General features: G+C 49.4%; 2 protein-coding genes and 1 long non-coding RNA gene across 5 annotated transcripts; 2 read left to right on the plus strand and 1 right to left on the minus strand.

Annotated features, from left to right (window-relative positions):
• Nucleotides 1-21,442: 21,442 nt before the first annotated feature.
• On the minus strand, nucleotides 21,443-28,246 carry LOC134472409 (uncharacterized). Of its 2 annotated transcripts, XR_010042213.1 has the most exons (3): nucleotides 26,510-28,246; nucleotides 24,550-24,711; nucleotides 21,443-24,405 (listed from the first exon to the last, which is right to left on the minus strand). It is a non-coding gene; the product is annotated as an uncharacterized LOC134472409 (long non-coding RNA). The 2 variants fall into 2 exon arrangements; XR_010042212.1 differs by lacking the exon at nucleotides 26,510-28,246 and having other exon boundaries at nucleotides 24,550-26,495.
• An 11,756-nt stretch (nucleotides 28,247-40,002) lies between these two features.
• On the plus strand, nucleotides 40,003-53,330 carry Ghitm (growth hormone inducible transmembrane protein). Of its 2 annotated transcripts, none has more exons than XM_003466086.5 (9): nucleotides 40,003-40,157; nucleotides 41,770-41,936; nucleotides 42,882-42,981; nucleotides 44,258-44,369; nucleotides 44,765-44,906; nucleotides 47,711-47,819; nucleotides 49,572-49,760; nucleotides 50,252-50,423; nucleotides 51,894-53,330. In XM_003466086.5, the coding sequence occupies exons 2-9, from the start codon at nucleotides 41,805-41,807 to the stop codon at nucleotides 51,976-51,978; spliced, it is 1,041 nt and encodes a 346-aa protein (XP_003466134.1). In that variant the 5' UTR covers nucleotides 40,003-40,157; nucleotides 41,770-41,804; the 3' UTR covers nucleotides 51,979-53,330. The 2 variants fall into 2 exon arrangements, with proteins under 2 accessions (XP_003466134.1, XP_005002117.1); XM_005002060.4 differs by lacking the exon at nucleotides 40,003-40,157 and adding an exon at nucleotides 40,410-40,597.
• A 6,755-nt stretch (nucleotides 53,331-60,085) lies between these two features.
• Nucleotides 60,086-63,886, plus strand: Gpr15lg (G protein-coupled receptor 15 ligand). The gene is made up of 3 exons (XM_005002068.3): nucleotides 60,086-60,293; nucleotides 61,828-61,902; nucleotides 63,459-63,886. Exons 1-3 carry the CDS (start codon nucleotides 60,224-60,226, stop codon nucleotides 63,545-63,547), a joined length of 234 nt encoding a protein of 77 aa, XP_005002125.1. The 5' UTR covers nucleotides 60,086-60,223; the 3' UTR covers nucleotides 63,548-63,886.
• The last annotated feature ends 2,601 nt before the right edge of the window (nucleotides 63,887-66,487 follow it).

Here is a 66,487-nt window from a genome sequence, read left to right on the forward strand (position 1 = left end):
CCTGAAACTCTGCAGGAGACTAAAATTGAGGGTAGTGGACTAATAAATTGGGCAGAGGACATTTCAAGGCAGCTCAGTGTTCAGGCTGTGGCATGGGTATGGCTGGCAGCCTTTATCCAAGTTTATAGTAAGAATCAGAAACAAAAAACCCATTCAAAAAGTTCACCAGATGACTGTGGCCCTTCCAGAGGGAGAACCACCAGTATCCCCTGAGATCCACGCCATGTTGGAACTTAGGACTCTGGGAAGCCAAGCAAGCACCTCCTCTCCCTAGTAAGCAGCAGTGGTGTGGTGGACTGCAGCCCTTTCAGGAGGAGAACCAGCAGCAGCTCCTGAGATCCACGCCATGTTGGAACTTACGAAGCTAGGAAACCAAGCAATCAGCCTGCCTCCCTGCTAAGCAATAGTGAATCTACTGGTGCATGGCCTAGAGTCAAACATCCCACTGTCCCCCCATTAGCAAATGGGAACCAGAAATCTGAGCATCTCCTGGAGGTTGACCATAGCAAATAAGGGGGATTTCCTTCTACCATCTCTTTGAAGGCAAATATTTTTATTACTGTTTTGCTCTATTCTGATTAATGGTACTGTTCTATTCAATATTCTGTTTTGATAAGTTCTATAATGTTCTGTGTTTCATTTTATTTTGATATACATGATTGAAAGAACAACTATTGTAAAGATAACAAAATATACTGTGATACCTATTACCGTTATCTTGGTAACCTGCTGTGAAGCTCTGTACCAATTTCACTGTACAATCTTAGTTGGCTTTATTCTGTTTTGACCTGTTGTATTTTGCTACTTTCAAAATAAAAAATAAAAAAATTCAATTTTTGCAAAATTGGAGCAAAAAAGCATGGTTGATACAAATATTAGCATTAAAAAGAAGTCAAATGCTTTGCATCAAGATAATAGAAAATATGCCCTGGAATTATCTCAGAAATCAGCAAGACTCCTGTCTTTGATGTTCAAAAGCGGGAAAGGAAAGACTGTGCTTTTGGAAAAGAGCTTCAGGACACCCCTGCTCCAGAAGGGATAATTGGGGATTTATTCCCCAGAATTTGGTTCACATGCTCAGTCATAATCCCAGGGGGTGGCTACTGCTCAAGCTGGCAGCAGACCTTAGCACCTTTCTGTGGACCTGGATTTACAGGCATGTACAATGCAAGAGTTGTAGAGTCAGAAAGACTTCCATCCAGACTTTAGAAGAAGGATGAAGGCCAAGTAGTGTGCCCCTGACAGGGAAATGCATGAAGCTGTAAGGGCAGTGAAGATCCCAGGAAACTGGAAAAGTCAGGAGCACTGAAGATCTAAGGAAACCACAAGCAGTGAGCAAAGCTAACCCAAGAAGGGGCCAGGAGGGCTACAATCAGCAATGCCATAGTGACAGAGCTGTCCAAGCCTTTTGAGGTTCACATCCAGCCACAACTAGCCCTAGATACTAGCTGTGAGATTATAGGATTTAACGTTTGCTCTGCTGGGTTTAGACCTTGCTTTCGTCTCATTCCTTCCCATCCTCCTATTCCTCTCTTTTGGAATGAGAATGTTTGCACCATGCCACTGTAAATTGGAAGTGTCTAACTTTCTCTTTGACTTTTACAGGGGCTCATAGGCACGCACTGAATGCACTTTGCATAAAGAGATGAGTCTTTGGGGGCCAAGGACAGAATGCCATGATTTAGACCTAAAATGACCCCCAAAGTCTCATGTGTTTAGAAGGATTGTAAGGTATCATGTCCGATTTACTATTAGGAAACAGGCTCTGGTTGGAAGAGGCAAGTCGTGGGGTCTTTGGGAAGGTGTCCCCCTCCTGGTTCCTCCCTTCTCACTCTAATTCCTGGATGCCATTGTAGGAGCACCTTTTCTTTGCCAGGTCCTACTACCATTTGAGCCTGGCCCAAAATTTCTGAAACCCTGAGCCAAAATAAACTTCTGTTCCTTTAAATTTTGCATGTTTCATACTGTGTCTCAGCAACAAGAAACAGACTAGAAGGACCTACTAATATGCTAAGAGGAAATATAAAATAATTACCTCCTTGGAAAAACAAAAACAGTCATTGGAAAAGAGTGACATATATGCAGAAGCCAACATTTCGTTTATGGTTGGAGTCATCTTCCCAGGGAGGAATTCCTGGAAAAGACGGGGCTGGAAGCAGCTGCAGTAAGCTTTGCTCTCACCCAGGACAGAAGGGAGCAGATTCTTTTTCTGTCTGGGAGAAATCTACTCAGGGTATGGGAACACCTAAGGCTCCCCTCAAATGCGTTCCTGCACCTCCATTCTCCTCCTTGTCTTCCAGCCCAGCCTCTGGAAACTTTCCTCCGGGGATGCCCAGGTGCTTCCCAGAGCCAGAGCAGGGTTAACTCATCCTGCCTGGCGCAGCCATCTGAGTTGCGGTACAGCGGGAAGGCCATCAGGTCCAGGGCACTGATTTTTGTCAGAGGTAATCTTACTTTTACATTTTCTGCTCTTCAAAACTGACAATGGAAGGCTTGAATTGACACAGGTGACACCTTAAAGATACACAGAATGTCTTGAAGATTTACCGCCACCTGAATTTGTGGTCTTTTAAGCTTGATAAATATATCTCCCATGACATGCATTTGTGTGCCACGATCCCTTATAGCTCTAGTGTGACCTGCTTCAGAATGGAAGTTCCTTGGCACAGGGACAATGCCATGGGCTTTATAAGCCCTTCTGGTCAGGGCTGTGCATGTCACGGACACAATAACATCTCATTTAGTTGTGTGATGGGCTGATTGCTGGCATAGATGCATGGAGTCCACGCCAGAGCTCTCTTCCAGGTTTGCCTTAGTAACCATAGAGGAGGGACCTGGTTCCCCCTCAGCACTAGAAAGGAGCTGACCTCACTCTTAATCCCCTTTAAGTGTTCTAAGCGCAGAAGTGGAAACCCTTATTGGGGCTGTTCCAGCAGGCAGACTTCCTGCCGCAGATAGATAAGTGCAGAAGGACTGTCACAAACCAACCCCAGCGCCCCTCGTCCTCCATACCCAGAGCCCCTCTGCACGCCCTGTTAGACCTAGAACAGCTAAGAAAATGTGGTCCACATACACAATGCAGTATTCTTCCGGGTCAGGAGAGAAAGAAATTTTGTCACTTACTACATGGTTGGAACTGGACAGAGTTCAGTTGCATTATGTTGAATGAAATCACCGAACACAGAATATCCCATATCGTACGATTCCACTCATATTGGAAACAGGGAACTCGTAGAAGCAGGCAGTAGAATGGTGGTTAGCAGGGCTGGAGGAGGAGGGGGAGTGGGGAGGTTACAAGCAAGAGGCGTGGTTGTTTTTAAATCTATCACACCACATGATAAATACAGTTAAGAGTCTAGCACTGTACATTTCAATGGCACTAGGAGGGTGGATCATAAATATTCTGATCAAGAATATTCAGAGTTTGAGGCTGATTGACTTCTTTTGGCCATTCCACATAATATTCAAAAAACACCACGTTGTCACCTATAAATATATACAGCTATAATTTTTCAATATATAATAAAAACAAGTAAAGGTAATTATCCAGTGTGGAAGAGAGCAGTTGGCACCATTTTAGATCTACTGACCAACTTAACCTACACAGAGGCCCTGTTAGAGAACACTTCGGTGACCACCATAGTAAACACTGAAACGGAGAACTAAGCAACTTGCCTAAGATTACACATTTGTTAAGCGTTGGAGCGCCTGGTGCACCAGCTGGCTCCCTCCTGCAGTCTGAAGGGTCTGCACCTTCTGGGCTCTTGACCTGCTGCTGTAGATCTTAGCAAACACCATAAGCAAAATCCAACAGCAAAGGCCTGGGTCTGTTTTGGGGAAACATGATCACCTATGAGGGAAAGGCAGGCCAGAGTGATAACCCAGGGACAATGTCCCAAGAACAAGAAAAGGCAGTGAGGTCCGGTGCTGTGCTAACAGAACCTGGGTCCACAGCTTACGAAGCCAAAGAATGAAGTCCAGGACAAAGGAGGTAAGCCATCAGTGCTCATTAAGAAGAGGGAAGCAGCTCCCAAGAGTTGGGCAAAGACCTGAAGGTGAGTTGACAAAGGGACTCTTTGTCTAGGAGTTTCTATACCGAAAAAAATAACCAGGGTACAAATCACTCCAAGTCGAACTAAGGTCAGGCTACAGGCCTAAAACAAGCTTACTTAACTAAAAATGGGCCTTGAGGAGTCAAGGCAGGCATCAAGCGTGTGTCTGCAGACGCCTCTTGGCCTTTATCCTAGTGGTTCATTAAGAGAACAAAATGAGAAGCAAAAAAACATTCCAGATGGGTAGGAGCACAGCTGTCAGCATGGGCATCCATCACCTGCTTTTTACCTCCGTCCTTACATCCCTGGACTTCAGTGTCCACCTGGTTCTCATTAATATTTGATTCAAAAGCAGAAGACAAAGTATTTATCTCACTTATCTTACAAGGAAATATAAATTTGCATTATGTGGGGATCCTAGAAGATAAAAGGAAGTTTTATCTCCATCTTACTAATTGGAATCCACAGCCCACAACCTTAATTCTTCTTCTGGTATAAGATAAAGACACTCATAGATCAATTTTTTTAAGGAGCTCAGCTGGGTGAATTATTATTTTAATATTCTTTCCCCAACTCTTCCAACCTCAAGCGACAGTGATGAATGCTTTAAAATATGTAAAGCTATTCAATGCTTCATTTACCCTCTGGGATTTTTAACTGTTGTTGTGCATTAATAATATCTTGGTGTGATTATTCCCAAGAGAATGTATCCCAAAAATGTGTGGATGGATTTACATACATAATTGCTAACAAGCCTCCCAAGAAGAAAATAGCCCACCATCCAGGTGGAAATGATACCACTTTAACTCAAAGCTTAATGACTATAAAAGTATTTTTACAAAGTTATAGAAGAGTGCTGGGCTATAAATCAAAAGCAATTATGAAATATAAATGGCAATTTCGGTAAGTGGCTTCCTATTTGATGGTTGTGTGAACACATTACAATCTCTATTATGCCTTATCTACCATTTCGTCTGCCAAAATGCGTGCATTCTTTCATTGTTATTTGGAAGCAATTCCAAAGAGTTAGATCACCTAGCACACGTACCACAGGGACAGGCACCTGCCTATGTGGGATAAGTATGTGACCATGAGCCTGAAGAAGTAATCAAAAGAGCGGGAAGGAGGCAGGTGAGTAGGATCAACCACTGACTGAACAGAGTGCTACAGAACTTTAGTTTATCAAGCAAATCAAACCAGGACAAGAGTGGTGTGGGGTTTAGTAGATCTTTTGAAATTTTTATCTAGAACAAAAAAGTGTGAACTATTTACAAGTGACTTCATGTGAGAGCTAGAACTGCTTCAAACTATTCCAGCAAAAGCACTTCAAGGATGTTCAAATAAGAGACAGACTTAAGGTGGATGGGACTGCAATCCTGCAATAAATTGAGGAATATGGGAATGGCTACGAGGACATCATACACTCCTACTGTGTCTGTGAGGCATTTTTCATAAATACATTTGCTCTGATTTGAATCCAGAATGCCCTGCAAAGGCTCACTGTGTCTTGAAGTCTCAGTCCCCAGACTGTGGCATTACTGTGAAGTGGTAGAACCATCAGGCGGTGGACATAGTGGAAGAAACTTAGGTTAGCAAAAATAGTTAGTTAAAAGATAGTTATTAGCGGTATTGTCATTCTGTGCTATGCTTATTACCCTAGTAACCACGTAATTGCAGCACCAACCACATAGTTATAGACTAACTGACCACATCATCATGCTGTTCTGTATGCTTCGTCCCAGAGTAACCTGCTTGCTGTGTCAACCTTCGTTCCCTTTGTGAGAGACAAATGTTCCTGGAATTGGCAGACCAAGGGCTATGAACTGGCTAACCACCCACTGTGAAATGCCTCTGACCTCAAGCAAAGGGGAACAAAGGCCCACCTTGTTTCTGTTTCTCATCACTATGTACTTAATGATCAATGAGCTAATCACAAATGAGCTATAAAAATCTGTCAAAATTGTAACCCAGTTGCACAGCTTTGCAAACTCCATCTGCACCATGCCACTAGTACCAGCTTAAATAAAAGTGCTTCTTTTTAAAAGATGTCTTGCCCCCTTCTTGACAATAGACAACACCACGGGGCTTGTTTTGGGGGTACAACACTGCTTCCTGGCCACCATGAGACAAGTGTCTTCCCCTGCCACATGCTCCCGTCATGATGTTCTGCCTCACCACAGCTGCAAAGCAACAGGTCAACCAAAAATACTCAAACCTCAAAAGCCATGGGGTAAAATAAAACTTCCCTGCTTAAAAGTTTTGCTCAAAACTGCAGCCATGGCCAGTTAGTCACGGGGGATTCAGTAGCTGATGTGGGCTGAGAAGCAGACTGTCAATAAGTTGTCTGAGGCCTACAAGACAGAAACTGAAGCAAGAGAATGTTACAGTTTATGTTTGGATATCTCCCGGAGTCTCATGCAGTCATGGAGGCAGCTAAGTCTAGCATCTGTGATTGGTTCATTGTCCAGTGCTGGGATTGGTGGTGTGAATGCTGCACCCACCCAGGGCAGGGACCCAGCATACAATACAAGGGAGGGAAGGAGGCGTGCTCCTCTCTTTTGACCCTTTCATACTCGTTGCTTGTAGCTGTCATAAATAGTTCCCATTACCCGCATCACCCTGCCTTGAAACCAGCTGAGTGTGAAATGAAATCCCCAAAAACTATAAGCTAAATAAACCTTTCCTTCCTTCATTTTGGGTGTCAAATATTTTGTCTCAGCAAGGAGAGAAAAGTAACCAAAACAGTGAAAGAAGCACTCGGGCTCAGCTTAAACAGTACCGTGCACAGAGAGCAAGAGTTGTAGGCCACAGAAGCTGTGACCTGGGATCCCATGGCAGCTGCTGCAGTAAAGTGGAGAAGGGCACCCAAGAGAAGATGGTCATCTTCCAGACCTGCTTCCAGCAGGACAGGACGTCCTGGAGAAGCTCTTAGCTTTTGTCTATGACATTGAGCCTCTTTCAGTCCCTAGTTTCCCATCTGCACCCAGGGGAAGGCTCATCTGATGCACTTTGGGGAGGAGTTCCCAGCTCACCTCGCTTCCCAGGGACCAAGCATCTCCACAGGAAGCCAGGAGCCGAAGGCCGAAGGCGGCTGGTGCTGCTGTCTGCACTGGGGTCTCTGCTGCCCCGAGTCAGCTGCTATCATTCTGCTACCTACGTCCTCTTCAGAGCTAGACAGCTCGCTCTCCTGGGCTGTGGTGCCGTCGCTGGTGATTCTCTTTTCTCAGTGCCCAGCTCCCCAAGGTCCCACCTCTCAGCACTTCTGCATGGGAGGCCATGATGCAAAGTTCCCCTCTGAGTTCCCTCCACCACATATGCTTCATGGGGCACACGTTCCAGGTTCAGGGAGGGAGCCAGTTGGCCGAGGAAAGAGATGCCTCTCCCTAATTTTCTCTTTCTCTTCTCGCTGCATTTTGATCTTTTCTTCCAAAACACTCAGACGCTTGGTAGGATACACAGGCAGGAGCAAGCAAAGACTTAGAGTGATGCCTGTAATTTCTGAGCCCCAAGAAATCCAGACAATAGACTGGACTCTGTCCACAGACTCCAGAGCTTGTGACTATAGAGCTCAGATGAGGTTAGACCCCAGAGGCTTGTAGAAGTTGCATAAAACAGGCTTGTGGTCAGATGGTCAGGCTGCCGGGAAAGTTGCTAGACATCACTGGGTGTGTCAGATATGCACACAGGCAAGACCACTGCAGAGGAAAGAAACGGACTCCTGTATTAGGGAGACAACAGGGGAATGGGGCGGGTGGAAGACAAATGCTAGAGCACGCTGTTCCCCACTTTCTCCCCCATAGTGTTGGTGTCCAAGAGCAGAGGGGTTCAGTCATGGCTCTGGGTCAAGAATTTGAAGCCTCAGGCCTCACCTAGGACCTTTTCTTTAATTTGGTGGAGGGGGGTCTGATTCTTTTCAATGTTTTATGTGTTGTAGAGAGAAGTCCTTTGTCTAAAGGACAGTTGCTAAATTTTGTTCTGTGGGTTTTCTTTTCACTCTGCTGGTGATTTCTTTTGATGTGCAAAACTTTTTAATAAGATGAGATCCCAGGTATTGATTCTTTGAAGTATTTCCCATGCAGCTTGGGCTTTGTTCATGAACTCTCTGCCTACACCTGTGTCTCCAAAATTTCTAGCTCCTTCCTCTTTCAGTAGGTTTATTGTTTCTGCTTTTGTAGTTAGATCTTTGATTCATTTTGACATTAGTTTAGTGCATAGTGATAGACATGGCCAACCTGAGACTTCCTGACTCAGTCTGATATTAACATGATTCCTGGCTGTGATTGGTGGAAACTAATGGAGCAATTGGCTAGTGAAAGAATTAAATTGAAAAGAATAAAATTGGGAACTGAATGAAAAGAAATAAAAGCAATCATTTTTGCTTTTATCAAGATTGGCCTGCCCAAGCAAGGAGGCCCCCTCCTGTGATTCCAGTGACCTGAGAGGCAGAGGCAGGACAATGCCAAGTTCAAGGCCAGCTTGAGCAACTTAGTGAAATCAAAATAAAAAAGGCCAGGGCATGCAGGTCAGCACTCCATGGGTTCAGTCTCCAGTACCAGGGGGAGGAATGTCCTACAATGGGGATTGGGACCACTTGGGGATACCTGGGGCTACGATTCCTCTTGGAAAAGAAGCCAAAGAGTTCCCTTCCAAAGGAAGAAGGAGCCAGCCAGAGCTGATGCCGTCCAGAGGACTAAGAAGTATCTGTCCCTCCAATCTGCAGCCAGGCTTCCCTCCTTGGGTTTGGTGCATGTGAGTGTTCTTCAGGACACGGATGTGTAGCAGATAACACCCGCTGGTGTGTATTCTCTGGCCGCTCCTGCAGTGGAGAGGAACACAGAGGCAGAAAGACCATGGGGTGGTGTTGAGGGCCACGCCCCAGGTCAGGGGGACGAGAGCCCTGGGGAACAGAACTAGTGTGTTCACAAACACACTGAGATGCCTGGTGACTCCAGCAAACACGGAAGGTCCCCTACAGGTGTGACCCAGTGACAAGTGATTTGTTTCTGTGACTGTCACCCTGTTAGCACCCATAGACTGTGACGGGCTGGGACAGTCCCACTCCTTTGCAAGGTTAGTTTCGTGCTTTTTAAAATCTGACCAGTTCTCCACTGAATCCTTTTGTCAGCCCACAGAGACATCTAGAACACAGAAAATAGAAAAGATTTTAAAAACTGAAGCAGCCTAGCAATTAACATTGCATAAAAATAGGATTTTTTTTCTCCTGTGAATTGGTTTCTCTGCTTGCTTTTCTTTATTTGGGAAATATGAATTTCATTACTAACTCCCCGAAATGAATAATCCAGGTCAGTGTGTTTCCTAGGTTCTTTGTGCCTCCCTGTGTTCCCCTTCTGAACAGGAGAATGCACTCAGCTGAACTCCAGACTACCCGGGTTCTCAGCTTTTATCACGAATCACCCCCTAAGACACTGTATTTGCTTTTCAAGACTTTGGTTGTGTGCTTTATTTCCTCTATGGAAAGACCCAGGTAAAGTTTAAATTACAGTTAATTGATAGAGGCAAAGGAGGAGGATAGTGAAATTTAATTAGTTTCCCTGCAAAGGAACGTGGATTAATCTGACTTTCCACACCAGAGACTAACACATCCGGGCATAAGGTGCACACACAACATTCTGTTTAAATACATAGCGTCTGAATCATGCTCCCACCCTATTTTCTGTCTAGACAAAGCAGAGAACCAAATCCCTTTTAAATTATAAAATCGCTCTGTGATTAGATGTCATGCCTGTCTCCTGAGACAAGCACAGCACCTCGTAAATAGTTAATGCCTTAAAGCTTGGCTGTGGAGGAGAAATGGACCGGAGCTGCAGGGGTCCCTGCCACGTGCCCTGGGCCCCGCTTGCTTGCTGGTGCAGCATGGTGAGACCACCTCTTACCCTCAGCGCTCCTGGGTCTCAGCTCCCTCTGCCCTAGGTGTGTATCCCAAGCACCAGCGGCTGGCTCAGCCCACAGGCTTGGGCTTGGAAGTGAGTGGGCACTGATGCCCCACTGTGCCAACCAGCTGGCTGAGACAGGACCCAGTGGACTCAGTGGATTCTGAGCTTTATCTATGCATGGCTCCTTGCGATAGTTTGGAAGAGGCTTGAGCCTTCTTGCCAATCCATGTTGGGCACCTGGTCCCCTCTGTGTGGTGTAACAAGTGGTGGAAGCTTCCAGAAGTCAGCCCAGGCTGGGCGCAGGGGCCACACCTGTAATCCCAGGACTGTAGGAGGCTGGAGCAGGATTTGAGCCCATCACAGGCAACATAACAAGACCTATTTCAAAATAAAAAAGATCTGAGAACATAACTGAATGCAAGGGCTCTGGGTTCAACCCCTGTGCTAAAAAAAGTGAGCCCTAGTGGGAAGTAGTTGGGTCATTGGGGCCACTGCTCAGCAGAAGTAAAATGGTTTTCTTGAGATCTGGAGTTAGAGCTTGTGACAGTGTGTGTTACAAATGAGTGGGGATAGCTAGGCATGGTGGTGCACTCCTGGAATCCCAACCATCGGAAGGCTGAGGCAGGATCACTGCAAACTCAAAACTATCCTGGGTGTGGTGGTACAGTCCTGGAATCCCAGCCCTCGCAAGGCTGAGGCAGGATCATTGCAACTTCTAGACCATCCTGGGCTACAAAGTAAAAAAAAAAGCTAGGATTAGAGGTCCCATTTGACCCAACTATTCCCCTTCTGAGATCTTCCCAGAAGAATTAACAACATCACACCACCATGATATATGTGCACCACCCACATTTATAGCAGCACCTTTTGTAACCTCTAAATCTCGGGAACAACCCAAATTCCTACCAACCAAGCAGGGAATTAAAAAAGATGTGGTATTTTTATACAATGGAGTACTACTCAGCCATAAAGAAGGATAAACTGGAGCCTTTTACGGGTGAAAGGACTCAACTGGAGCCCATACTCATAAGTGAAACCCATCAGACTCATGTGTCTAAGCATCATATTGTCTCCTTGGTGTGAGAAATTGAAAGAGTAAGTAAGGTCTCAAATGTGTGATAAATATTGTGAAGTGGGAAGAAATTGTTTAAAAAGAAAAAGAACTAGGATGGGAGGAAGGGGAAAGGGAGGAAGAGAAAAGGGAGAAAAATGCAAGGGAGCTGTACTGTGAGTGTCTCTTAGTTCACTGAAAAAGAAAGTTCACACTAATATCGATTGGAGAAATTTTATGCCCGTATCTTGTACTCTGGGTAAGTACTTTGAAGATGGCAATATGCAATAGGATAACTATCGCTATTCTAGTATTTCATTATGAATTTCTCTTTTACTTTTTAAAATAATTTATGTCGGCACCGGGAATCAAACTCATGACCTCGTACTTGCCAGGCAGGTGTTTGTGCCACTGAGCTAAACCCCCAGCCTAAATAAAAATATTTTTTAAAAGTCTCAGGCAAGGTGGTAACTCAATGCAAGCTCCAGGAAATACTTAGGCTTCTGATTTTGGACCAACCCTTTGGAACCCAGAGATGATGAGACAAGGACCAGGCTGTCTAAGAGCTCACAGTTAGTTAGGAAAACATCTCCATTTTCATACAGTCAGTAGTACCAGGGAGCATATGTCTGAGAATTAGTAACTTCTGGAAAATGCCCAGAACTGTGTTCCATGACCAAACTTAGGTGAGCACCCCCACAGCTGAAGGTCCCCAACCTGAGCGGGCACAGACTCTCCTGGAGGCCTGGAGAAATGGACTGCTGGGCCACACCCCAGAGATGCAGCTCAAGGGTCCAGGCTGGAGCCCAGACAGCTGCAGCTCGAGGGTCCCAAGGACATACAGATGCCCCTGGAATGTCAGTATTTTTATCTCCTTGGGAGCCACTACTCTAGGAACAACAATCTTGGCAAAGGAGGACAAGGTCTCATCATCAAATAAGAAGAAAATTGTCTTCTGGATTTCTCTCTCTCTCTCTCTCTCTCTCTCTATCTATCTCTCTCTCTCTTTCACACACACACATACACATACACACACACACACACACACACACACACACACACACACAATTTTTAAATACCTCAAGCCAGAGTTATCTGCCTCCTAACATATCCCCCCTCTTCTCCGCAAACACATCCTCACTGGCCTTTCGTTACCAATGTCCAATCCTTGCTCCTTTAACCTGAGCATTTGTATCAGCAGCATACAGTTGAGTCTTATTTTTAATCCACTCTCCATTCTGAAAATCACTCTGAAATTTCTACTGGCATGTTAAACCTATCTCAGGCGACGTGGTTATCTATATAGTTGGGTTAATATTTGCCATGTTGTTAACTGTTATCTCCTAGTTGTATTTGCTATTTGTTTCTTTCTGGTCTTATTTTCCCTCTTTAAATTTTGTCTACCAACTCTATGTATTGCTAGAACCTTTAAACTTTTTAAAAAGTGCTTGAAAAATAGCAAATACAGAAAAGCAGACCTACCTAACGGTCAGAAGCAATCTTACATTTACGCAGTGCTGCAGATCTGGGAAATCTGTGCTACTGATAACTCTTGGAGAACAGATATAAATCCTTGAGATACTCAGAGTGTGACAGAAAGGACTAGAAAATCTAAAAGAGTGTAAATGGAAGTAGCCCTGGCAGGGATTCGGCTTTTGTCAGATTGCTCGTGAACTGAGCTGTACTTGCAATAAGCCATTCTCAGCGAACTGGTTTTAAGAAATGGAATCTTAGTGAATTCACGTTTCAGTCAAACTGACAGGAAGCGAAGACCTTGCTCCTCCTAGCACGCCTAAACCTGAGTTTGGGCTTGCAGTGGTGTCATCTGGAACTCCACGGAAGGGTGGCGGTCTGTGTGGTTAGCTACTAGGAGGGAACCAAGTGCGAGTGACCTGAGAGGAAGGGGGTGCCACCGTGTGCATGTGTGCACGGCCATGCATACCTGCACACGTGAACATGCCCACGCAGACCCACGCTGGGCACGGGCTCAGTGCACCCACACACGGAAGCCAGCTGGCCCCAAGCTACCCGGTCATACCACCTGGGCGGCCCCACTCCCATGGAGGCCTCTTGTCACTTCCCCAGCTAAGAAGAGCCACCATGGACAGGCCCCACCTGGCCTGTCCAGGGCCTGTGCGAGTCCAGGAGAAATGGCCGAGATCCACCTGGAGCTTGGCCCGGTCTCAGCAGAGCAGCAAAAAGAAAGCCCTCCTGAGAAGAGGCCAGGCTTTCCACCTCCTCGCCTGGGTCTGGAGAGGACGGTGGGGACACCAGGCCAGCCCAGATGTGTCATCCGGTTGGGGTGCAAGACACTGGGGTACCCAGGACATCCTTCCCTGGTCACCAGGGACAGAACCTCACGAAGGCACAGGCGTGCCCTAGAAACACAGCCAGCACCTGCCCCGGAGCGCCCCAGAGGCAGTAGGGGGACCGGGAGGCCTGACCCGCAGGATCCCAACCCCGGGGGCCCCCCGATCCCTGCCCTAGGCCCCCATGATCCAGGACCATGGGCCCACAGCATCCTGGCCCAAGGGCCCCCAGGATCCAGGATCCTGACCCCGGGGTCCCCACGATCCCTGCCCTAGGCCCCCAGGATCCAGGACCATGGGCCCCCAGGATCCCAACCCCAGAGCCCCCATGATTCCTGCCCTAGGCCCCCATGATCCAAGACCATGGGCCCCCAGGATCCCAACCCCGGGGCCCCCACAATCCCTGCCCTAGGGCCCCAGGATCCAGGACCATGGGCCCTCAGCATCCTGGCCCAGGGGCCCCCATGATTCCTGCCCTAGGGCCCCAGGATCCAGGACCATGGGCCCCCACCATCCCAGCCCAGCGCCTGGAGCCCCATTGCATCACCCCACATACCGCACTGGCAGGGGCCTCGTTTGAAGCCTCTTCTCACGTCCCCTCCCTTAGTTTTGATTGAACATTTGACAGTATTTATCTCCTCTCTTCATGAATAAAACGTGTTACTTATTTCAGTACGGAGGCTGAGACCCAGGCCTCCCCACCGCTGGCAGGGGCTCCCCCTGAGCTCCACTCCTGGCCCAGTCTCGCCTTACTTTCAACTTCAGAGGCTTCCCCGGGGTGCACTGCACGCAGCGAGCCTTCCACATGCATGGGTCCCTCATCCATGGACTCTACCAACAGTGCACTCAAAATGACAGCAAATTAGAGCCGCATCTGCACTGAACACAGACAGACTTGCTTGTTGGCTGTCATCCCCTAAAGGATTCGGGGTGATAACTTTCCATAGTGCTGACATCGTCGGGAAATCGTGAGAGTCTGGAGAAGAAGGACTGAGCTGGCCTGGAGCGTGAACTCCACCACACAGTCAGCATCCATGGGTTTGGATCCCTGCGGGGGGAGCAGAGTTTGGGAAGCCGTCACCCACCGAGGGACCACTGCAGATGCTCACCTCACACAAAGCTGTTCTCAAATAACACCGTCTGTCTTTGCCCCTGCACAACGGCACAGCCGCCTGATAACAGAGTGGCCAGGGCTTCTCTCCGGTCCTTCCGTGCAGGGGTCGTTCACTTCAGTCACTCCTCGGCTCATAATCACCCCTTAATTGTCACTATTACTCTTCAGGAAGGCTCCATTAAGGGTGTCGGTGTGCGCACCTGTAATCTCAGCCCGTGGAGGCTGAGGCCAGAGGACTGCTGCAAGTTTGAGGCCAGCCTGGGTTATAAAGTGAGCTCAAGGCCAGCCTGGACTGCATAATGAGACCTTGTCTCTAACGGACAAAAAAAGAGCTGGAATAAAGCTCTGTGTTAGAGCTCAGGCTCGGCACGCAGACCCGCACAGAAAAGAATAATGAAATAACGTATTTTTGTTGCTTTTATTGATTTCTTTCACCAACAATCTTCTTTTTTTCATGTAGGTCCAAGTGTCTGGCTTGTATCATCTTCCTTCTGCCTGAAAATTTCTTTTATGTTTTCTTGCCAACAGGATCTGATGGGCACGGAGTCCCTTGGTTTTTGGTGCCCCAAGGAAACACTCGTCTTTGACTTCAGAAGGATCCTTCTGCCGCATATGGAATCCTGAGGGTGGGGTTTGTGACTGAGACCCTAACATTCTCCCCCTCATTTCCTGCTGGCCTGCTTCCTGATTGGGGTCCAGTGTAACTGCATCTCCGTGGTAAGGAGCCCCAGCCCCGCCCGCTGGCATGGTCCCCGCTTCTTTCTTCCTCTTGGGTTATATGCAATCTGAATGTGAGGCGTCCAGGTGAGGGTTTCTGGGCTCATTTAACTTGTTTGCTGTTCTCTGAGCTTCGTGGATCTATAATTTGTGATCGCTCATAAGTTTGGAAACTTTCAGCCATTACAGTTTCAAACCTTCCTTTGTGTTCTGTTCTCTTCGTCTTGTTTTTCTTTCTAGGTTTTCATCTTCGCATAACGGTTTGTGAAGTCTGTACTGACGAACCTCCACCTCTCTCACGCTTCCTTCTGCTGTGTCCAGTTTGCTGACCCGCCCATCAAGACGTCCTTCTTTTCTGTTATGGTGTTGTCAATGTCTAGTATTTCGTTTTGATTTTATTCCCTAGAATAAAATCTCCAGCTCTGATTACATTGCTCATGGCTTCTTGTGTGTTGTCTACTTTTTATATATCAGATAGCAAATTCATCACAGGTATTTAAATTTCTACCTGGTAATTCTAAGATCTGTGTCATAGTTGAATTTTGTTCCAATGATGGCACTTTCTCTTTGGAGAGTGTGTGTTTTCAGTATACCCAGTAATTTTCTCCTGCAACAGAGACGCATTGGATCAGGTTATAGAAACAGCGATACTGGGCCTCTAGTGTGAAGAGCAGTGGCCACCTGGGGGCACTTGGGCTGTCTCAGGTTTGCTGTAGTTGTGGCTGCCGCAGGCTTCACATCCCCCCACAGCCCTGGTTTTTGTCCCCGTAGAAAGGTCTCCAGCATTTCAGTTGTCCCCCTGCCTTCCTTGGTTGTGTCACAGTCCGCATCGCCGATGGCGAATCCTTCAGAGCTTTGGACGGAAAGCCTGCAGCGGCACAGGGGTCTGCAGCCTGCAAGCCCTCACCTCCGTTGGTCATTCCCGCCCCCTGAGGCGAGTCAGGAAGGCTGGCGAGGGCAGATTAGCAGGAATGTGCCTCTGCCAAGTGCAGCCAAGTCCCCGGCCGTCTTCACCTCCGGAGATCATCTTCTATGAAAACTGTGAACATATTTCGGGATGATTCCTCTCCTTCTGCCAGGTATACAAAGATACGTTTCCCAGATACTCACTAGGAGGACCTGGTAAGATTCCTAGCATGGAATTGGGGGCCCTCTCAGACTGGACCCCCAAGATTTCTCCCTCTCGTGTAGGTCCACGCTCATCCCCAGTGGTGTGCCCCGATGACCACCGAAGTCTTCTCGCCAGTTTGGGGCTCCCGCAGCTTCCATTCCAGGGAGCAACCTTGAGGTGTGTCCCTCCGGTGGGGACTGTCAGGAAAAGTCATCAGGTTTCAGTTTGTTTAGTACCGATTTTCATCAGGATAGGAGAGGCATCTCCCAGCTCCTACCGGGGAAAAGCTGGAATTGGAAGCCCTTTCAAAATTAACCTGAACACAAAGCTTTATTTAAAAGGCTGTTGATGAAAAATAAATCAGCAAGACATCTCAAACCCAGAGGACAACCTGGGCCGCTGAAGCCGCTTCCCAGAACACGCGTGTGGGCATGTGTAGGGCTAAGTCTCCCCAGAAGATGCTGCGGCACGGAATGTCCCCCCGCCTGCAGAGAGGCCTGCAGTCATCCTTACCTTGGCTGCACTGATGACGGTACTTTGCTCTCCGTGTACAATATGGTCAGTGCCTGGAAGAAGAAGCCGCACTGTTTTTGTTTCAAAAGCTTGAACATTGACAGTAAGTAGCCGTAGTCTGGGCATGTCAGCGTCAGGGGAGTGTTCCTAGCACTGATGGCCAATAGCATGAGTGTCCTTTTCAGATGTGGAACGAGACTAGAAACCAGAACACCACAAACTCAAAGGAGCTCAGGGCTGATGTTCACCCACGGTACACTCACAGGCTGAGTCAGCTGGGGCAGTGCTCCGGGTGCAGCCGCCGGGCTGAGCGCTGGGCCTGCAGCTGACCCTGTGTCCCCTTGGGAAAGTCCCCTGGGCGCAAGAAGACCTCAGTCTTCTCGGATGACCATGCGAGTGACCGCGGCAGTTACCGTGGTAATGAAGACTGCATGACAGGATCCATGAAGAGCTTAAGACGGCGTTCCACAGGCACTGACCACAGGCTTCAGGGGTCCCCGAGCCCAGTGTCACCACGCGTGTCTGAAACACTCTGAATGTGTCACTCCACAGGCGGGTGCTGGGACCCTCGTGTGGCAAACCCACTGGCTAAAAGTGCTCCGTCCCCCACACCCCTTACGGCTCCTGCCTGTCCAGGGTTCCTCGGTCCTCTGAGTGTCCACCAGACCTCTCAGCCCATCTTCCTCAATGCCAACTTCCCGTTCCCCTGCTCACCATCCCTCCCTTGGCTCGGACTCCATGGTGGGATTTCAGCTTCACTAGTTCATTTTCCGGAGACCTCTGGACAGGACCTGCACCTCCCTGACCCTGCCCTGACACCCTGGATCCCCTACCCACCTGCCGAACCTTAGCGGGTGACATTATAAGCGATATATCCCTTTAACCAGCAATACAGAGAGAGAGAAGGTCAGAGAACTCCAGTGTTCATCCCCTGCAACTCAGTAACCTCATTTTTAAAAACATATCTTAAGAAAATAATTTTAAAATAGGGAAAAACTACAGTTTTCCAATGTGGCTTTATTTACAATAGCAATAAATTAGAGGCAAACTAAATGTCCTGAGGTAGAAGAAAGTTTAATTAACTTATGGCACATCCATCCCATGGAATATTATGCAGTCAATTAAAAAGATTAATTATAAAGGCTACAGAGGAACTCAAAATAACGTATAAGAGTAAGATGAAAAAACCCGGGACGTAGCAGCGTATTCCATACCACTGAGGTTATATAAAAACATGAATGCCTACAGCAAGATATAAGGGAAGCACTGGAGGGCACTAACCATGTTAATGGTTGGGGTGGCTTCCTTTTCTGTGTTTTTAATTTCTGCAATATTGTTCCACTGTTGGGCAATAAAAACAAGTCCCTTATAAATGTAAATAAATAGTTACAAGCCCAAACTCAGCTCTGAGACTATCTTGTACTTTTAGCTCAAATGGTTTTGCTTTAGAGGCTTAATTTTTCATGCATGGAGACTATTCTAGAGGCAAATATTTCTCTTGCTGGAGACAGTAAAGGAAATTTTGTTTCCTAAGAAAATTTGACCTACACATTAAGTAACATGACACAAAGATAATTCTCTGGCCACGCTGCGCTCCAGGTGTGCGTTGTGAATTGCTTTTCCTCTCCTGGGGATGGGTTTGAGCTGAGCCATCACCTCTCTGGTCACCTAGCTCTCCGCTCAGTGATGAGGAAGTGTTTGTGGGGCTGGGGACTGGCGCGCCCCGATTGCCTGACCAGGCAAAGCAAATGCACCCATCCACCAAGCAGGCTGAGGCATCGGCCAAAGGTGCACCCAACGAGCTAAATTGAGACGTAATAACATTTCCATGCAATCTTGCAGGTGAGGCTGTGTCGGCCAGCTGGACACACTCACCGACAGCAGGATGACAGATTACCTGGACTACCCCCAGAAAACAGTGTGGCTGTTAACAGAAATAAGGGGACTTACCCTGCTAATGTCTGAGAATAAGTACACCCTTGTAAACATCTCCGACAAAGGGAAAATATGCCGTAGTGACCTCCTGGCTTGAGTCTCCTCCCTTGTTATCTTCCCATCTTTTTCCAGGTTCCCCCAAACCCAGAGGAAGGACAAGTTACCTGCCAGCACCCCCTCCTCACCCTCCTGGGACTCTCATGGACCTCAGCTCCGCAGCACCCAAGGGAGCTTGCAGCTCCCACACTGCTGGTCTCCCTGGACTTTCCGGCCAGGCTGGACGTTGGGGAGCACCCCCTCCTCTGTGAGATGCCCCTACCCACCCTCGGATTGTGTGTTTCTCGCCCTGTTGGTTCCCTCTAGTCTTCAAGGCGTCTATTTTAATTCTCTCTGCATGAGTTCTTTCTCCCCTTTCTGCCTCCCAAAGCTGCCATCCTTTAGCTTGCCATGGCTTTTCCCTGGCAATGTCATGCATTTCCTTGACTCTAATTCTCACTTACACGCTGGTAATTTTCAGAGCTGTAATTGAACGCTGGGCTACTCTGCTAAACACCAGGATTTTGTACTTAGACAAGTTTCACGCGGATATGCCCTGACCCTGCTGTCCAGAGCTGAGGGCAGCTCAGCTGACTCCTCCAAGCCCGCTTATTCCTCCAACTTTTCTATCCCCAGAACAGAAATCTCGGTGCCCTCTCTGATGCCTTCCTTCCTCAGAAGTAATTAATCACCATGTTCTTTGGCTCCCACCTCTTCAGAATTTCTCATATTACTGCCTGCATCCCTACGGGCTGCCTAAATTGAGGTCCTTATAATCTCCCTGAGTTGCTTAACAGTCTCCTAATTTATGCTTTCTGAGTCTTGCTTCCTTCCAAATATCATATTAGCATCAGTAATCTTATAATTCCTAAAAATAATTGAGTGACCCCTCCTTTCCACAAAGAACCCCAAACAACAAACATAGACAGAATGATGAAGATACAGATTCACCCCTGGAACACCACAGTAATCGTGGCTACAAGAAAGACTCATACCTGACTTACCAACCCTTGGGAGGCTGAGGCAGAAGATCCCTGCAAGTTCAAGGCCAGCCTGGGCTACAAAGTGAGCTCAGAGCCAGCCTGAACTGCACAGTGAAACCCTGCCTCAAAAAAAAAGACCCATGCACAAATGCTAAAACAAGTGGGTAAAGCATAAGAAGAAATAAGAAATTTATTTAAAAATGCTCCCCTGGCGTATTTATTGACTACAAATGAAAAGATACTTTTTGATTAGATAAACCTAGCATTGTCACTTTAGACAAGGGACTGAGATCAGTACCCCCAATAATAACCAGTCCACCTCAACTACCACAAGATGGGTTGCACTTAGAAAAACAAATCATTTCTGTAGTATTTGTGCCAAAAATTCATACTATCAGCATAAGAGTGAGTACACTCTAGAGAAAACCAAATGGAAAGACATGTTGAAAAATACTTGATTAGTACATTTTCCATGAAGTTCCAAAAAAGGCAAAGAAAGCCTAAAATGCTGTCACAGATTGAAGAATACCAAGGAAACAGGATGACCTAAAGCAGTGTGGTGTCCTAGATTAAGCCCTAGAGCAAGAAAAAGAACATTAGCAGGAAAATTAATAAGACTCTGAATAAAGTACAAATATTCAGTATTAATTTCTTCATTAATAATTGTGATGGCCGTGCATGATGCTGACATTAGCAAAATCTGGATAATAACATGGGATTGTGTGCTATTTTTGGATCTCATGTTATATAAGTCTAAGATTCTTTCAAAGTAAGTTTTTAAAAACTCAGTGTGCACCGAGTACCTATGGAATAAAACAGAGTTTCTTAGCATGTCACGTAACACTCTTCATGGCCTGACCTACTTCTCCACACCAACTTCGGTCTTCCAACCCTGCTCAGGACACCCTCCATGCTGGTGCTGTGCAAAACTCCTTCCTGGGTCTCCACCCATCCCTGACGCTGTACCAAAGTGCATTAAACTGGGTACTTTATGAACACTAAAAGTGTATTACTCACAGTGCTGGAGGATGGGAGGGCCAAGAGCAAGGTTCGAGTAGATGCCTTGGCCTGCGTCTCCACCTAAAATCAGGGTCTTATCGCAGTGTCCTCAGGTGGTGGAATGGGAGGGCGGATCTCTCCCAATCCTTTCAAACGGAGCTAAACCCACTGGTGAGGGCTGAGCCTTCATAACTGAATCACAGCCAGAAAAGTCCCACTACTTTACTGTCATGTTGGATCTTAAGTGCCATATGTATAAAACATCTGCAATCCACCTTTCCCAAACCACTGGACTCACCAAATCAACCTGATTCCCATCCGCTCTTTGGATCCATCACAGCCAAATCAAAGCAGTCAACTCCGTATTGCTGTCAGCTCAGTTGAGGCTCTCGTCAGGAGCAACACCCTAGAAGGGTGTACGTCACAAAGTGGAACTGAGGACTCTGAGCTATTTATCTCAAAGGCAAACACTGCAGTCGTTTTTCGTGAGACCACAGACGGCGCGTCTGTGCACCTCTACCAAGCGCGCGGCGCTGCGCTTACAGTGCTGTGTAAATCCCGGCATTAAAATGCATGTCACAGTGAAGAAATCACTGCTGTCTACCTGAAACATCCCGGCCAACTCCTTAATATATTCACAAACAGGGACTGGATTCTTTTATTAGTAGTTAGGAAAGGTTGTATTAATATTCACTAGCTTAAAATGTGCCATTCTAAATTTTTCGTAATTTCCCAAGAGGGAATACATTTTCTTGAAAATATTCCCAGGAGGTGAATGGCTTTAATAACGCCGTGTCTGTGGAGATGGCAGATGAAGCGGCTCGTGGACCTGTGCTTTGGCAAACAGCTGGAAGAGCTTTTCTCTGTAGACAAGTGTTAGCCCTGCTCATTTGTGTGATGGAGACGCGTTTGCTTCTTTATACAAGTATGTTGACAGTTCCTAGAGTCCTGTTGACTTTTTGGTTCCCGAGTTCTTTCCTGAAACCTTTATAAGCTCTAAGTGCAAAGTGAAATTCTCTGCGTCTCAATGTTCTCTCTTTCCTCGTTTGCAGAGGTGAAGGGTGGCCTCTGTGCATTTATTTTAATAGCAACTTGAAGTAGCAGGAGAAACTTCTTACTAGAGTGAAGCAAAGAGCTATTAGAAGCCACAGGAACAGATAAGCGATCTCCAAAACTCCTTTAGAAACCTGCTTCTTCAGCCTGGAGCACTCCGCAGCTCCCAGGCGGGGCCACGCGAGGACCCACAGCAGCCGCATCTGCAGCCAGCAACGACTCCCTGCTCCTGGAAAGCGCCTGGGGGCGAGCCCAGCCTCTTGACATAGGAGCTGCTTTTCTGTCTCCAAAGGCTAGAGGTGGGTTGGTAGATGCGATGGCAGGAGCAGCTCCTACATAGGCTCCAGGGAACAGGGAGACACCAGAGGTGCTGATGGGACCGGGAAGGTTTTCTAAACCTGTCTCTGGGCGAAAACAGAACAGGCTCACAAAACTGCAACTGTTCTCAGAGTAATTATGACTCAACCGAAATGTGTCGGCAGAATATAAACGAAGGAGAGAGAGGGAGAGAGAGAGAGAGAGAGGGAGAGAGAGAGAGAGAGAGAGAGAGACAGCGAGAGCGAGCACAAGTTGACATGTTCTTCGCTCCTCCTTGCATCTGTAGATCATTTAATTTTTACAAATTTCTGGGAAAACCTTGTTCACTTCTTAGGAGCCTCCAGTCTGCATGAAAAGATTACAACAATTTGTATGTTCAGCCCTGGGGTTTGATAACAGAACCCAAGTGTGGACAGAAACAAAAATCACTCAGCATCTGGGCACTTTTGCTCAGTGCGTTCATCAGAAAGGAGAGAGACTCTTAGTGTGTACTTCTAGAGAAATGCTGATTAATAGACAATCGTCCCCACAAATATTTCCGAGTTGCCTTCTTATCGTAACCATTATTAAATGAATGTATAACGATTACAAAAGGATTACTAGACGGGCAGGATCACACCAGGAATGAGTGTAATTCTAAACACAACACAGAATGTTAATCTGCATGCTCTGTCCCCGTACACATACAAGGACAAAAACTGTTTTCTCCCCCGGTTTTTATTTTAAAGATGTATGTTCACTCACATCTGAAATTAACTGGGATTGACAATTGCCCTAAACTGTTACAGTAAACCCAGTGTGTTAAAAGCGGTTTACTGATGCCAGATTCTGCGAGCTTCCGTGACTCCTGCAGAAATGGTAAGGTGAGTGTTTCCTGATGAAATTAGCAGACCTCATTGCTCACAGACGGTATTAGTCCGAGGACTTCGGAACAAAGCCCTGCTCTCCCACTGGCTCATGAGAACCACAGCCTGGCCAGAGGAAGCGAACACTACCTCCTCGCTGCCCTGATCATTCAGCTTATAGCCAATATGCAATCTCCACGCTCCTGTGTGCGGTAAGCTTGACTGCTCTGAGTACTTGACAACTTCATCCCCCGAAAATAGCCTCAAAATATAGACTGTATGTTTCAACTGGGTACTAACAAACCTATTAACCTTGAAAAAATCCCTTCCTTTTTCTGGACAGGTCACTTGAGAGGAAAGTTAAGATCTTCCTGAGCTCTGGCTACCAGTAGCCCTGACACTGGGGAACGCCTGGGGAAGCCTCCATGCCTGCATTTCTAAGCTAGAACTAAGAATAAGCAGTAAACGGACAACGAGTAGGTTGCCTTTCCATGGGAAGGGTTTGGACTTAAATTCCACTCGAGTTTCTTTGAAGGACAAGGCTCAAAAGCTCCATCATGTTGACTGTACAGGTGTGGCCGTGGAATCTTTATTGAGCTGAGTCCATGAGTCCCTAGCAAAATGTTTATTATTAAGGCTGGAACAGAGACAGTTCTCTTATTAAACAGGCATGATAGTATCAATAGCTGTGGTAGACAAGCCCCTGAAGCCATGTGCAGTGTGCCCAGAGGTCCATTCATCCATTCCATTCATCATCTAGAATGGAAAGCAGGAATCAAGCCATGCAGGCTCCGAGTTCGGACCTGGATCTAATTTTAAAACCTGCAGGGCCAGCTAGCTCCAAGGAGAACTCGATTAAGCACAGCCTCATTTATTTTTTGCTGAAGAACACAGACACGCAAGCGGCTGACAAAGGTGCCTGTCGGTGTGAAAGGAGCATAGGTAGGAGATGCAGCTCCAGATTTCAAGTCATCCTATTTGCTGATGAATTTTAGGACCTCACTCAGCTAAGTATGTAGGCAGCTTGATTCTATCTCTTTTATTGTCTTACTTAGAGGAACTGGAAGGAAATACACTCCCCCTACTAGGAGATCCGTTCCGGATGACATCCTTTCCGGAAACGAATGCAATGGGAGGTGATGAGGGTATTTCCGGAAAAGCATCAAAAATATCTAACAACAAAGTTCTCAGGATGAATGCGCTGTGTGCATTTAGAGACCTGGGCGAGCAAAGGCTGGGAGCAGAGTGTCCAGCTGTCCTCTGCTGGGCTGCACTGAGGAGGCTGCCCCATGCACAGCCTCTGACGTGACCCTGTGCTGGGGCTCTCAGCAGGCGACATTTCAGTGGGTGTCCTTCTCATCCAATCTCAGGACTTCCAAGAGTCACATAGGCTGTGGCCTTTGTTGCAAGTCCCCACACTGACCCTGTGGCTTGTTCTTGAAGCGAGTAAGCCTGCAGACAAAAGCATCCCTGATCTGCAAAATCGAAAGGGACCAATGAAAATGTTAAATGAATTATTATGAATTTCAGTACAGCTAAAGCTTAAAGTTAAGCCAAGCACGGAGTTCTAAGGAGAGGTCCTTGGGTCAACACCGCACAGGTCCCCATCCTAAAGATACCTCACTCATCTTCTCCCACGGTGTCGCATGCAGAATACTGGCCACGGTCCTCCTCTCCATGTGTCCAGTGCAACTCTCCTGATCACCGCTTGCACGTGGACAATGCGTGCTCTCCGTGTGTGTGCAGGCACGTGTATGTGTAACCACAGGGAATGGATCTATCTTGAAAAGCAGAGACTACTGATTTATTCACTCTGTTACACTGAGCTCACTGCCAGATTGAACTCACAGGCAAAGCACAACATGCTCACCTTTAATCCTTGATATAATTATTTTTTCAAATATAAAATATTGGCGTAAGCATAATATCAAATCCTCACCTTAATAATATGAAAGTATCTTTGAAAAGGCAAGTGGAGAGATGTCAGGGCTTTTACTTAGAAGTATAATGAGGTTACAGAAAGAGTCAGCATAAAATATAAAATATGAAATGGTGGAATATTCATGCTGCCGTGGAGATTAATAATTAGGATTCTGTATTTAACCAGACATGATTCAGACATGATTTAAATTAACCTACATTGTAATCGATTCAGAATCACTATAAATAATGAATGCTTTTTTAGTACGAATATTCTCTTTTCTTTAAAACCAGAATTATCCAAAGATACTGGATCTGCTGTTAAAAGACCTGGTTTTAATGATCTGCCTTAGTTCAAGAACTCCGGAACATTGCTTAGGGATATTCTCAAAGGATAAATAAATAAGAAGCATGAAGCTTCAGAGAAAGAATAAAAAGCCAACGGATATTCAATTACTTCTGGGCAAGGCTGTCTTTAGCCCTGTTTGATTTTAACGTGTGCAGCTTGCGCCATCTACAGAAACAAAAATGAAAATTCTGTCGGTGACAAACTGCCTGGATTGAAGGGCTGGACTGTCACACAGGAATGAGGCAGCATTCTGGCGAAAATCTCCATCTTTGTTCAGGAAACCCAAGGGACCCCACTCTGATGAATCTCAGCACTCAGCCCCAAAAGATTTCCTGGAAGTACAAGCTGGATTTATTACCAAAACATTCTAAGCATATGGCAGCCCATTCTAAGAAAAAAACAAAAAAGAAACCAGCATGAGGATTTTACCAGAGAGGACATGGTGATTCAGCCTCTTAGTTTAATTAGGGTACCCTATCGCTTAGGTTTTTCTTCTTCTCTGGTTTGTGTACATTTAAAAATGTCTAAGAAACACCTCTTTTTCTGCCAGTCACTTGGAAATTAAATTCCCTGTCTTCCTGCAGCACCTGATCTAATTGGGAGAACATGCATATATATATATACATCAATAATAGGATGCTTGTAGGAACTGTTAAAAGAAATTTGGTTTGGTCTGAAGCTACCTCCTTTTATATTTTATGTTTGACCTCAGGGTTTCTCCTAAATAGTGAACTGTAACCTAACTTGACTGTAAGCAGACTGTAACCTACCCTTATCATAAGTAGCTGAATTTCAGCCAATCACAGGTAACTGGGATTCAAGACAGGTTCCAGCCAGGTTCAAGTAAGACAGCCTCCCAGCCTAATCCAAGCAGGTATCTTTCTATGCTCACCCATTCTCAGTTTCCAGATGTTACCCAGCCCTGTGGCATCCCCGCAGTGGCTCTCTGAACCATTCTGGGTCTGATGCTGTCTGATTTTGGAGCCGATCTTTAGTGAACAGAACTCTGTTGAATTCAATATTTCAAGTCTTGTTGTTAGCAACAGTATGACCCACAAGCCCCCAGGCACTGCTAACAGGCATGGCGTGTGGAGGAGGAAAAGGTAATTGCAGCTGGGCACTGCAAAAGCTATGTGGAGAAGTGGTCTGTGAGCTGGACCCTGAAGGGGTTTGGTTTGAAAATGAAGATATTGAGACAGAATAGAAAACAAAAGAACAGCAAACAGTTCAGAAAGCAAGTAAGGAGAGGTGCCCTGGACCCAGATCATAAAAAATCTTAGCACAGTAATTTAAAAAAAAAAAGTACTTACATAGTGTTCGCCAGGGACTGGACACCATTGTACATGCTTCCTATGGAATAATCCTGGTCATCATCACCCTGATATTTAATGTGTCTGTTGTATGATGAGAACCAGAAGCTCAATGAAGTTTCATGATATGCTCATCACCGCGTAGCTAAGAAGACTTGAACCATGCTCACAACCATTACTTGGTGTTGCCTCTCGATCACGTAAGAAATTTGGACCTCTCACGTGAAGAAGAGTGGGACATTCGGTCATTCAGCATTCCCAAAAGCAAAAGCTAAAGGTTAAGCAAAAGCCTCTCTGAAAAAGAGAATAAGTGCTTCACAATACATAACCCAAAATATAAAGCCAAGTGGAGGAAATACAGCGCACTTTGAAACCTCTCATGGCTTAAAGCATAGACATACATGGTAATATATTCAAGAATAAGCGAGTTAGGCTGCAAGGACACCGACCACCCCACTTCTCTCTGTACTTCCCGGAGCCGTGTATTTCTGGAACTGGAGTACCTCCTGAATTCACATGAGCTGCACCCCGGTCCCCTAGAGATAAAACAATGTTTTATCTCTTCTACTGGCTACCTTAATAATTTTAAATAATGTCATAGTCCCCTACTTGTCTCACCCAGTTTAGGGAGCTCATTCTTTGCAAAATGAATATAATAATCCTCTGGTCTCCCTCCAATTGTCCTCCTCTGACCTCTGCAGCTTTGATTTTGACTTGTGCTTTTATACCCCTAAGACTGTCCGTGGTTATGTATCTCTGCACCAACCAAGATCAGACAGGTAGCAGAGCGGTCAATAGCAAAGAGACAGCTCTCTGAGATTTGCTGTCCAGACTCTGGGACAGAGCAATGCAAGGAAGGGTAGGAGGAGGGAAGTGAGTCCCCTGGACCCGGGGAGGGTCTGAAGGGGGAACTGATGCCCACTGGGAGACAGCAGAGAGAAACTTCAAGGAGGCGGCGGCAGTGGGTGGCACCTTCTCCCCGAGTCTGTGGTTCACTGCATCGGTGGCAACCCAGAGGCCTCCCCAGAGAGACACAGCAGTGAACAGAGCAGGGGACGCGGGGACCACCCTGGATGGCGAGTGGGATGGACCTGGCTGTCCCACCAAAGAGAGCGATTGGGTGGGAGGCATCTCGGAGGCAACTGAGCTCGGAACTCAGAACAACTGCTGGCTCCACCGAGCGGCTCCCGGGGAGGGTGGTCAGGCCTGCAGGAGGTGCGTGGACAGCTGCAGACTAAATGGGTCTGGTGTCGGTCTCGTGGGCAGAAACCAGCCTGACCTTCAGGGAAAATAAAGGTGCAGGCTTGCTGAGATCATCCGCTGCCCTGCTGTAAAGCTACTGCTGGCCTCTGGCGTGAATCAGACTTTGCCTCCACGTGCCGTCTACCAGTGACTGCCAAGACAAACCTGGAGGTGGACGTTTTCTTTCTTTCCTTCTTTTTCCCCATGTCCCTCTTCTTGTTTTTATTTAGGGGTCCTCGTCGTTTGATGTTGTTTTTCTTTCTCCTCTCTTTCCCTCCTGTCATCTGCACCAGTTCCCCAAAGTTCACACCATCCTCCGCTGCCCTCCTGTCTTGCTTCTAATCTCTTCCTCTTTTATTTCTCTATTTTTCTCCTAGTCCTTTCAAATTTTCTCCCCCAAGGGTAAAATTAGCATATTGAGGGCTTATTACTGCATGTAATTTTCTGGTTTGTTTTAGATTTTGTTATATAGGGACTGGGGATTTAGCTCAGTGGCACCGTGCCTGCCTGGCAAGTGTGAGGTTCTCAGTTCAATTATACATTTTTTTGCGACATAACTACATATGTTTATTTTGTTATAGAATACAAATCTAGCTCATAGGGGCTGGGGATTTAGCTCAGCGGCATAAGCGCCTGCCTTGCAAGCAGGCAGTCGCGAGTTCGATCCCCGGTACCGATAAAAAAAGAAAAAGACACAAAAAAAAAAAAAAAAAAAAAAAAACTCAAACTCAAATCTAGCTCATAGAGTTAAAGGTGGCAAATTATTGGTTATCTAAGTTTGTCATTTTCTAGGCTTTGTTTAATGCTATTGTTATTGCTGATTGTACCACTTTAGCCAAAATGGCATAACTGTTCTAACCAGCTGCTCCTCGTGGTATACCAAGACTGAGATTGCCTAAGGGTCATAGAAAATGCTGTGGGCCAGTGCCAAAGAACAGTGACTGGGCCCAGTGGGCAACAACTTCTCTCCCCCAGGACACTGAAGAGGTAGAGTCTTGCAACAGACTCAAAACCCAGGTATGTCTGGAAGACACCTCTGAAAAGTAATAACTTTCTAAGTGTTCTCAATTTAACCAAGATCAGAACTTTCACTGTTTTCTTACTTAGATTAACTTTAAATGCTAAAAATTGACAAACAGCACCTACATTAATACAACTAAATATTTTTTATATCAAGACCAAATATAATGCTAGAATTATGTATTGTTGTTTACAAGGCCAATGTCAACCCTTAGGTCATAAAAAGAAAAGAACCCTTGACTCTATCAACTGTGTTTAAAATCATTAAATATTTTATTTTGCTTCAAATTTAGATCACAATGACTTGTGATTCTCCATGGCTTTTATTTTTAGAGGCAGACTTTTAATTTGCATCTTGGAGCCTTTGGTTCTACAGTTTATTGTGTTCCCAGCTTGTGACATGGCTTTTATCCTGATTTCCCTGCACTACACTTTGGAATTGGATTTAGTAATCCCTGTTGCTCTCTGGGGTGGGAGCCCTTCTTGTTTTTTTCACAGAACTCTCCAAGAAGAATTATGCCAGAAAAGGCTTTCTGGGTTCATGAATGTCTGAAAATGTCTTCATCTTGCTGTATCATTCAGATTTTCAGTAAGAAAACGTAATCACTACATGCACTTAAATGGAAAGAATTTAATGGAGAAAATTAAATGAATTCACCCTGGGTGAAAATCAGTACAGAAGTACAGGCAATGGATATTCATGGCCAACCTTAGCCAGGTAGGGGAAGGCAGGGGACAGTGTTAACAGATCCTATGCTGGGTCAGGTCACCCAGAAAACCCTGGAGCAACAGAGAAGATGGAGCACTGTGAGACCCACTAACAGCATGGGAAGGAAGAATCCCACCCTGGTGTCAGCCTTCCTCTTCTTTCCCATTGCTTTAAACCAACTAGAAATAGTAAATCAGAAGAGTACGTGTCCCCACAGCCAGAGCCAGGGCCCCTGCGAGACAGAAGAAGGGCATGGAATCCAAGTGTCTTAGCTAATTTTCTCATTTCTGAGACAAACTATCCACACTCTGGTTTGTAGAGTTTTCAGTCCACAGGTGGCTGGCTCCAGGGGAGGCTGGCATGGCAGAGGGGCATCACAGAGGAGAAGTAGCCCATGGCAAGCAGGCCCATGAGAACACGTAGGCTCTTCCTGTCCCTTGCATTCTGTCCAGCGTACACACTCTGAAAGTGGGCAGCACTCACACCCAGGGTGAGCCCTCCCATTACCCACACGCAGAGCAATGCCAGACCAATCAGTGGTCTGATTTAGCAATCACACGCCCTGCATCCCAGCATCACACACTCCAAATCCAGCCACCTCTGAAAATGACTGCATGGGGCTCTGGGGGGACTTCCAGACATAAGCCATAACACCATGCCAGCTCTGAAAAAAGACCCAAAAAATCACTGCTCTTTGCTAGTCCCACACTCAATGCAGAACAATTCTCTAGCAAGAAGCAAACAGCACTTTAAAGCAGATTGAATCAACTCATTCAAGGCCAAACAGCAGAGAAGCTCCAGAAAACTGCATTAAACCCAGACTGTGTGACTCCGGAGCCCAGGCAGGAAACCGAGGCAGGGAGCTAACAGGACTTTGAAGCAGCCACCTAATAGGGACAGGAGGGCAGGTGCACTCTGTGGTGATATGGAGCAGGATGAAAACAGCTAATCAAAGAAGCAGCCTGCTGCTTGCCCTGAGATTTAGAAAACCAGAAGCGGACCTCCGAGGACAGTAACAAGGTTCCTTTGTGCCTGCCATTGCCTCCGTCTATGGAGGAGCCACGCCCACTGTCTGTCTGTGTGTCTTTCTTGCAACAAACTTTTATGTTAGTCTTAAAATCGGTCCCTGTATGATTTCCACCTGTGTGTGGCTAACCCCTAACATTTCTGTGATCAGATCTGTGTAAGTTTTCTCTGCCACACCAAATAACTCTCCAGTGACACCAACCAACTGTCCTAATAATTCCATTCAATTCTGACTCTGCCTGTCTGAGTGTCAGGTCCCACGGGTTTAAGGCCCAGTGCAACAAAACTGCTCCTACCTCGCACACTATTGCCAGCCTCAGGTTGTGATCTACCCCCTTCTGACCAACCACCTATAATGATGGCATTGCTACAAACCCTCCTGGGCTCAATAATTTGCTCAAGAACACAGGGAAACACTGCACTTATGTTTACAGGTTTACTAGAAAGGATACAAGTGACCATGAAACAAAGGGGTACACAGAGCAAGGTTGGGGGATGATTCGGTGCTTGCCCCGGGCATGCCACACCCCCACCCGGTACTTACTCATGCCCAGTGATCTGGAATCTCAAGTCTTGCAATTCAAGAGTTTTTATAAAACCTAACAGCTAGTGATATTCCCTCTCCCCGCTTTTCCAGACACCAGTGGGTAGGGTTGAAAGAAGCTACAATCCTCTCACCCAAAGAGCACTGGTCTTTCTGGCAACTGGCACCAGCCTGAGGCTATCTAGGGGTCTCATCCTAAGTAACTTCCGTAATATAACCTTAGGAGTTATCAGAAGGGGACTCACTATAAACAGCAGTAGAAACTACTGTTGGAGCTGGAAATTGACCACATTGTGTGGATAGGATCAAAACAGGAAGTGCAATATATCCTGAGTGTGCTTTGCTTTCCCACGGCCAAAAGTGGAAAAATCTTAAACTCAACCACCATAAATCAGGAACCATCTGGATATGTTAGCCAAACACATCAAGCTACCGGGAGCCAATAGACCCTCAGGACTCCTGCTTCACTTTACTGTTTCCCCAGACCCACCAGAAACCTAAACTCTGAGGTCTTCATTAACACATCCCTACCGTGACCTGGACCCCCCACCCTCCCGAGAGTGCCAGCCTGAGCCCTGGAATTGTGCGATGCCACCGCAGGTCCCTCCCCTGTGGAGAGCCCTGGTCATCCCTGTCAGTGCCTGTGCCAGTCACCACCTTGGTAGTTATGCCATCGGTCACCCACTCCGCCTGCTACCAACTCTCCTGGAGAATGACTCCAGAACCTGTCTGCTGCTGCTGTAATGAAGTGCCACACACTCACTGGCTTCAATCAGTTCTGGGCCTAAACTGGCTCAAACATCTGCGCTCCTCCTGCAGGCACCGTCCGCTGGGACAGCTGAGGTATTGCAGGTCCTTTCTGACGCCCAGAGGCCGTTCACATTCCTTAGGTCATTCCAACCTCTGCCTCCTGTCTCACACTAACTCTATTGCCGCACCTTTATAAAGTGATTAAACTGCCTTCCTCTTTCCACGTAATCCAGGATGAACACGGCTTCTGAAGATTCTTAACAAGACCATTTATGCAAATGTCTCTTGGCCACGTCAGGTAACATCCATAAATTCACCCATAGGGGTCGCTATTGTGCCCACCATACCTGTCACCGCCTTCTGCCCTGGAATCCAAGGGAAGGTCCGTCCAGCACCTGGACCTGTCAGCCCCTTGTCCTCTGGAATCATATTTTTTTTCTGCCACTCTCAGGGTCCCGTTCATAACTTTGCCATTACTGATAACCGTATTTCCTCCGAAATCTGAATTTCGAATGTCTATTACTTTTACCTGGTTCATTAAAATCATCAACAATTAATACAAACTCAAAATCCTTCAGTCTGTTCACCGCACCAGTTTTGTTGTTGTTGTTGTTTTGTTCTTTTGGGTTTTGTTTTTACTTTCTCTCCTCCATCCTGAGCCAGCTTAGACCTTGCAGTCCGTCGGTGTACTTCCTTCCAGGAAAACCCGTGTGTGTGTGTCTCTCTCTCTCTCTCTCTCTCTCTCTCTCTCTCTCTCTCTCTCTGTCTCACACACACACACACACACACACACTCACTCACCTGGAAAAGCTTTGTCTCTGATTACAACCAATGCAAGAAGCTGAATTCTTGCAGGATGGCTCTGGTCAAGCCTCAAGGGACACCTCAGGCGAGCACGACACACCAATCATGTGATGTCCGCCCATCCCACAGCTTGGCAATCTGTGGCTGTTGTTAAACTATTCTTTTCTGCCCACTTTCTCTGTTATTGCTCAAGCAAAGTAATCTTTTCTTTTCTTTTGAGACAAGATCTCACAACCTTGGGCAGACCCACCAGGCTCAAATGAGCCTCTTTTACCTTACCCACCTTACTGCCTGAACCTAGAGACAAAAGCCACCACCCCAGGCTTTAAACATGTATCATCCTAACAGTTAACAAACTACAGCACTATTATTACCCATTTCTAAAGATCAGAGCCAAAGAACTGGGTGATAGCACTTTATAATAGCAGACTACCCAGGCATGGTGGCACACACCTGCGATCCCAGCACTTGGGAGGCTGAGGCAGGAGGATTTTCACAAGTTTGAGGCCAGCCTAAGCTACATAGTGAGTTTGAGCCCAGCCTGAACTACACAGTGATACCCTGTCTCAAAAACAAATAAATAAATAAACACACACAAGAGCACATTACCATTCCAGTAAATCTAAATGAGTCAAGTGCTAAGGTATGAATTTTTACTTAAAAGAATTTTCATTAAACTCTGAGCACACTTTGATGCTTGAAAATGACACATAAAATGATGCAAAATGAGAGCTTCCTGCCCATAAGCAGTTAGGGACTAAAGAAAAAGAAGAGCAAGATGCAAAACACAAAAGACAAAAATGAAAATAGCATTGGTCCTGCTATTTGACAAGAACATTTGGAAACATGGCAGGTGAACTTCACCAGGGACTGATACAGAGTAATTCACTCGGGAAAAAAGTAATATAGTCTATATTTATGGAGTAATGAGCTCAGAACCATCTGCCCTAAAACAGGGAAGAAGATGTTATAAGCTGCTAAAACGAGACACTAATCCAATATGATGTGGAGAAGGAGTAAGACATTAACAAGAGCATATCACAAGTGGAATGTAAAAGGCAGTCTAAACCGTGGGGCATGCACGTTTCTTGGCTCACCTCAAGAAAGATAAGCAAAGCTGGACAAAATAGAGGATGATAACTGAAGTTCGTGAAAACACATTGCTGCTACGATCATAACGTACTATGAGGATTATCGTGGACCTATTGTTCTAGGAAACTACATGCTTGTTACTTCACTGAGCCTTTACAGGAACTGCCGAGACACCTAGGATAAACCTTGTTAAAAGACAATGGATCACCCTCCTGCTGAGGCCCCACAGACCAACAACAGAAGCTCATTCTCATGGTTCTGGAGTCTGGAGGTCCAGGGTCAAGGTGGGGCCATTAAGGGTGGTTTCTGATTATAGATTGTCTTCTGAGTGTGTCTTCTCATGGCTGAGGAAAACATCTCCAGTCCTTCCTCTGCTTCTCCTAAAGACATCAGGGCCCTACCCTAAGGCATCACTAAGCTATAAAGGCCTCACCTCCAGAGACAGTCACATTGAGGGTCAGGGCCTCATCCAGGGGACACACATCGAGGAGTTCAAGAGAGACTGGAGGCCCTGCACTCTGCACTCTTCCCCTGCCCTCAGCTCCGGAAGCCTGACTTCCAGGGACAGCAAAGACCCTGATTCCTCTGGGGTAGAGGAGCTTTCAGGCACTGGAGACACAGGCAGGTGATCAGAAGGTCAGGGGCCAAGATAGTGCCCTGGCTCACATCCTACCAGGCCAGTATTTAATGTGGCCACAGCTCCTGTCTGGTAACCCCTCTCCTACAAAGCAGTCCTTCTCAGGGTCCATTACCCATTTCCTGCCTTTGTCCCTCTAGACCACAATGGGACCAGCTTCCTGCTGCTGCTGTCTCCAAGGAGCTTTATGATCCCTATGATCCCTGGGTCCCGACCCCAGGGCCTGGTGCATGCTGGGCATACACTCGGCCACTGGGCCACAAGCCCATCCCCACACAGCCTCTTTCTGCTTCGCTGTCTGCTTCCAGCTGGATCAGTGGTATCCAGAAATCAGACCCTCAAAACACTGCACTAAAGTTGCCAGTGCACTTGATGAGATTGTAAATGATCTCTTTTCCAGACACGTGTTCCATCACAATTACTCAGATTATTACTAGTAGTGACAAGCAACCAAGTGTGAGTCCAGAGAACAGAGCTGAAACATAATTATGGAATCTGTTTGCTGAGGCGAAAAAATGGGCACCTGCTTGTAAAGCCACAGAGGTCACAAGTGCATGACCAGGGACGTAAGTGACCACAGTCTTAGGGGTATTCCCTTCTTCATGGAAATCGTATTTACAAGAACAGGCTCAAACAGTTGTTGGGGTAAATGCATGAGCAAAGGCTTTACTCTCACGATAATGGTTTTATTGCTTCATTAACTTTTCCTCGACCCAATCCTAGACACCCTGGAGAATTCTCTACGGCCAGGGAAGCGTGGGCCTGAGTCACAGACGGGTCTGCGTGAGGTATCGCAGCCCTAATTCAAGCATGGCCCTGGAAGACTGTGGGGAACACGGGGAAAGGAAGTGAGACCCTCAATAAGCACGTGGGTGTGATGTGCTATTGTGTCAGTGATCCTCACGGTGAAATTCAGCTCTGATGATTCACTAGAAGGACCCGCAGGGCTCCAAATTTATTGCATTCGCATTACGGCAAAAAAGTAGAAAGTCAACCAACCAAGAAAAAAGATACCTCAGGAAGAGTCTGGTGAGTACTAGATACAGATTTCGAGGAACCCTCTCCAACAGAGTCCCACAGGACACCGCTGATTCCCCAGCAAAACACAGAAGCAACAGATGGGTTTCTCTGCCATGAATTCTCACTTGGGCCTGAACCAGCATTTTCATCGGAGTTTTTATAGGGACTGTGTGTCTGTGTGATTGCAATTTGTGAAATGTCAGACCCCCCGGAGAAAAGATGATGCTCACTATAAATCACATCACTTGCACCAACTACAGAGCAGTTTGAGGCTCTGAGCATGTGCAGTATGCTATCCACTGCATGGGAAACACTGAAAAAGGCCAAAGAGCCAAGGGCCAATCAGGAAGCTGCTCTTTAGAGAATACGCATCATTTGAGCAGTGCAGGCCTCTGGGCTGCACACCCCTTCCCGCACACCCCTTCATCCTGGGAGGGTCATCAGCCTCTTCGAAGGGACCCCACTGCTCACCCGATGGTGAGAAGTGGTTAGTGTCCTATGACAAACAGTCCAGGATCAGAAATGGAAGACCTGGTTGGACTCAGCGGCACAGCCTTCCTCTTGCACAAGCTGATCTGACCACCGCCTTGACCCTTCGGTTCTCTAACAGCAGAGGATCTCTGGCTGTCTCTGACCCAAAGCTGGACACCTCTGTCTGTTCTTTCTGGACTCTTGATTGCTTCCTGCCCAGTTGTGATGGGTAAGTTTGAGGTGGGACAGCCTCACAGAAGGGCAGCTAGAGTTAGAAATTAAGTAAAGGGCACCTTGTGGCACCGTAGTGCTAAGTTGAGAATCCATATATGTACTTACAGAGGTGTGTGCATCTTTTACTAGTAAATAAGAGTCCTCAGGTGGCAACCTCTTTTCTCCTTGTATTTAGGGGAGGGCTAGTTAATCCTGGTCTTTCATGTTACTGGCTATGTTCCTGTTTTGCCAATCAACTATTCATGCTAAATTCTTACATTAATTGTGTTTACTGGCACCTTCCAGGGTCTGGTTGCTTCCAGGGTCTGGTTTCTTTGTTTGCTGGAATCTAATTGCAGAGGCAAAACCTACCTTCAGTAAGATTTCCTATTAATTTCTTTAATACAGCCTCATGAAAGCCTATTTTATCCTTTTTTCTGTCTATGAGCCCCTGCCCCTACACTACCTGTGACAGACGGCTTTGCATCACTCTAGCAGATACCTGAGAGAATCCTCCTACAGAGAGCAAAGGTTTAATCTGGCTGACATTTCAGAGATCTCAGTCTCTGCTTTGGACTCGTGGTACCGCATCACATTGCCGCCTAGAGTGGAGCAAACCTGCTCTCCCAAGGCTGGAACATCTCAAGGAGCTGCAGCCCTCAAAGCTTTCCACCTTGAGGGCACTGACGAGCCGCACTGCAGCGCCACCTGCTGCTCCCCGCGGGAAGAGCCGCAGGCTTTCAGGAGCGGGGGGTCCCCCAGACCCCAGAGCCCTGGAAAACTCCCCTCCCGGCCGGGCCAGAGCGGGTGCACGCCTGCAATCCCAGCACTGAGGCAGGAGGATCGCGACAAGGGAGAGGCCAGCCTGGGCTACAAAGTGAATTCAAGGCCAGCCTGCACTCCATCGCAAGACCCTGTCTCAAAACACACCCCTCTCCACTCCTCACACCCACACGACACCACGCATAAGTTAACATCTTCCGTTTCGTCCTCAGCTCTGCTTTTTCTCCAGTACTACAGCCACCCCATCTCTTCCATCTTAGCCAGTAGACAGGGATTCAGGGAACAGCTGACAGGCTGTAATAAAAATTATACTGTACACTGAGCATTGAAATTCATGATTTCAGTCTTTGTAGCTTTCCTTTGCTCTAAAACCTTAGACACAATGGATGTACAATTCAACGCTACATACTGAGTTTTACTGATCTATCTCCCGCACACCTGCATCTCTTCCGCTATCCTTCTCCAAATTAATAGTGTAATTATCTACCGGACGTCGCTCAGTTCAGAGCAGAACTGCCAGACACCTCCCTCATCTGCATCAACCATTCGCTCACGAAATCCTGTAACTTCTGCTCAGCACTAACCCTCCTCTCTGTCCTTACACAGTTTTAATTCCAGTCTTCATCACCATTTGCTTGAAAAATTAGAATAGGGGCTGGGGATTTAGCTCAGCAGCATAAGCACCTGCCTTGCAAGCAGGCGGTCGTGAGTTCGATCCCCGGTACCGATAAAAAGGAAAAAGACAAAAATAAATAAATAATAAAATAAGATTAAATTGCTGGTGCTTGGATGGTGCAAGCCTTCTCCTGCCATCTTTAGAACAAAGAGACAAGAACCCCAACCTCACCAAACTCCCCCACTTGTCTTTGTTTGTGACGGAGTCGCCCTGGGTAAACCAGGCTGGTCCTGAAGGCAGTCTACACGGCCAGGCCAACCTTCTCCAATGACAGGTGTGCGCCACCACGCCCGGCTCAAACCCACACAAAAACACATCTTTTATGCTTGTCAGGAAATACATATTTGGAAGAAAAAGCACTGCACAGTTAGATGAGCGTAAATCACACTTAGCACGTGCTTAGAGATAAAGGGTCCTGAACCTTACATGTGGTTCGGCACCGTGTCCACAGCAGCGCTGCCTAGAGCTCACAGTCCTCGCCAACGGCTAACGTTTGTCTGACATCACCAGTTACATTTGTCTGTTTTCCATCTGCATCACAAAATGGCAAAGATCTCGTTTCAGCAAAATACAGGCCCTTCAGTGTTTCAATCTTATCCATGAGACAGTGCTTGGTTTAAAGTGGGTCTCAATCAGTCTGGAGATGCCTCAAAAAGCTGGGATTGGAGGTTCCATACAACCCAGCTATTCTGCTTCTAGGTATATTCCCAGAAGAACTGAAAACATCATTCCACAGTGATATATGTGCATCCATGTTTAGAGAAGCACAATTTGTAGCAGCCAAATCTTGGAAACAACCTAAGCGTCTATCAACTGAGGAACAGATTTTAAAAAGTTGTGATTTTTTTATACAATGGAGTACTACTCAGCTATAAAGAATGATCACCAGTCTGAACTGCATACTGAAACTGTCTCAGGAAGACAAAAAATTAAAAAAAAAACCAAGACAGCTGTTTATATTAAAGGCTTCCAATGAACACAACCCTTGATGGCATCAAAGAATGGCTAGACGATAAAGGTCAAGTGTTAAATATCTAGATGAGAACACTGCAAAAAGCATTTAAAGGATCAATACTCACTGTGTTTGATAGAACTAAATCTGCCAAGATTGTGGAAACTCTAGGCCAGAAGTACAAAGACACAGACCTACTAATACCTTTTAAGGAAGATTATTCTGCAAAGTAAAATGAAAGAAATCAAAATAAAGTGGAAGCTAAATTAACAGCTAAACAAAAGCCAGGCATGGTGGCACGTACCTCTAGTCCCACCATCTGGAAGGCTGAGGCAAGAGGATTGCTGTGAGTTCAAGGCCAGCATGGGTTACATAGTGAGACCCTGTCTCAAAACAAACAAACAAACAAATAAACAAAAAAGCTACACAAAAGCAAAAAGAAACACAGGGCTGGGCATGGTAGCGCATGCCTGAAATCCCAGGGAGGCTGAGAGAGAAGGATCACTGAAAATTCAAGGACAATTTGTGCTACATGGTGAGTTCAAGGTCAGCCTGGACTATATAACTCCACACTGACTCATAAAGAAACAGAAGGGGAAAAATGTTAGCAGAAGATGCTGGAATGAAATCTCTAAAAGACTGACTACTTTATCAAGTTTTCAGGCGGCTTAATCAGACCCATAGAGAAGATCTGCACATTCTTTTTTATGGATCATGATGAAATAAAATGGATGGATTTCATCAGAGAGGCCAAAGAGGGAATGATTCTACTTAAAGAAAAAGCCAAAACAGTGCTGGATAGAGCCAAAGACGTAAATAATGATAAGATACAGTTAAAACACAACCAAGTGCCATGAAAAATACTAGAAAGATAGGGAGAAGAAAAAAAAGGTTTCAAAAAAAACCAAAATCAACAAGAATCCGTAATCAAAAGTCACACATTTAAAGAAAAGGAACGCTGCCCAGGCTGGGTCAGCTAAAGACAAAATACGGTTTGAGGATCAGAAAACAACATTTGCTGGTGATGAACACGGGGCAGCTAGCTGAGAGAGAAGAGAAGCCAAAGCCTGCATCAAAGCACAGAACATGGTGCCCGAGACCAGTAGTTCAGTAAGCAATTTAATTCCCTTTAGGTCTTAAACTGACTTTTTGTCTTTGGAGGCTCTTCAAAAGAAAACTGAATCAGGTTCAACTCAGTGTCCACCTACAAAAAAAGACAATTTTGTTGTTTTAACTTTTTGTTATCCAAACACATTTTTTAAACAAATAAGTTGTTTGCCTTCAGATGACTCAAATATCAAAAGAAATATTACCCCACCAAATTGCTTTTGTAATATTAGAGTGTATTAGTATGAAAAAATAAATATGTATTATATAGGAAATAAAACGTTTTATTTAAATAAAATAAAACGGGCAGACGACTTCATAGCCCACATCCAAAATGGACGCGGATTATGATGCTTCCGACCACAATCCCCCACTGGTCCCGCCCACCAGACCGGAAGCTCCTCCCCTGCGGTGTCCGCGTTTCCGGCAGAAACCCGCTCTGGATTGGCTGTTTGGACTATTTACCTCCTACCGGAAGTTACGTCACGGAAGCGCGCGCAGCAGCCTTAAGAGGGAAGCGGGTGGAAGGTCAGCTTGTTGGCGCCGAAGTGTTCCGCGGACCCGGAAGGGGAACTGGGAGCTGGAGGTGACCGGGAGCTAAGGTACTTCTCCGGGGGCTCCGATGCGACAGCGCGTAGTGCTGACGGCCGGCTTGGTGGGGCCGCTGCGGTGGGCAGGGTGCAGCGGCGCGTTGGCTGCGTCACAGCCGGGCTGCGCGTCAGGGTCGCCGTCCGCGCGCGGGGTCGCGGTGGGGAGGGCGGCAGCTTGGGGCCGGGACAGACACCGGGCCTCGCCCTTGCTGGCCGCCGCCTGCTGGGCGGCGAGGTGCCCGCGCTGCTCCGTGCTCCCCGAAGCCGCCGGCTTCCGCGAGGGCCGGCAGTGCCCCGCAGGGGTATCGAGGGCGTCGTTCCCGAGAGCAGGGCGCGCCCGGGCGGTCACCTCTAGCGCGTGGAAACTCCCCTCTGCAGCCGGAGCGGAGCGGTGCCGAGCTGAGCGACCTCTGCCCCAGCTCCGTGTCGGTGCCGGGGAGGTGACTGCCGAGGTGATGTAATGGCATGAAAGTGCTGGGACGGTTCGGTGTTTCCCCCAAAGAATGCATATCCATAGCAGCTGCAGCAGAGTTGAATGTTTAAGAAACGTTAACTTAAATTAGGGGCCAAGACGCATATTCCGCGTCCCGTTTTTAAAGGTAAAATCACTAGAAAGAGCGAAGGACCGAGGCGATTACATTTTGTTAGTCTTAGACGGTTTCAAAGGATAGACACTGAGAGCTGGCGCTGTAACCTGATCACTGTTCTGATCGTTTTTCTTTGTTACAAGTGGGAAAAATGAGACACAGGTGGTCACTTGCCTAAGATTCACGGCAGATTATCGGTGGCCGAGCCGGCTTACGCTTGTCATCTCATTCTTACCTGACAGTCGTCTGTGTGCTGCCGAAGGACCTGCGACTCCGTTTTGGCTGTCCACGGATCTGGAATCCTTCACACTCAGCTGAACATGCTTTTCTGTTAAAATCACCACCGAGGGAGTGCGGGTTAACCTGAGGGAAACCTGACCGACAGCCGAGTTTACTTGGAAAGCGAGGCTGACCTTTATGTAGCTGTAGAAAGGCATATGCCCTAGGTTTGCTTAATTCGAGTGACCTGTTTGGCTTGAGTTTGTCCTTTAGCCTTGTAATATAATACGACCTCAAAGAGTTACTCATCTCAGCCCTAGATGACAGTTTTCCTGTGCTCAGAAGTTACACAGATCTGCTTTAAGGCTTCCCGTTCAATGCTGGTATAAAGCTACATTTTTAAAAGCAGTCGCAGCCCCTGTAGTCACTGTTTCGATGACAACATTGGCTCTGTGTCCCATATGACTTGTGGATTCATGCATGTTGGTCTGACTGATTAAACCTAATTTGGTGCTCCATTCCAAACTGGGCTCTGTGGAGCCGGATTCTTGAGTTGGAAGAGATCGGTGGAGGAGTCATTGTTGAATAGGTTGTTAACCTTTTTCAGGAGAGGGGACGGTCTCACTGCAGTTCGTGCTGGCCTCAGTTCACGGATCCTCTTGTCGCAGCCTCCTGAGTGGTGGGATTACAGATGTGTGCCGCCACGCCCAGCTATTATTTTTTTTTTAACAAAAGACAAATTTTTTTTCCTAGTGTACTTCTCTGGGTACGTTGCTTAATTAATACCATTTTTGTTTTCTATTTGTGTTTCTAACTAGCATTTCAGATCTGTTGGGTGAATCAGTGCGTCACCATGCTGGCTGCAAGGCTCGTGTGTCTGCGGACACTACCCTCTAGGGTTTTCCACCCAGCATTCACCAAGGCCACCTCCCCCACCGTGAAGAATTCCACCAAGAAGCATCAATGGCTCTTAACACCCAGCAGGGTAAAGGCCGGCTGTCTGTGTTTCTTTACTCCTGAGGACCGATTGGAGGGTTGGGTTGGGTTGGTGTGAGCAGAGTGTAGCCTTCCCTGCCTTGAGGGCTAACACAGTGTAGTGAAGCAATTATCAGTAACAGTGACATCAGAAATGTCGTCAGCCCTCTTCTCCCACCAATTCTATAGCATTCTGGATCCTGGTTATCCTGTATGAAAAAGAAAAGGATTCCTGTAACTTTTCCATTGCTACAGGCTCTTAGGACTTCTCACTCACAAAGTGAGTGCTGTGGTACAGACAGGAGAAAAATCAGGGGTCAGGCCTACAATCAGGTGCTTAAAAGGACCCGGAGATTTTACAAGTGCCTCTTTAATGAGTTATTAAGGATAATAATTCAGTACTTGTTGAAAATCATAAAATTTATAGGTTATAGACGCCCTTTTCCTTTTACAGTATATCACTGCTCTAGCGTTTAAAGGAATGGAGAAGGTTTGAAGTGTGAGAGAATTAAGGAGAATACACAATTTTCTCCCCATTAAATTAACTGTTAGAGTGCTAAAAAGGCCTAGAGCCAGTCATCGTGGCTCCCCCTTTGCTTTGTCTTCAAGAGAGACCTTTTTTGAGCCCATTCTCTGGATAACAGAACATAGCTATTATTTAATAGAGTCTCATCTTGATATTTGGTTAGCATTAAAATACAATAATTTTAAGTATATAAGTAAAAATCTATGATTTAAAAGTATTCTGAAACTTAAATAGTTGAGTATGTTAATTGCATCATTTTGAAGATGCAAGGCAGGTAGGTCTATACTTTATGCTTTTAGTGACTTTTATACAGACATTACATTGTAAAAAGCACCATACTGCTTTAAACAGTTGGCTAGTGTAGAGATATGTTTTGTTATTAATGTAATTGTTTTGATGTCGACGGTCTGTCTTTGCACATATATCCAGGAATATGCCACCAGGTCAAGATTTGGAATCCGCCGGGGAAAAACTGCCCAAGAACTCAAAGAGGCAGCGATGGAACCATCAGTAGAAAAAGCATATAAAAGTAGGTGACAGACGTTTGTTTCTAACCCCAAGTCCATGATGTGTTTTGGGGGTGTAGCTCAGAGGCTTCAGCACCTGCCTGGCATGTGTAAGATCCTGAGTTTGATTCCCTGTACCAGAATAAATAAATGAGTCTCCATGGGCAGCCTCCTGAAGTATACAGAGTTATACCTATCAGTATTTTCTGGGAAGATAAAGGGCCATATTACCATTCGGGATCTGATGACCTCAGAGAGATGGGTATTTTGCCATGGGTTTGGTTTTACTTCACATTTTTAGGGGGAAAAAAAAAAGATTATTACCATACCATGACCCAAAAGGTATAAGGCATTTAAGGAAGTTCAGTTGAAAGCGTAGAGAATCTTCACTCAGGTGTGTTACGCTTGGCCACATCTCAAGTCAGTGGGTTTGAGGCATAGTTTGAATTCCAGCTTTGCATGTTCAAAACTAGATTATTGATCTTCTGACATCTAAACAAGAATACAAGTGTTTCCTAACAGTCTTAATGTCAGTGTATTACAGAGGTTGCCCTAACCAGGAACCCTCAGAACCGTTGTTTCTGATTAGTAGGTTAGCCCTAGAAGACAAATCCTAGATTATATAGCAGTAGCATAGTTAATATTCTTGATCAGCCAACTTAGAAAGCAACGTGCCCTTCATGAGCATCGATTTCCATCAAGGAGGAGTTGCAGCCGGGCACGGTGGCATATGCGTGTAATTCCAGCCCTGAGGAGGCTGAGGCAGGTTTGAGGCCAGGCTGAACTACGTAGTGGTCCCTGTTTCACAAAACCCCTACCACAAAGAGAGAGTGAGTAGCCGGCAGGGTGCCTGTTCTGTGAACCAGCGCGCCGTCTCCCTCAGTTCTGCTGCGTAGGTCCCCATCACATCTCTTCTTGTCCTCTTGACCCCATGTGAAGCCACATCTTTGTAATGCCACCGTAGACCCAGTGGGGGGCTGTTGAGATTTCCCTTACTTTACTGAGAGCTGCAAACCCTGTAATGAAACAGTGGAGAGCCCAGGTCACACGCACACCTGCAGACGCGCTGTTGCTGAATGAGGTGCAAGGTTAATCAGGTCTGCTTTATGCAGTGGACATTTCACCTTTGTGGGAACGTCCTTCTCTCCTAACTTTGAGGACATCTGTGTCGCCACATTGTATTAATGGCTATAAGGAAGAAACAGGGCTACGACTTGTCCTCTTGCAAACGTTTGAAGCCTCACCCTGCACTTGGAGACGTGATGTAGTAATGTTGTGTGTTTCTCCCGTGTTCTGCAGTTGAACAGCTAGGAAAATGCTTCCTTGCCGGAGGGGCTGCCGTGGGTCTTGGAGCGTTGTGCTACTACGGCTTGGGCATGTCGAATGAGATAGGGGCCATTGAAAAGGCTGTGTAAGTAAACTGTTCCAAAAATGTAAAGCCTTCCTTACTATACAAGTCGTGTTTTTCTCATCATTTAGTTTTCAGTCAGTGTTGAAGTATTTTGCATCTAGGCTTATCTGTTTGTGCACATGAGTATTTCTCGGCATGTATTTTTTCAAACCTATATACACATCTTTTACTGAGATGTTACACATTTGAACAACGAGAAAGTACGTTACTTTTAGTATAAGCCAAGTGCTTGTTTATTTAGTCCTTATGGTGACTCAAGGGTGCTTCCCAGTAATCTAACTGAATAAGGTGAGGACCACTGAAGGGATATCACTGCCAGGGCGTCTAGCTAGTGAACGAAGCAGCCGGTGTCACATCCGTGACACTGCTCACTGACCGCCTTGTATCTGTTCCAGAGTCTGGCCTCAGTATGTGAAGGACAGGATCCACTCCACCTACATGTACTTGGCAGGCAGTGTGGGCTTCACAGCTCTGTCTGCCTTGGCAGTAGCCAGAAGCCCTGTTCTCATGAACTTCATGATGAGAGGCTCGTTGGTGGTAAGCAAGCTGGTCTTCATTTCCCTTTGCCAGCTGAAGATCAAAAGATCCGGTGACATATGGGGGTACTAAATGGAAGATACTAAGTTGAATATGTTTTCGTTCAATGGATCATGTGAATTAGTGTGATCGTAAGAGCTGAGCAGAGGAGAAAACATATTCTCAGTCAGCTAAGCTAATACTTACTGAATTCCTTTTTTTTTTTTTTTTGTTTTTGGGGGTTTTTTTTTGTCTTTTGAGACAGGGTCTCGCTGTGCAGTTCATGCTGGTCTTGGGCTCAGTTATAGCCTAGGCCTCCTGCCTCAGCCTCCCTAGTGCTGGGATTACAGGCATAAGCCACCGCACCCGGCCTGAATTCAGTTCTTTATTGAATGTATATTTCAGTATAGGACAAAGGAATTGTAAATCAAACTTGCAGGATTGTTCTTCAATACAGAAAATGGCAAGTAGGCTCTATTATATAGCAGTTTCCTCAATATTAAAGCAAATTCAGAAACATCTTAAAGATCAGTGGAAACTACTAGTCAAAATGCCCACGCAGTCTGCTTTGAGGTAGACTGACACTGCCACTCCTAAGTTACTCCTGAGTTGTTTGGCCTTAAATAAGATTTTATATTCGATGAATATTTACTCAGCACTTATTTTGCTAGATACCAAAATAGGATTTCAGATGTGGGCCCTATTTTTCTGCAGATAGAAGAGATGAATTGGGAATATTGGTACAGGATACACAGTCGGTTTGGATTTCATAGAAAATCGTTATCTTCAAATGTTTCACCTTTAAAATGTTCCTTGAAATTTTTAATTTCTCTGTAATATTTTCTAGTTTGCTGCATGTAGGTCTTGTAAATGTTGCAGTGCGATTTACCACTATTTATATACTCTCACAAGAAGACCAGAGCAGTCCTGTTCTGCTGCGCGGCTTGGCAGGGGGAGGAGGTAGAAGCCCTCATCGGGAAGGGGGCTTGCGGGGGTCAGAGCACAGTTTCAGTACGTGAGGTCTGGAGCTGGCAGGAGCCGTGACCAGGGAGGGTGTGCAGGGTTTCCAGCTGGGGCGAGTACCAAGGTCATCAGGGCCTGGGCAGAGCCCGCAGCAGCATTTGTGTCTAAACACTGAGGCCGGTGTGGAGGAGACACGGCAGGTGTGCATTATGCCTTCGCGAGACCTGAAATGGGGACCATCGGGTTGAACTGTAGCAGCGGATGAGGAGTGGAGCTCGGAGAGGTGTAGGGCCTTCATGATGTCCCCTCCTGAGGGCCCAGATCCCTGACACCTCCGGTACGTTCTCCTCCACAGCCGCACGGCTGTCTGAACGTATGTTTGGAGACAGAGTTTCACTGTGTCATTTAGGCTGGCCCTGAACCTGCTTTGTAGCCCAGACTGGCCTCGAACTCTCAGAAATCCTCTCACCTCAGTCTCGCAAGTGGTGGATCACAGGCGTGCGCCACCACACCCGGCTTGCCACTCCTGGAAGGAGCGGCTGGCGAGGAGGAGCGGGTGGACGGATGATCAAGGACTGTTCTCAGCACCGTGCAGAAGCTGAGAGACTTCGGGGCGTGCTCAGGGCCCTGCTCGTTAAGTGCAGCTGGAGCAGGGTGGGAAACGTAAAAAGCGGGTAGACTGTTGGGGACAGCCGGAAACACCTGACGGCCCTGCACACGCAGGCTGTATGGAGTGATGCTCCTGTTTCCGGCTGGACAGTGATGAAATGGAACCCAGTACGATTTTCTGCCTGGTGGGCTCTCTTGTCCTCTGCAAGGACAGCTGTTGTATTTTCCTGTGCTTGGCCTCCTGTCAGAGGTTGAGCATTCTGGGCCCGTGGGTCAGCGAGCGAGCAGGCCCAGGACTGTTGGCATCTGAAGATATTCACAGGTGTTAGGGGTTGCTGGCCACAGTGTCCTGCCTTTTGATTTGATCAAAGGCGTCAGGTTTGCATTTCTCCAAGGTGCACTGTCCCCGTCTTCCTTCCACGATGCTCCTTGCTTTTTCGAGGTGTGGGGGTCGAGGCAGGGTTTCTCCAGGATGCTCTGCAGTCCCGGCCAGCCAGTGTCCTGTGGTCCTCCTGCCCATCCTCCCATGCATCCCACATCTGGCTGTATTATTTCTCTGTCTGCACAAGGAATGTTTGTGATAACAATGGAAATCTCAGATACACGAAAGGCCGTAAATCTGGGCAGGTGGAAGCGTGGACTCTTGTCTTTTCCTATTTTTTATGTGCTGTAGTATTTACCTTCTGTTTTTCTGCTTTGCATGCAGCAAACAAGGAATTCAGGCAGTGTAGTGTGTGTGTGTGTGTCTATAACTAGTAGACCATCGCTGACTTAAATGCTGCATGTGTTAAACTAAAATACGTCTTTGATCAGTAAGTGGTGTGGCACATGGCAATGATTGCCAGCACTTGGGGAGGCCGAGACAGGAGGGTCAGGAGTCCAGGCCCAGCCTCGACAAGACCCTGTCTCAGAATAAAACTTTAAAAAGGGCTGGGGATGTGGCTCAGGTGAGCCCTGGATTCCATCCTTGGTACTACGAGCAGTCTTAGTACCAGCCTGGAATTCTGACAGACCTCTCAGACAAGAAGAAAATGGTTAAAAGATGCTGTTGCCCAGGGCGCGCTCCACTCCTGTCCTGGGGCCATCTGCCGCCCTGGCAGCTGACAGCCCAGACTGAAACCCAGCGCCTGCAGTGTGCTAGACAGGCAGGACTCCTGTCCTGGTCTTCATCTTTTCAAGCTGATGAGACGCGCCGGATCGTCCTGCTTTGCCTTTGTGTGAAGATCCCCTTTTCTTCCTAATGTGTCTTTCAGACAGTCGGTGCAACTTTTGTAGCCATGATTGGAGCTGGAATGCTGGTGCAGTCCATACCCTACGAGCAGCAGCCAGGCCCGAAGCATCTCGCCTGGTTGCTCCATTCCGGTATGTTCTGTCTGTCGTGAGGCAGCTCCCGGAGCTGCCCATCTTAAGTGACTCCTGACGAGTGTCAACAGTTTCCCACGGTAGTCGCTAGTGGCTTTACTGTCAGACCTTCCCTTTGAAAGATTGATCCCACGAGCACACATGTCCTGAAAAAGCACACTTGGTCTTCCCGTGATGGTGTAGTGAGTAGAGACTGGCCTGGGTGTTTTGTCCGATGCCAGGAGGATACTGGGTCTGCTCTGGGTCACTTGAGAGTTGCTTTGGCCTGGTGGCTTCAGAAAAAGCAAAAACTTTAAGTTGCTAAAAACGTGTTGCCTGTTGCAGAATTCATGGGAGTCCCGACAGCAGTGTCCTAGGTAGAATTCTTTTTCTAGTATCTTTCTTAGAGTAGCGTGTATTTTAAGTCAGTCATCCTCCCTAAACAGTGAAAAAAGAAAACGAGAAAAACCCAGCCTGACAGAATAAGGAAGCCAGTCAAACAGTGGTAAAGTGACAGAACTCCTCCGGTGTCCTCCGTTCTGGGGTGGTGTCCCGGCGGCCCCTAGAAGTGTGCTGGGTCATCCCCCAGGCCTCAGTGGGGTTTGCACTGGGGTGGGACCGATCACGTCCTCTGGAGGGGCTGGGATCGGTCTTCAGGCAGGCAGGATTCTCTGTCCACTTCTCCTCGCAGTGGTTGCTTCTCTGTGCTCTTCTTGTAGCGGTGCTCCCCACGCAGGGAATGCCCAGGGTCCCCCCGGACTGACTCCTCCCCATGCGGGTCATGGGCGGGGCCGGGGAATGCCTTGGCCAGGCCGCTCTGCTGGCTCAGCCCCGGGCCAGCCTCCCAGTCCCGTTCAGGGCTGGGGCTGGGTTTTGGTGGCCACTGCAGTGGGATCTAGTTGTCCCCGGCTTCTGGCCCTTAGCAGACTCCCCATCTGCACCCACTTGGGACAGACTGCTGTGATTGCGTGATCCTCTCCTTCCCCTCGGGGCCTTGGCAGGGACAGGGAAGCTACCCGGGACCGCTCTGCTGCTGGAGCCCGCCCCGCAGCGGCGTCCCTGCCTGCCCGCCTCTGTCCTGCGCGTGTGCTAGAGCGCAGTGCCCCAACCCCGGCTCGTGTTCTCCACCCTGCTGCCACTGCGTGCCAGCCAGTCCTGCCTGGCGCGTGCCATGCAGGGCTGTGGCGCTCAGCTCATGCAGTCCAGGGGCCTGGTTACTGCTCTGGGAGTGTCCCGTCTGCTCCAGGAAGGCACTAACACCGCAGACGTGGGTGCAGGGGCCTCGGCACCTGCCCCTGGGTGTGTTCCAGCGAGATAACTTGTGCTGCTTCGAGCTGACAGCAGCTCCTCCCAAGCTGTTTCTCCCGATTACTTCGCCTACAAAGTATATCAGCTAAAATTAAGTTCCTGAGCTGCCACGGTGTTCCTGTCACAGCAGCACCAGTGTCTGGTAGGAGCCCCGCGTTTCCAGGTGGCCCTCATCTGTTCTTCCTCTCACTTTATCCTGTGGGCAGCCGTAGGTTTGAGTGTCTTTTAAGCGTTTTTATGTGGATTCTTATGTGCTGTGAAAACATGAAATTTCAGTTGGAGAAAATGCAGGTTGGTGAGTTAGGGCCATGGGCCAGGAGTGTGTTAGTGGAGCCACAGGTCAGCTTGTGAAGTCAGGATGCAGTGTCACCCAGAGGGAAGGCGTCCTGGGATGGCCTGGCACAGCAGTGTTGGAGGTGGTGGTTATTTCCCAGCGCTAACCGAGCCTGTGCCCTCCTTCCCCAGGTGTGATGGGAGCGGTGGTGGCGCCTCTAACCATCCTGGGCGGCCCCCTCCTTGTCAGAGCGGCGTGGTACACGGCCGGCATCGTGGGCGGCCTGTCCACCGTGGCCATGTGCGCGCCCAGTGAGAAGTTCCTGAACATGGGCGCGCCCCTGGGCGTGGGCCTGGGCCTCGTCTTCGCCGCCTCGCTGGGTAAGCCACTGCGCCTGAGGTCCTCAAGTGGGCACCTTAGTTCTCTGAGAGTCCCGTTTGAGGATGTCTGAGACAGGCATGCCGATTCGGTGGCCTTTGACCTCTTGTGAACCTTAATCTTGGCGTGCGGCTTCGCAGACACGTCTAAAACGGTCTGGAGAACGCACACTGAGGTGGTGCAAGGGCCTGCCTGTAACTCGGGGTGCCTGCACCCGCTCTGAGCTGCTGTAAGATCATAGGATCGGGGCCCAGCCCTCAGGTGTCCCATCCACATGGGGCACCGTGAGACTTGGGGCTTTGTTTTTGAAATAGGATTTCACTACGTAGTTCAGGTGGACCTGAACTCACAGCAGTCCTCCTGCCTCGGCCTCCCCAGTGCTGAGATTGCAGGCATGCTTCACTGTGCCCAGCCCGAAGAGGGGTCTAGGCAGTGTAAATTACAACCCTAGAAGAAGACCCCGAATCTTACACCTCCCTGACTCTGACTCCAGGCTCGATGTTCATCCCGCCCACCACCGTGGCCGGCTCCGCTCTGTACACGGTGGCCGTGTACGGCGGGCTAGCGCTATTCAGCATGTTCCTTCTGCACGACACTCAGAAAGTCATCAAGCGCGCGGAGATCACGCCGGTGTACGGAGCCCAGAAGTTCGACCCCATCAATTCGTAAGTGGCCTTTCCCCTCTGCCCCTGGTGTGAGCACACCCGTTAGCTGCCACAGGCGGGCAGCTCACGGCAGCAGGCGTTCGCTGGCTTCCGGTTCTGGAGCCCGGAAGTGCGGTACCTTCCTCTTCTCTCTGCGCCATCTGCGACAGTCCACGGTGTGCCCCGTAGTGCAGGTGGCAGTCCAGCCCTGCCTGGCTCCCTGTGCGTCTGGCCGGCTTCTCTCCATTGGGGCGGGGAGGGGGCAGGGTCTCACTAGCTAGTGCAGGCAGGCCTCCAACTCAGGGCAACCTCCTGCCTCAGCCTCCACGTGCTGGGGTTACGGGCGTGTGCCACCCTATCCAGCTTCCTCTCATTTTTTTGTAAGGCCACCAGTAGCCCTGGACTAAAGGCCCACTGTGACCTCATTTTCAAAAATCCTACCTTAGATAAAGTCACATTCCCAGGTGCCGGTTAGGGCTGCACACATGCTCATGGGGACACACGTCAGCCTCCAGCTGTGGCTTTGTTGGATTTTACTGTTTTGTTCCGGTGCAGTTTGATCGGTTCTCTTGCTTTAGTGTACTATATACTTATATATCCCGAAAAACCTCTGATAATATTACAACTAAGTAAAACATTGAAGGATTTACTCACTTAAGTACTGTAGTATTTATTGGAAAATATGCGTAATTGACTGAACTTTTAAAAGGTAAAAAGTCATTTCTAAAAATTAGAAACTTTTCAGTATAAATACTGCTCCTTACAAATACTCAGTTTTAATTGGCATTCAGTAGTTTCTCCTGTAGGATTTTACCAAAATTATTTTGTTGAAAACTTTTTAGCGTTTCGTAATACTGCCACATTTTAAAGCAATTTATTTTTCTTGACCTAAAAATAAAACCCAATGTTACGGCTTGAAAAATGTCACTCTAAAGCTTAGATCTGTAGCACTTTCCTTTAGCAAACTGGTACCTTATACATTGAAACCCCAGACTGTGTCTGTCTGGTTTGTCTTGACTGTCACCCAGGGGTTCTTTAAGTTTTGTTGTTTTTTTGCAAGATACCATACTTAGTGTCAGAGAACAAAACAACACTTTTTTTTTTTTTTTTTTTTTGTCTTTTTCCTTTTTATTGGTACTGGGGATCGAACTCACGACCGCCTGCTTGCAAGGCAGGCACTTATGCCACTGAGCCAAATCCCCAGCCCCCAAAACAATACTTTTAAAAAGTGCTCTTCATCTGGCAAGCTCGAGGTCATGAGTTCGATCACCAGTACCCGCCAAAAGAAAAGTTTAAAAAAAAAAAAAACTGTTCTTCAAATTGAAGAGATCCATGCACAAAGAGGAGAAAGTTGGCCCTTGGGATTTCCTCCATCGGCAGCGGAGCGGTCACTTTAACTTGCGTTCCGATGGCCAGGGCAGGTCACCAGGAGGCCTGGCTGTCATCGCTGTTGGGGTGCAGCACAGATAAGGTGATCGCTTTCTTTCCTAGGATGCTGGCGATCTACATGGATGTGTTAAACATATTCATGCGAGTGGCCACCATGCTGGCAGCGGGCGGCAACAGGAAGAAGTGAGCCCCGCACCGGCCTGGGCCACGCCGCGCGCCTCGTTCAGCAGGCGATGTCGGTGGCACTCTGGTGAAGCAGCCCTGCTGAGGTGTGGCGGAGGAGGAGGCCGTGTCGGACGGCTCAGTGTTCAGGAACGTGACCCCGAGGTCTGCTCTTTTAGAGAATAAATTCCACAGTTCTCTTCCAAATAAGCACATAAATACTTCCAACTCTCATATCTGAGTAATTTTAAGACACTTTGTTGAACAAATACAAAAACTAAAGTTTATGTTAGGAGGACATGTATTTTACCTAATTTTGAGTTTACTAGAGTAAGTGAAATTTAGCATATGTGTGTGTGCCTGTGTCATTTTGGGGCACACTGTTTTTGGGGGTTTTTGTTTGTTTTTGAGAGATGTCTCTGTGTAGTTCAGGCTGGCCTTGAACTCACTGTGCAGCTCAGGCTGGCCTGCACTCAGGCCAGGAACTGAGGCCGTCCTCCTGCCTCAGCCTCCGAGTGCTGAGGTTACAGACACGCACCACCACGTTGGACTGGGACGCTAAACACTGGAGTGATGCTGCAAGTGATGTCCAGGCTGTGGCACAGAGACCAGAGTAGGCTCCCGCACCACTGTCCCCGCTCTCGGGCTCTAGCACACCCCAGACTGGTGAGGCCTGTTTTTGTGCTTGCCTTTGGATGGAGCCGGGCTCCTCCCCTGCTCTGCAGCTGGGTGCTGTCTCCACGGAGCTGCGTCGGGATGCTGCCGAGTGTCTGTCACCTTGGCTGTCCCCAGTGGGATCGTGTCTGTGAGTTTTCCTTCGGCTTCTCTAAAGCAGCAGATCCCTGAACATCTCTAAGTCAACTGTTCAAAACACGACATTTGCTGCTTTTTACAGTACACAAGCAGCATGCTTACAGCCACCAGGATTTGTGGCAGCAGTGCTGAGGTCTGATTGAATATGTGCCGACTTTTTTCAGCTCTTCAGTCTTGATGTCATTAGAAAAACCTGCCGTGGCATACACCAGGGATTTTTATCAAAGCAGCTTTTCTCCTAAGCTGCTGGACTCGCCTTCCGTCTTAGGTGAAGCACTGTAAAGCAAAGCTAGCCGCCTGAAAAAGTGGATCCGAAGTGGGGTGGGGAGAGTGCGCCAAAGTTTGCCCAGCAGTTTTCTTTGTGTCCTGCGTGGACCATGACGGCACACTTCTCAGTGCTTGAACACAGAACCAGAAGGATTCAGTGGTGGGAAGAAGTCTGTACGATTGCTTAGATGATGGGTACATTTGGTAAGTATTTATTGCAGAAATCGGGAAATGACTTTTAACCATCTCATAGTGCGTAGAATGCATACTTGTGAAACAATAAAGCTTCTGCCCGAGTGGGACTGGCCTGCTTATCCCAGCGGAGCTGAGCTGAGCTCACACGGTTTGCACAGGGTCTGTTGAAGGCTCCTGTGTGTGGCAGTGGAGCACGGTCCGTGCTCCTCCCGCTGAAGTGCGGGCACTAACGCGGCCGCCTCACAAGGTTCCGGGGACCTGTGGGGCCCTAATAGCTGGGGGTTAGCTTCTCAGGCGGGTTTGGTGTTCTCCGTCCCAGCCTCCACCCGGTGTTAAGGGTTCCGGGCTCTGCTGTCTCTGATCACAGTCCAGGCTGGTGCCACACATCACAGCGGAACCAGAACCGGTGTCATGAGCGGGGGTTCCAGGCAAAGGTCCATGGAGCAGAACCAAGGTGTTAAGCTGAAGGACAGTACCTCTTGTAGGCCTCACTCACTTTCCCTGACTGCTAGGACAGCAAAGACCACACAAAACAGGCAGCTGAGCAGGAATGTGTGATTGAGACCCCGGAGTAGCGCTCTCCGGGAAGGGGCTGCTACTCGCGAGCCCAGGACGGCCGCCTCCTTTCCTGTCCCCCTTCCTCACAGCCTCCGGAAGGTGAAGAGCTGTGGGGGGCAGAAAGGAAGGCCATCGTATTCTGTCCTGTCCTGTTCCGTTTGCTCACCCACTGGCCACAGTGTCTGGGGCCGCTGGAGACCCTTGGCTGGGGGTGCACGGTGGGCGTCGGACAGGAGCTCAGAGGAGGGCACCCCGGCAGAAACCACAGGAGGGGCATGCCCTCCGGGGCCTCTCGAGGTGAGCTTCCGCCAGCTGCTTCCCCAAAGTAGAGCAGCGGCCCACGCCATGATGCTAGCGTCAGTGGGAAGCGGAGTGGTGGGGAACAAGTGGGCATCTGAGGCACCGCCGCCCATAAGTTTTTAAAGGGAATCCGTGGAGAGAACGTCAGGGTCACTGCAGCACTTGACATCTCTAGGTTGGGGAACCAGCAGACGCGCTGGTTCCGGAACGCGCACAGAACCCTGTAACCACCCTCAGCAAACTAAAAGTCCACCGAGCACACGTGCACGCAGGCCCAGCTGTCCTGGCGCTGGCGGGTACAGGCTGAGGGAAACCAGGTGACTACCTGGCCACCCAGGGAAGCCTGGCCGGGGCACACGGTCACACGGAGTCGAGGGTCCACCTCCAGCCTGCTCCGTCCCACCCTCCCGCTGCAGCACTCCTGTGCTCTACTCTCCAGTTTCTGCGCCAAGACCCACACTTGGGGCTCAGAGCTGTGTAGAAGGAACCTTTCCTCCTCCCCATGGGAGGGCAGTTCGATGGTGGTTTCCCCTGAAGCCCCAGCGTGGGCTGGAGGCGGGGCACTCTGCAGACTGGGTGAGATCCTCGGCCTGCATCCTGGGAACCTGAAATCCCCGTGCTGATGTATGAGCAGTGGCAGTGTTTAAATCAAATTATGGCTGGGCTGCAGAGACTGCCTGCCTGACAAGTGAGGTTGTGAGTTCGATTCCTGGCACCCAGAAAAAAAATCACTGCAGTAAAAAGACACATTGCCATGGATCCCTCAGGCTCACGCCCTCACTGTGAATGCTTCCTGCAGTCTGCTTTTTTTTTTCTTTCAATCTTGCTGCTTTGTGAAGCTGTCCTGAAGTCTCCCTGAGTGGCGTTTACAAGGAGCGATCAAAACCACAGGAAGGGCTGCTGCCTAGGACTGCCGGGTGGGTGGGAGGGCAGGTTCCTGCAAACCTTAGATCCTCCACCTCCCACAGTGGCGCCCAGAGAGCGGCTCCTCCCCAGAGTCGGGGTGAGGGGAAGAGTCAGCAACCTAAATCAGCAGAGGGCATTGAGGCAGGCGCAGCGGCCACTGAGGCCACCGAGCAGGACGCCGAGAGGAAGGGCCAGGAAGCGGCCAGGACGGCGGGTGAGGGTCTGCAGCCAGGGAAAGGATTCTGGGGACACTGCACCTTCCACTCCAGCTTCTTGACCTAAGCATCCTCTCATGCACCAGCCCTGTGGTCTACACACGCACAGAAGCCCGGGTGCAGAACAGCGCATCTGTGTGTCTGTCTATACGTCTGTCCCCGGGAGTGGACAGCATCTCGCATGGATTAACCCGGAAGACTGTAAGCCAGCCAGGCTAGGAGACAGAAGTCAGTGTCTGGAATCTGAAAAACTGGACTTGGAGAAGGGGGCAGGTTACAGCTGGGAGGAGAAAGTACGGTGGGGCGTGTTAATGAACTCAGTCATTTCACGCCGCATCCCTAATGCGAGACGCTGTGCACCGGGGTACTACTAACTTGTTATAAAATAACCTACATGAGCACGTGGTAAGCGACCTCTGCAGGACCGGGAGCAAAGCCTCGGCCACTGGGTTGCACTGGGCACCACTCCTTGCCACCCTGCACAGCAGACAGGAGCAGAGGTTCATGTTGACTGGCTTTGGTCGGTGGCTGGCTCCAGGGCAAACCCAGAGGAGGAGAGCCAGCTCGGCCAGGGCCCGGTGAGCCACTGCCAGTTAGGTGCTGCCTCCCGGTGAGCCACTGGGCTATGACCCTCAGCACAGTGGGGCCTTAGGTGGGGGGATTTGGGTCTGAGCCATAACACAGATGGATCAAAAATACCCTGACATTGAAAAAACAGTCTTGGAATAGTACTGACCTTTGGATTCGTGTTAAATACAACTTCACTAAAAGCTCAAGGTTAGGATAACCGCAAAGTGCACTAAAGTGTCTGTAACTCGAGACTATAATAAACCAGCACAATAAATGCTGGAGGTGACGAGAAGGAAGGAAAAGCTAAGTGCCCCACTTGGGGAAGGCGGCCCCGTAATAAGGAGAAACTGTTTCTGTCGGTAGCACAGTGGTTCAGGTATTACGCCGTCAGGAGCTGGGGCCCACAGAGCTGTGCTCTAGACCACGCTTCTAAACGGGGAGATCGTGGAGCACGGTGTTGGGAGAAAACAGGCCGGGAACCACGACCGCAGGCTCCAGGCAGAGCAGGCAAAGGCTGAGAAGCTGTTCCACCAGGGGTCAGACGCCCCACGGGTCTCCAGCACCCAGTGGAGTGGCCCTGGGAGGGAGACACAAAGCCAGTGGCAGGGTGATGATGGTGACATTCGGCCCTTCCTGGTGGGACTCCTAGGCCTCCAGCAGCTGTCCAGGTGAGGCAGGTTAGCCGCACACCCAAGAATGCAGTGGATGTCCAGGCCTGGAGTGGGGTAGACAAGAGGAAAATTCACAGCACCAGACACCCCCAGCTCCCCGAAGGGCCCTGGCCTGAGTGAGCAGCAGGTACCCGAGGCAGGCGAGGCCCAGCGCTGAAGCTCAGACTAACATGAGTTGGAGGCTGAGCTGTGCATCGGCTCCCCTGGAACTCAAGCTTTGGAGACAGGGAGCCCCCCCCATCCCTGGAGGGGGTCAATGCCAGCCACCGAGTTGGCACCTGCATCTGCAGTTTGCCAAGCACATGAAGGCAGGGGAGTGGCTCGGTCAGCTGGGGGGTCTGCAACAAACCAGGGGGAAGCCAGGGCTGCCAAGTGCAAAGCAGAGTGCGCAGGGTGGGGTGTTCCCACCGTGAGGGCTGGGACCCTGAGGCCACTTCCACGCTGCTCTTAGAAACAAATCAGGCTTGAGTCATGCTTCTTCCTTGTGAAATCCCCAGCGTCTTAGGTGTGTGTCTCAGGACATTTGCCCCCTCAGGAAAGCTGCCAGGAAAGTTTCCAGAATCATCTTTGGAAATCAAACTCCACGATTGGATTTTTTTTGTTACTATCAGAACAGCACATGATTAAAATTTAACAGGTGTTCTGTTAAGATGCTTCTCATTCTCAGCTCTCAGCTCAGTTTGAGATTCTGAGCATTCTAAGAGCTAGAGGTGTTTCTTCCCTTTTTAAAGTAAGAAACTGACAGCTCTCTTTGAAATGTTAAAAGCAGGTGAAAACCTGTGAACCGAAATCTCTGGAGGAGGGCAGGGCGGAGCCTGGAATTTAGCCTGAATAGCCTGGGCCTGGATTGCTTCACTGCTTTCCTGCGAGGATTCAGAAGCTGCTGGAGAGGCCGGATCTGAGGCTCCCGGTCCCTGGTGTGTGTGAGCCCGGGGCCCCACGCCCAGCAGCAGATGGAATTCCGACCCACACGGGAATCTTCTCCCTCTGAAAGGTGACCCCAAGGAAGCCTGCACACCTGCGAGTGGTTCTGCCCCAGCTGGGCAGCTGTATCCTGTAATGAAAGAAGCAAAACCCAGGTGCAATCCTCAAAGTCCATTTCTGGGTCCGTGGCCGAGTGGCTGAGGAGCCCTGGAAAGTTACCTAAGTCCTGCTTCCGCAGGCCGGGGGCCCAGGAGCCTGCATCTCCCAGAAGGTCTGCTCCTAATTAGTGCCTGCACCTGCTAAGCATTCAGTTCAGCAGCAGCCTCACCGCTCCCCCTCCGCCAGGCAGGTGGTTCTTTCCACCCCTCTGCCAGAATCAGCCGGAACCATCCCGATGCAAAGTGTCCCTGCCCAGCAGGTAACGGTGAGTGCCTGCTGCCCCAGGGACTCAGTGGCCACACTCCCAAATGACCCCAGATAGAAAAGACAAGAAGTAGTGATCCTTGAGGTAGACCAGACGTGTAATCCCAGACACCCTGGGATGCACGCTTAGCAAGCTTGGCTCAGTTAATCCAGGGAACAGTGGGGCGTTGCCAGCTGCACCCTACTCCAGCTGCCTCTACCTTCCACTCTGAGCACCAACCATGGTGCACACACCCACGTGCTCCCAGGATCTTCAAGGTCCCTGCCCTGCATGGCCTCGGGCCTGGGAGCACACCCTGCTAACAGAATCTGGCCCAGTGCTGCCCCGTGACTAACCCAGCAGGATAAATCCGGTTTCTTTGTGCAGGTTAGCAGTTAGGCTTTGTGCAAACACATGAACACAGAAGGGCTGATGATATCAGACTATCCGCTGGCTGCTGGCTTGCCGTGGAGCTGTCCTGAGCACGTGGCCTAGTTCTTCCCCGGGGTCTGCAGCAGGGCTGTTCTGCAGGAACCAGGGAGAGCGGAGCAGATCCTGGCCTCTTCCGATGTGCCCTTGCAGGCTGGGAACTGGCACCAGCTCCTTGGCTAAAGGTCACACATACGAAGCAAAGAACAGACCCAGCTGTCCCATCTCAAGGACAGACATAAATTCCGTGCGTGTCTTTGTGTGTGTGCACACGCGTGTGTGCAGGTGCAAGCTATGGGTGTCTTCACCCCCTGGTGTCAGGAAGGCAGATCCTGCCCACCACCCCGTCCTCTCTCCATCTACACCAAGCCTCACCTGTGTGCAGCGCCAGGGAAGCCCCACCCCTGCGTTTCCCTTCTGTCTCATTCCTGGAAGCCTGTCTGTGAGTGTCTCAATCCTTTGTCTTCTCAAAGTCGGCCTGAGCAGACGCAGCCACTCCCTTTTCGGGAATTGACTCCTGTTGCCCAAGTCCTACACCATATCCAGGACCGCAGCTCCCCAGGGCCCCGGGGCAGGTGCCTCGGTGGATGGGCATGCTCAAGGCCTGTGGAGCTCTGACCGGTCACAGCTGACCAGAGAGGCCCCGCCAGGCCCACAGCACCTGCCCGGACCCTCTGGGACCCTGAGTTCCATTCACCTCCTGAGCGCAGGCCCCAACCCCTCTTTGTCCGTGGACACTGAGAGGGAAGAGTCACACCAGGTGTTGGTATTGCCATACCAGGGCCAGAGAAGGCTGCACCAGGAAGAGAGCACGGCTAGGTCTGAAGGGCAGACAGAACCTGGCTCAGGAGTGGGGTCGCAGAGCCCAGGAGAGGCTCATGGTGGGGACGGGAAGCACCCACCCGCCATCTCTCCCAGACCCGGGGACACCAAGCCCCTGGCTCACAGTAAGGCCAGGCCCTTCACACTCTCAGACACCCCTGCAGCATTACTAAAGGGACACTGAGACAATGTCCCTGATGGAGAGGGCACTCTGACCGTTTATGTCACTCCTCTACCTGGCTACAAGCTGCATCCTGCCTTTCTGCCTCCTCCATGGGCCCAGGAAGCCCACGCCGACCTGACCTCCCGTGCCAGCCTACCTCCCCATCCCATCCCTGCAAAGCCCCCGTCCCTCCTCACCCCATGCCTGCGAATGTCTCTCCCTGGCCTTTGTGTGGGTGGCACTCACTGTAAGTGCTTGGTCACCTGGCTGCTCAGTGGCTCCTCAGCCGCAACCTCAGTTGCTTCCACAAACTTGCTGGTGCCCAGCCTGGCCAGTGTCTCCCTAGCACAGCCCCAGGGGTGTCCCACACAGGGCAGGCTTTGCCTACGCCTGCCCTGGTCAGGTGCCCCCCATCCGGCTGCCCTCCACCTGGAAGTGCCTCTCATTTCATTGCTGTCTTAATCACCCATCAAGGGCCAGCCATAGCTCTGCACAAGTTTACCACAGGGTGGAAGCTGGCCAGTGCAGATGGCTTCTCACACACATCTTCAAGGCCCATTTCACAGAGGAGCTGCGCACACCTTTAGAGACAACCAAGTACAGGTCATATCACTGCTGAACAGCAGTGCAGGGATTCAAGCCCAGGTCAGGTCAGGTCCCTCACAGCCATGCCTCGGGGTCTGCAGGGATTTTATGGTCTTTCGCTCAGCACCATCGAAGAAGTAGGCAGGAAGATCTGCCCTTCGTGAAATTATTGCTGACACTAAAAGTTAACGTTCAATCCAGCTCTTCCCCAAAGCAGGCGTTTCCCGCCTGACTTCTGAGGCAGGCGAGGTGGCGCTCAGCTGGCATGTTACAGGTCATTAAACCTCCTCAGCGTCTCGAAAAGCTGGTTCTTTCCCCCTTGGGGAGGGACCGCCTCTCCTCTTTATGGGACTCTGGGGCTGCCACTCTATAAAGTGTCCGTGGTAGCTCCAGTGAGATCTGCCACGCAGCACCGCGCCCTCCCCGGCCCAGACCTCAGCCACCTCGCCATGCGGTTGCTACCATTGTCCAGCCTCCTCTGCATCCTTCTCCTCTGTGTGTCTGTCTTCTTCGGGGAAGGTAGGGCTGCACCCTGAGCCGGGACTCCAGGGTCCGAGCGGGTTGGAACAGGACGCGCTGGAGAGCAGGCCCCGGCAGGCCTCCCCTGAGCTCCCCCAACACACGGGCTGATGAGAAGCAGCCCCTTCCCCACCCCAGACACAAGCTGTGCTCTGCCCGAGTCCCCTCTGCCCAGAGATTCCCGAGTCGTCAGTGTCCCTGTGCCAGGCTCAGGGCAGAGGGGAGTCTTGCTGGGCCAGGAGCAAATCAATGAGTTCCCTGCCAAGTCTGAGCCTGTCCCACTGCGCTCGAAGAGCACGCCCTGGTCAGGGGAGGATGGGCGGGGGCGAGCTGGGGTATTCGGAAGTGGAGAGACGCGGTCCTCCCGACCTGGGAAGAGGACTCGGCTCTCCTGCCGTCCGTGTTTCAAGCAGCTGCTGCAGGCTTTTCCTCTCTAGTAGCCTCTAGCACGCCGCCTACTTTAATATTTTGCCTTCCCGGTGATGCTTATTTCAGCTTGTATTGGAGCTGAGCATAGAGAATACGCCCAGGGAAGGGAAAGGCCCATAATTTCATGCTTGAGGAATAGCCATGTTGGCCGCCTTTTTTAAGTTGCATGAATCATTTTTTAAAATCTAACTGATCACTCTCTAGACGGGCACTGCTGCCTCTACTTATCACTCCGCTCACACTCACTAAAAATACTCGAGGTGGAGCTCGCTTGTTCACAGCCTGGTGTCAGTAGCAGGTCCCCTGTGAACAGCCCGGTGACAGGAAGTGTCTCTCTCCAGTTTCTGCAGGGAACGGAGGCTGCCAATATAATCAGCAAAAAAGGTGACGAATTTGTCAGGAGCACGGGTTTGTTCTGGACAGGTCGCCCACGTAACTCAAATGGTGCCTGGCCTGGGGGCAGGCGTTGCTGCATAGACCCCGTCCCCGGAGGACTCTCCCGGCAGGTCAGGACCCAGGAGCATGCAGCTGATACTTTTATATATAACTTGCCATGGAGACAGTGTTCAGACGCTCACAGCTGTGCACTGTACTACAAATACGGCAAAGTGCACAGGTACATACAAAGTATTTCCTTCCTCCAAAGTTTTCATTGGTCACTGCATGCGGTGCGCTAAGATGACACGCATTTCGGAGAGTGCCGTCTGCGTAGCATGGCTTTCTCCTGTCCACGGCCCTGTCCCGGCCCCCCTCTCTCCCTGCGTCTCTGGGTAAAGCACGGCCTATACTTAGGATTCTTTCCCTGGACTGGCTCTCCCCTGGGAAGGCAGGGACACTTCTCAGCAGGGTGCTGAATGCTTCCTCACCTGGAGAGGTGAGAACTCAGCGTGGTAGCACGGCCTCCTCCCAGCCTGACTTCCTCACTCAGGAAAAGTGAAATCCAGCCCTGCCACAGCCTGGCTCAGCTTCCCTTTGTTTCCTTGAGTGAATATTCCTGAAGCTGGCCTAGGAAGTAGCTCATAGGATCTGTCCCTGCAAGCCCGCCCCCCCCCCGTCCCCCAGTCCACTGACGGCAGTCTGTGCTCTCCTCTGTGTCCACCCTCAGCGAAAAGGCATCGGACCAAGACACCAACGAAACCCAGGCTCTGCTGCCGCCGAGTTCTGGGCTCCCACCTGCAAGGTGAGCCCCACACTGCCTGGACCGACACTGAGTTAAGAAAAAGCAGTCTGCAAAGAAGTGGAGTGGGGTGCATGAGTCCCTTGCAGGGAGGTGACAGGAAGTGACAGGAGGAGCAGGAGGAGCAGGAGAATGGAGAGGAGGAGGAGGAAGAGGAGGATGGAGATGGGAAGGGAGGAAGGGGGAGGAGACGCAGATACCCATATACACAAACACACAGACACCATGCAGCTGCACCCCCACAGGCAGACACACAGGCACCCCACACACCCACAGAGCACACAGGGTTCCGAGGGGTGTGGCTGGCTCCCCACACTGGGCTAGCAGCCCATTGGGGTCTCACAGTGCCCTTACCCTCCTCTGCACCCCTATAGCAAGGCTGGGTCCAGCTGGGCAGGGGTTCCTCCCTTCAGGCATGTAGGAAGTCTTCGGCTTAGCTACAGAAGCACTGGCCCTGCACGGCCTTCAGCTGGGCTCGGATCCGCAGCTGCGGGGACCCAGCCGGCCAGAGACCGTGGGCCCCACATGGTACCCAAGGAGAGAAGCCAGTTGTGCTGTGTATTGCTCTTGACGTCTCTCTGGGCAGAGGAAAGCACTTTCCGGCAGGGAGGAAAAGAAAAGAAAATGTCACTGATGTGGGCCCTTTGTTCCAACGAATATGCAAGGCCTTGGACGGTGCTGGGGTTTGGAACCGGGGACTTCACACTGAGGCACAGTCCAGCCTCTTTTTGTTAACTGCTGTTTGAGACAGAGCCTCACTAAGTTAGTAAGATGCCTGGATGGGGCTCAGACTTGGGATCCTGCTGCCTCAGCCTCCAGAGTGCTGGCATTACAGGGGTGTACCTGGCCTGGGACCTCATTTCAAAATTTTTTTATTTTACCATTAAATGATAGCATTTTTCTTTGTGTGGATACATAGTCCTCATGAGCACGGGGTTTCATCACCAAGCAATGTTTCCAACAGCATTAGTCACCCTTAGCTGCTTCTCTAAGCCTACACAAGATATTCACATCCTTCGTAAAAATTCTTCCTGACCTGTTTTGTCTTGTTTTGGTTTGAGACAGGGTCTCCCTATACAGTCCAGGCTGGCCTTGAACTCACTATAATGGCATAGACTGGCCTCAGCTATGGAGAGTCTCCTGCCTCAGTGTCCCCAGTGCTGGGAGTGCACCACACGCTCTGCTCTGTCCTGCTGTTAAGAGCGATGTGGACTTAGCTCCTGGCAAGTGGTGCTCTCCTTCCCGCATGCTGTTCCTGCCGTACAGCAGACGTAGCTTTGCACACACAGCCTGGCACCTGCTGTCGGAGGAGACAGGTGGGGGCTGTGGGTCTGCAGGCCTCCCCGCTCCCCGGCCACTGTCCCGCTCAGCTCAGGACTCCCTGCGGTCCTCTGCTATCAGACCCCAACTCCCCGCTGGCGTGAGGAGATACTTGGGCCTGGCCTTGGTGGCCACGGAGACCCTCTGGGCCTCCAGGGAGGGGGAGGTCCGAGGCCTTGGTTGGAACATGGGTCTGACCTCTCTGCCCCCTCCCTCCTGCATGGCTGCTTCTCCCACAGGGAACCGCACCCGCCTGTGTGAACCATGCAAGTACAAGCTGAAGACAGCAGGGCGTTGGGTGGTACCCGGGGCACTCCCGCAGGTGTAGCAGCGCTGCCCACCGGGAGCCTGAGCCCCGTCAACTGGGCAGCAGTGAGCAGTGCTGGAGAGGGAGCCCAGGACTGGTCCAGGCCCTGCACAGGAGCAGCTCGGCTGAGGGCTTTGGGCCCCATCGGTGCGGCAGCCAAGGAGCCCTCCAAGAGCCGGAGAAGCTACAAATCCAGACACCCCCGGCCCTGGAGACTCGGGGTGGCCAGACCAGGCAGTCGGCCAGGACTGCAGTCCAGGGCCCCAACCCCCACACCCTGTGACCACCTGCCTCGATTCCTGATGTGTCAGCTGCAAAGAGCCCGAGGCAAACAGAACCAATAAAAACACGCACACTGCACAGCAGTCTTGTTTGGGCAATGCAGCGGCGGCTTGGGCACACTGCGGCCTGTGCCCTCCTGCCCAGCACAGCCTTGCGGGACTTCTGGTGTGGTCTGGGCACCATAGCCACTTTTCTATGAAAAGGAGCCCTCAGGACCACTGCAGGGGGCAGCAGACAGATGCCTGCCCTCCAGGAAAGGTTCAGGGCTCCCCATCCTGCCGCATTCCCCGGGCTGCTTTTGTCTCCAGAGCTGACCTGGGGGACAGATGGCTCCAGACCCAGATGCTTATCTCCCGGCACTGCCGGCCTCCTAATCCGATTCTCTGAAAGCCAGGAGGGGAGGAGGAGGACACCAGGCCACCAGCCCTGAGGCTGTCGGGCGGGGTCTGGGGACCTGGCCTCCAGCAGATCCAAAGCCTGCATCTCACCATAGGCCAGATTCCCCAAGTCCTTGTCACAGCAGCGGTGTGGTTTCCACATCACTCCGAGGTCACCTTGTCCTGGGTGGGCAAGGGTGGGGCCCGCAATGGATTCAGGGCTCAGCGATGAGCAGCCTGGACCTTGTGTGTGTGTGTGTGTGTGTGTGTGTGTGTGTGTGTGTGTGACATCTGGGAGGAGGACAGAGCTCAGGGACCTTTCGAGACCAGGGCCAGAGTAAGGGACAAATTCGGGAGGGACGGAGTGGGGAGCGGGAGGGGTACAGGAGGACCTGGCTGGCAGGGAGGCTGCAGGGTGAGGGCTGGGGCTCTGGGGTTCACTGGGGAACAAACAAGCCGGGGGCAGGAAGAAGACGCCGGCCATGGGTGGTGGGATGGCCCTGGAGCCGAGGCCAGCAGGGTGGGAGAGGAGAGCAGCGTTGGTGGCCTGAGACTCTGACTCGCTGGCTGGTGTCTGCTGGGGCTCAGGGCTGTGGCAGCAACTCCTCAGGTGTCACACCCTGGCCTGGGGCTCCCTCAGCAGGGACCAGAAAGCAGGGGTTCCTGGATTCCTGTCCCTCCCTCTGGTCCTCTCAAAGCCAGCCCCCTCCAAAGAGAAAATCACACAAAAATAAACACTTGTGCTTGAGAACCACCACGGGGCGGTGACACACAGGCCACATGCCCAGACACAGCCCCGAGCCCTCCTGAGACTGGGGGCACAGAGGGAGCAGCCTCTGTCTCTCTGAGGGCCTCGGTAAGGAAGGCGAGACAGTCATGTCCCCAAACCAAAGGACATATATGTGGCTTGGCCCTTGGGGACAGGCAGCACCTTCCCAGAGCTCTGGCTGCCAGAGGGTGCAGGAAGGGGGTGGCCTTGGGGACCCAGCGAGCCCCTCCTCCCCACCCTGTGCCATCTGTCCTTCCCCGGAGGAGAAAGACCGGGATTCACAGGCTGAGATGCCCATAGGCCCTCGGGAGGAGGCAGCTGTGTCCCAGAAAGACACAGAAACTTACAACTTGCAGAAGGGGCGCTCGGACTCTGTCTGCAGGGAAGAATGGACTCTCAAAGGGCAGGCTGAGTCCTTCAAGTATGAGGGGGAAGCCAACTGCAGAGGGATAAAACCGAATTCTCTGTCCCCGGATAGAATCTGGACATGGCTGCAGGCCACAGTGGGTGAGCCTGCACTTAACCACAGGGGTCCACCCTCCCTGAATGGTGTGCCCAGAATGACTGGCAGGGCATGAGGCAGAGGCCTCAGAGGCTCAGGTGAAGCACATCACCCTCAGGACCTGCGAAGTCTTAACCAGAAAGTCAGGAGCCAGCAGCTGCTGGATGCCCACGCTGAGAAGTCCTCTCCACATCAGAACACAACCTTTTTGCTTGTCCAGCTCAGTGCTTTAAAGACTTTGTGGCTGTGAACACTTATTTGTGGGCCACAGTCATCACCCGTGAGTCCCTGTCGCCCTCCTGTCCCACACCTTTGCACTCCCTCCCTCTCAGAAGTCTGTACCCCTGGAGCCTCGCTCTGTCTACCAAAGGATCAGGGAGCCTGCTGACTGGAACCAGCAGCCAAGACTCCCCGCATTCTAAGAGTCTTTATTTCCTTCATTTACTCCGTCTTGGTTAATTTTTCTCGCTGAGACAAAATACCCAACACACAAAGTTAAAAGAAGAAGGGTTTATTCGGCTCAGTTGGTAAGGTTTCAGCCACTGGCTCCATGGCAAAGGGGTCGCAGAGGGGGACAGTGCAAGGCAGACCCCAGAAGGCAGCAGGCGGCAAGCTACAGGCCAAGCCACCACCTGCTCTCTGTCCCTCATAGTCTGCCCCAGCCACTCACACACTAGCGCACCCCCGGTGGGGTACCCTCAATCAATCAGCCTCACACACCCTAGATCCGGCCGCCTCCCAAAAGCCCCACCTGTGCCTGCATGAGGCTCAGGGACATCCAGACATGAGCCATGACACTCTCCACTCATTCAGCCCGTTATAACCACTCACTGAGAACTGTTACAGCCTCGGCAAGTCTCACCTAAAGGTCCCCAGCCCTTGGGGACCTTGGAGAAATAAGTGTTTTCTTTTGATAAACCCAGGCATTTGTGGCAATAGCAAAAAGTTGATTAACACAAGGATCTACTAAGTGTCAGCTCTACGCCAGTAATAAAACGACCTCTGAGTAAACCCCAACCTCTCCAGGAATG

The sequence above is a fragment of the Cavia porcellus genome, unplaced genomic scaffold, assembly GCF_034190915.1.
Source record: "Cavia porcellus strain 051 isolate PalLab524CR breed Dunkin Hartley unplaced genomic scaffold, mCavPor4.1 scaffold_23, whole genome shotgun sequence".
Lineage (NCBI taxonomy): Eukaryota > Metazoa > Chordata > Mammalia > Rodentia > Caviidae > Cavia > Cavia porcellus.

Excerpts from the sequence above, each read along its gene's own strand:
- Ghitm (XM_003466086.5), top strand. The coding sequence starts at position 41,805 with ATGCTGGCTGCAAGGCTCGTGTGTCTGCGGACACTACCCTCTAGGGTT. Across the intron at positions 47,820-49,571 it reads CGCCTGGTTGCTCCATTCCG|GTGTGATGGGAGCGGTGGTG; the intron begins GTATGTTCTGTC and ends CTCCTTCCCCAG. Across the intron at positions 49,761-50,251 it reads CGTCTTCGCCGCCTCGCTGG|GCTCGATGTTCATCCCGCCC; the intron begins GTAAGCCACTGC and ends CTCTGACTCCAG.
- Gpr15lg (XM_005002068.3), top strand. The coding sequence starts at position 60,224 with ATGCGGTTGCTACCATTGTCCAGCCTCCTCTGCATCCTTCTCCTCTGT. Across the intron at positions 60,294-61,827 it reads GTCTGTCTTCTTCGGGGAAG|CGAAAAGGCATCGGACCAAG; the intron begins GTAGGGCTGCAC and ends GTCCACCCTCAG. Across the intron at positions 61,903-63,458 it reads TCTGGGCTCCCACCTGCAAG|GGAACCGCACCCGCCTGTGT; the intron begins GTGAGCCCCACA and ends CTTCTCCCACAG.